Below are 58,038 nucleotides of genomic sequence, written 5' to 3'. Positions count from 1 at the left end.
ATTGTTGTGTGTTATTTACCTTTTAATTACTGTTATCTTTCATTCTGCACTGTTTTTAGTCAACTAAAATCATTAGTAGTCTGACTAATTTTCAATAAACCACAATTCATCCCCTCTTGTACTCTCACTTTCTAAGTGTAGAAGAAGAGTTGTCATGGTAGCTATTACTGCAGCAAAATAACAATATGAAGAAATGAGTGTACTGAAAACCAACTCAATGAAGACAATTTGAATCATAGGAAAAGACACTTTTGAATAGTTTCTTTCTTTAAAAGAAAAAAAAACAAAATTGAGAAAAACGAAAAATATGAATTCTGGTCTTAAGGAGTGCCACATCACCTTTAAAATATAGATCATACTAATATTATTGATTCATCCTCTCATTAATACTGAAGCAGAAAGAAAACATCTTATATAAGTATATACACATACATGATGTGTACGTACATACTTTATTATGGTATAATTTCACATATATATTTAAGGGTACATGTCTTTAGGCAATCGTGGTTTTGCCTTAGCAAAAAATGGCATGGTACAAAGGAAAGCAGATTCCGGGTAATTATCAGTCAAGTCATTACGGTGGTAAACTCCAAGTAAACCCTTGAAGAAGCCTAGCAAGTAACATAGTGGTAATTGTTGAGCCAAGTTTTACACCTGGACAACCTCGTCGTCCAATACTAAATGATAAAAAATGTAACTTTGAATCAGTAAAAACTACATCACCACCTTCCTCATTCATATGGCGCTCTGGCTTGAACTTCATGGGATCATCCCAAACTCTAGGGTTTCGGCCAAGTCCAAGACGACATAATAACACTACACTCCCTTTTGGGATGAAGTATTCACCAACAACAGAATCCGATACAGACACATGAGGAGCGTTAAAAGCCGACAAGGGATGTAGTCGAAAGGACTCTTTAATACAAGCTTTGACATAGTTTAACTGTGGCATGTCGGATTCTTGAACCAATCTATTGTTCCCAATGACATTGTCAATCTCTTCTATGGCCCTTTGCATTATCTTTGGTTGGTTCAACATTTCTTTGATTGTCCATTCAACTGTATATGAGGGATTATCTATCGTAGCAAGCATGAATTCCTGTCATTATAATTGGTAACCAAGAAGGTCAAACAAAATAATAGTATTTGATTTTCTAAAAGCAAACTTTATGTTTTTCTAAAATCAAATCGAAATATTTTCCAAAAAGAAAAAATGCAAGTCTCGTTTCCACATAAACTAATAAACTGATGTGATCCAAACCGACAATCGATCTTCAGGCTTATGTTTCAAAAATACTTTCCAAGTTCTTTTAAAAATTACTCCCTCGTTTCAATTTATGTGAATATTTTTACTTTTCGAGATTCAAACTATGTACACTTCGTCCAATATTTTGAAATACATTTTTTAACATATTGACATGAGAAGAATTGAAACTTATAATACTTTTCACATAACTTTTGAATATCTAAATTTTAACTTTATATATCGAGTTAATCTTGTTCAATTTAGTTTCAAATTGACTCTCGAAAAAAGAAAAGGTTCACATAAACTGAAATGGAGGAAGTAAATTAAGAAAAGCCATTGAGTAATGTTGAATGTTAATGCCTTAATATTGTAAAAAAAGATTTAAATTAGTTCTGAGCAAGATTCAAGGAAGATTTAGTACTTTCTAACAAAATGTTACTCATCTGTTTCGATTTATATGGCAATGTTTGATTGGTGTCCCACATCGACTATAGGAGATGAGGTGTTTGGTTTGTTTATATAGTCTTAGGCAATCCTCACCACATGAGCTAGCTTTTGGGGTTGAGTTAGGCTCAAAGTCCATTTCTTTTTTATCATGGTATCAGAGCCAGACCCACCAAATTCTTATTTCATAAATGTTGGGACCAAATATTGTTTACGCTCTAGATGTCGAGTCCTGGGTTTGTAGGGAGAGAGGGGTGCTGGTGTCTCACATCGGCTATGCGTGGGGTATTTGGTTTGTTTATATAGTCTTGGGTAATTCTCACCCTATAAGGGGGCAAATGCACATATAACCATTCTCGGGAATACTATTTAGAGATTAATCAATACTCATTTTATCCCGAGTTTTTAATCTAAAAATTTGAACTTCACGACAATTCAGAATTTTTTTGTTCTAACTGTAAAACTAAAATCTGGAGGATTGGATTGACGTAGCTTCGAGATGATTTTGGCCGCCTGATTCGCCTTCGCTTTGATGGTGTCCACAACGATCAGCGCCAGCGTCATGACGTCGCCGCTGGCGCTGCGTTTGTCGGAGAGTAGAGTTTTTAGGCAGAGGTTGTAGTTTGGTGTGTTCTTGCATGTGGTTTCTACTAGGTTATTTCTGCTGCTGCTTGTTTTCAGTGTTAAGGTTAATAGCAATATGACTAGATATATTAGAGTCTTCATTTTGGAAAAGAAGAAAAAAACCACCTAAGTTATTGTTTTCAGTGGAGAAACTCAGGGCAGGTAGTTTGCTGGTGTGAACTCTGAAGAGGTTGGGAAGTACATATATTGGATGGAGGTGTTTGCTCTTTAAAAAGAAATTAAAAATCATTCTGTTCAACTCGCTCCGTTTAAAAAAGATATGTACTATTTCCTTATTAGTCTATTTCAATAATGAGAAATTTTTATTAAACAAATAATATGCTTATTTAAGATCAAAAGTTTCAAAAATTTTATTTTTTTTATTAAATTTTATATCAAGTTAAACTAAAAAAAAAGTTAAACAGAGGAAGTATTTGATGTGACTCTTTTAATTTTTAGTTTGTCTAAAACAATAATGGCATATTTTAATATTTAATTTTTTTTTTACTTTTAATAACATAATTTTAGAGATATTACAGTATGTTTAAGATTAGCCAAAATTACTTTTAGTTTATAAGAATTCCTTTTTTTCCTTATCTTAAATTACGTATTTAGCTCAACACCATCATAATGATATAAAAATGAAATTGATAAGGAAGTAAAAGATAGATTACGTACAACGTTGGGCGGGTAGGCGTTATCTTTCTGTTTTCGGCAAAACTTGGACATATTCAGTGGGGTCACTGGTGTGGGAGTGCAGTGGGGATAGACTTAATTTTGAGACGGTTAGATATCGGGCAAATATCACTTTTAGCCCGCGCCAGAAATTATTTACATGTATAGAATTTTTATAATTTTTGTATATAACCTATAGTATGTATATATATACAAAAAATATATATTTTTTCGGCTATTATTTTGAGAGCGGCTATACAATGTCATTTCCTCTTAGTTATCACCATTTCTTTATGGGTTTTTTTTCTAGTCTTTTTCCGGTGAAGCAAATAGATTTTTGTTTTAGGAGTAGAAAAGAAAATTGATAATGTTTCCCTACATTATTGATGTAATTTATGCCTCACCATTTTTTGACATTATTAATCTTAATATATATATATATATATATATATATATATATATATATATATATATATATATTGGTAATTAAAATTTTATATATACCAGGAAAAAAATATTTACAAATCAAAACAGAACCCTTAGAGCTTTGTCATGTTCAAAGCTTTACTGTACTTCCCTTCCCTCCTCTATGCATTCTTTCTACAACCCTTTTAATAGTCACTAACTATTACATCGGATAGTAGTCCAATCTGTTCAATATTTTCTATGTTTTCTTGTTGCTTCGACAATGCACTTCTTGCATAATTAATTTACTAAGTGTCTCACAATCTCTCGACTTGGCTTGAAAGAGTCTTGCATTCCTCTCCTACCACACAAAATACACGCAGCCTGCTAGCACAACTTTGAATAATTCTGCTTTTGCACTTCTGTTTTCAGTCCAGTTCTCTGCCCAAAGTAATTCCTCAGACCAGCCATAGGTGTTCCTGTGGATACCTTGCCAGTTGAGCAGTCTTTTCCATACTGCAGCAGCATATTGACATTCAAAGAATAGATGTTGAATGGATTCGTTTGCATGTGAACATAAAGGACATAGTTGATTATTATGAATGCCCCACTTTAGCAACCTATCCTTTGTGTATAGCCTACCATGAGCCACCAATGTTAGCGTGAATACCCACCTAGGACATCCTGCATTGTTGCATACTAACTTCCTTCAGCTCACTTTGTTGAAGTCTCCTCGCAGTTTATGATATATGTATTTGATGGAGCAAGTTTGCATCTGCATTAGATCTTCATATGGGTAGCCTGCCTTCTCAAAGTTCTCTTTGGCTTTCAGAATCTTCCTCATAATCCATGAAGCTTGGCTAGGTTGCACCTCCCATACGTGCTTGCTTTTTATATATAGTAACAATGCACCCATTGGATCCCTAGTTTATTCTTCTCCTTGCATAGGTTCCATAACTGCTTGCTAATATCTGCTTTGTTCCATAAGGACATGTCCATTACATTGAAACCACCCGCTGACTTAGGCTGAAAGACTTTCTCCCAAGCTAGGAGAGCTTTCTTTGATATAGTGCCACCCCATGTCCATAAAAAACTCCTGCAAATTGCCTTTACCATTTTTGTAATCTTCTTTGGTAGCATGAAGATTTTAGCCCAGAAAGTTTAAATGGAAAATATGACACTTTTGATGAGTCGCAGTCTCCCTGCATATGATAATAATTTGGTTGTCCAGGATGTGATTTTCCCACTAGTTTGTCAATTAGAGGTTGGCATTGAGTTATTGACACTCTTTTAGAGCTTAAAGGTACTCCAAGATATCTCACTGGCAACTTCCCTCTTGGAATGCCAAGGAACTCCAGTATTTCTTTTTGAATATCCTGTGAAACACCACCAAAGAAGATAGAGCCTTTCTTCTTATTAATTTCCAGTCCTCATCCTCTTGACAAATCCAGAAAACACTTGTATAGCAGCTAAACTGAAACTGTATCTCCTCTGCAAAACAATAAAGGTCATCTACAAATCCAAGTTGCATGATCTGCATCTTGGCACATTTGGGATGAAAGTTGAAGTCCAGGATACAGTGCAATGCCTTCAATCTTCTATTGAGGTACTTCATTGCTAGTACAAATAGGAAAGGGGATAGGGGGTCCCCTTGTCTAAGTCCTTTCCTAGCATCAAATGGTTGAGTTGTTGAGCCATTTAAGATGATGGTGTAAGTAACAGTTTGTACACAAGTCAATATTCATTTCACAAATTTCTCTGAAAATGCTAAGGCACATAATACTTGTTCAAGAAAAGGCCATTCAAATGAGTCATATGCCTTCTGCATGTCCAGCTTCATCATGCATCTTGGTGACACCCCTTTCCTCTCATACCTTTTTATTAGCTCATGAATCAGTATGATATTATCAATAATAACTCTTCCAAGAACAAAAGCAGACTAAGTCTTATCTATTTAATCGTCCATGACTCCTGGTAGTCAACTAGTCAGAACCTTTGAAATGATTTTGTAGACTGTAGTGCAACAGGAAATAGGTCTATACTCCTTTATGGTAGCAGGATTCTTGACTTTGGGTATAAGAGTTATTGAAGTACAGTTAACTGGCTTGAACATCTGTGATGATTGAAAGAAATCCAATACAGCTTGTGTTACCTTCTCCCCTATGATATTCCATGATTTATTGAAGAAACCTGTATTGAATCCATCATATCCCGGGGCCTTCAAGTCATCTATATCTTACAGAGCTTTCCATACCTCTTGCCTTGTAACAGGTAGTATCAATTTGTGTTGTTGCTCTCTATTGAGAATTGCCTCTCTTTTCATTACATTTGGATCTATTGCTTGGATTACAAGAGCATTTGACCATATCAACTGTTTATAGTAGCCAAGTACTTCAACCTCTATTTCATCCTCCATGTGTACCTGAAACCCTAGATCAGTAGTGAGACTATGAATTCCATTTAAAGTGAACCTGTTCTTTATATATGCAAAGAATTATGCAGAATTAGAATCCCCGAGCTTCAGCCATTGCACCCTTGAACTTTGCCTATAGATGCTTTTTTCAATCAGTATCCACTTCTCTCGGTTACTTTTCAGTTCCTTCTCTTTCTCAACTAGTTCTTGATTCATTTTTTTACAGTCCATTTTCTCCTGCACCTCCTGTAGTTCCATTCTGATTTCTTTGATTCTGCCATCAACACCTTTGTATTGCTGTGTGTTAAGGCCTTTAATGACTTATTTAACTCTCTTGAGCTTGTTCCACACTCCTTATAGGTTTCCAATATCTCCAGTTGTACTCCATGCTTGCTTCACTTCTGGTAGGAATTGGGGGTGATCAGCCAGGCAGTTAAAAAAACTGAACAAACTAGCTTTCTTCCTCTGCATTTGTGTGATCATCAGCTTAAAGGGTTAATGATCAGAGAATGATGGTTCTAGGATCTGTATATACAGATTGGGCATTGTCAGCAACCAGTTTGTGTTAACTATTCCACTATCGATCCTACTGTTGGTATGATTATTTTTCCTTGTATAGTCTCTACCAACAATAGGTAATATTCATTCATGCTAGTGTCAGTCATGAATTCCCTGAAATCCTTTGTTTCCATATCTTGTATTACAGTACCATGTTGTCTGTCTTGACTATTAAGTACTGAATTGAAATCTTCCATTGCTATCCATGGTCCATGTTGTATACTGTTTATTTGCCTAAGTTTTTGCCACATACTCAACCTATCTTTAATAGTATGCAAGACATATATTGTAGTAAATCCAAATGATACCAATCTTGAGTGAGTTCTGACTTGTCCATGTATGTACTGACAATCCATTCAATTAGTTCAAAATCAAAAATTCTTGGATCCCAAAAAATCCATATTATGCTCTTATTGTTGTTGCTGAAGCTTGATATCCCTTGCCATCCTGGGGCAATTTTGCTGATAGTACTGCTAGTCTTCTGCTCCTTTATTCTATGTTATACTAGTGCAATCACTTCCTTTTTATTCTACTTTTATGAAGTCCTTTGTCTCCTTTTGGTTGTATGCATTATTTAAACCTCTAACATTCCATGTAATTACACTCATACTGGTATGAATTGTGTATCATGATATTGCTCCTGCCCCCTATAAGACCCCATCTGCACATTGCTTAGTCCTAGAGCATTGGTTGTGTGCTCTTGTCCCCTTACTAAGGATTGGAATCCATTATAGCCTCCAAGAACCTTGCCTTCAACTTGCTTTGTTTTTGCCATCCTTGCTGCCGATTTTCTACTTACTGTTGTCCACCCTTCTTCTGCAGGTTGCTCAGTAGATGCACTAAGCTGTATTGTATTGTCCTCTAGGGGCTTTGGTGTTTCCACCCTCTTTGTTTGATCCCTCCCCTGATCATTCTCCTTACGTCCAGACTTCTCAGTCTTTTGCCAGATTTGCTTGACTTTATTCCCTCTCCTTTTGTATGCTTGCCTTTGTGGTTGCTGCATTATGTTCTCATTGCAATGTCCTATATGTAGACATGTGGTGCAGTATGTAGGTTTCCAGTCATAGTTTACCTCTTGCTCAATTGTTTTTCTCTTTTGGTCCTGCAGCTTCACCCCTTCTAGGTAGAGGTTTAGTAATATCCATCTCAATCAGTATTCTAGCATAATATATTCTAACTGTAGTAGTTGTATTACCCAGGGCACTACCAATTTTACTTAATGCCTTCATGCTCCAATAGTTCAGGGGAAGATTTGGAAACTTCACCCACAGCGGAATGGTTCTAAGAACTTCTTCATGCAAATTGAGCTCTAGTGTCCATGCTTTCATTACAATAGGATGATTGTTAATGGTATGAGGCCCAGTATACAAGACTTGGTTTCTTTCCTCCAAATTTGCAAATCGAATTACAAAATAGTCTTCATTATGATGGTAGATCTGGGGTTTTATTGAATACTTACCTACTGAAGCAAGGAATCTGTCACGACTTGAAATTTTCACCTTCGAGACCATGATGGCGCCTAACATTTCACTTGCTAGGCAAGCCAACGTTAGAAAAATCTTAACCATTTTTAAACAAGTCAATTTAAGCAGAAGTCAATTACTGAAATAAAGTGCGGAAGATCACAACAACCGAATCATCAAAATACATCCTCGAATCTGGTGTCACAAGTGCACAAGTTACTAGGATAATACAAATAAAGGTCTGAATAAAATTTAAGCTATTTGAAAGATAATACACAACTAAGATAATATAGAAGGTGACTTCAGAACTGCAGTCGCTGTGCAGTTATACCTCAAGTCTCCTCTGGGTAGCTGAATCCGATCAAGTCTATGGTACGCCACTGGGACCAACTCCAAAATCTGCACAAGAAGTGCACAGTGTAGTATGAGTACAACCGACCCCATGTACTCCGTAAGTATCGAGCCTAACATCAACGAAGTAGTGATGAGGCTATGACAAGACACGCACGTAAATAACCTGTACAAGTATATACAAATAGGAAGCAACAACAAAACAATAAATAATAATTTATAAATTTGGAAGGGAACATGCGAAGGGGAATGATATAGAAATTTCAGCAGGAGGAGTGCCACGTAGGAACCAATTAATTGATCAATAATAAAATGAGCAACTGATAATATGAAAATGGCACGACACCACCCTTCGTGCTTTTACTCTCATTCCTCCCATAATTTGATAAATAAATAATAATAATTGGTACGGCATCACCTTTCGTGCTTTAACTCTCTCTTGGCACGGCATCACCCTTCGTGCTTTTACACTCTCTGAAAATGGCACGACATCACCTTTTGTGCTTTTACACTCAAAAATGACACATCAACACCTTTCGTGCTTTTACGCTTTTTCTCACCATGACAATGATAGTATAAATAATAAAAATGGCACGGCATCACCATTCGTGCTTTTACGCTCTTTCTCACCATATTCAACAATAATTAAATCAATAAGAATTCCATGAATAACGATCAAATAATCAATAATAAATTTAAACAAGAATATCTTAATTAAATAAACAATTATTCAAAATGAATTGAATATCCCAGCATACTTTGACTCAACCATAACGCATAAGTACTCGTCACCTCACATATACATTGTACCCGCATATTAAATCACGTAGCAAATAAATAAATAAAATCTTACTCCCTCAAGTCAAGGTTAACCACGACACTTACCTCGCTTTGCAACCAACTCAAGATTCCAATAAACCATTGCCTCGCGAATTCATGTCTGAAATCCTCAAATATAGTCATAAATAATTCAATATACTCAATACAAATCATAGGAATTAATTTCATACGAATTTACTAATTTTTCGGATTAAAATCCAAAATTCATCTTAAAAATCAACAGTGGGTACCATGTCTCGAATCTCATAGAAACTTACAAAATTCGAACACCCATTCCGAGACGAGTCCAACCACACAAAAATTATCAAATTCCGATGTCAAATGGACCTTCAAATCTTAAATTTTCGTCTTTGGAATGTTTTACAAAAATTCCAATTTCTTCCATCTAAATCCGAAATAAATGATGAATATAGACATGGATTTATGAAATATAATCACTTTTGGTTATAGAACACTTACCCAATTCAAAGTCGTGAAAAATCTCTTTGGAATTGCCTAAATCCGAGTCTCAAAACTCAAAAATGAGTAAAAATAGTTAACTTCTGATTTTATGGGTTCTGTCCAGTCTTTTTCGCATCTGCGGACACTTAACCGCATCTTCGGTTCCACTTTTGCGAAGATTGGGGTCGCTTCTGCGGGCTGGATCGCTTCTGCGAAGAAGCGTCCCCACTTCTGCGAAAAGGCTGCCCTTCCCCCTTTCCCGCTTCTGCGATGCGTGTGCCGCTTCTGTGGTGCCCCGTCCGCTTCTGCGAGGCCTAACTCGCTTCTGTGAGCTCACATCTATGGTCTAAAATCCGCAGGTGCGATTACACCAGAAGGCCAAAATTTTAGATTTTCCTTAAGTTCAAATTTTGATTCGTTAACCATCCGGAATCCACCCGAGGCCCCCTGGTCCTCAAACAAATACACCAAAAAGTCCTAAAATATCATACGAACTTAATCGAAACCTCAAATCACATCAAACAACACTAAAATCATGAATCATACCCCAATTCAAGCTTATGGAACTTAAGAATTTTCAACTTCTACATTCGATGACGAAACCTATCAAATCAATTCCGATTGTCCTCAAATTTTGCACACAAGTCATAAATGACATAACAGACCTATTCAAATTTTCAGAATCGAATTCCGACCCCGATATCAAAAAGTCAAATCCGTGGTCAAACTTTAAAAATCTTTAGCCTTTAAATTCCTAGTTTCCGTTAAATGGCCATAACTTGAGCTAGGGACCTCCAAATTAAATTCCTGGCATACGCCAAAGTCCCAAATCACTATACAGACCTACCGGAACTGGCAAAACACTGATCCAGGTCCGTTTGCTCAAAATGCTGACCAAAGTGAACTTAATTGAGTTTTAATACTCTATTTCACATTTTAATCAATTTTTCATATAAAAACTTTCTGAAAAATTATACGGACTGTGCACGCAAGTCGAGGAATGATGAATAGTGCTTTTTGAGGTCTTAGAACACAGTAATGAATGTTTAAATTAAAGATGATATTTTGGGTAATCACATTCTCCACCTCTAAAATAAACGTTCGTCCTTGAATGGAATTAGAAAAATAACTGAGCTGGTGAAAAGATGTGGATATCTACTCCGCATGACCGACTCGGACTCCCGGATAGATGCTTCTACCGAATAACCTCTCCATTGCACCCGAACTGAAGGATAACTCTTACACCTCAACTGTCAGACCTGCCGGACTAGAATAGCTACTGGCTCCTCTTCATAAGTCAAATCATTGTCCAATTGGACTGAGCTGAAATCTAATTACATGGGATGGATCACCATGATATTTCCGGAGCATAGACACATGGAACACCAGATGAACTGCTGATAAACTTGGTGGTAGTGCAAGCTTGTAGGCTACTTTACCCACCCTTTCAAGAATTTCAAAGGGTACAATATACCTAGGGCTCAACTTGCCCTTCTTTCAGAATCTCATTACACCTCTCATAGGTGAAACCCGGAGCAATACTCTTTCTCCAACCATGAATGCAATATCTCAAACTTTACGGTTGGCATAACTCTTTTGCCTAGACTGAGCTGTGCGATGTCGATCCTGAATAATCTTAACCTTATCCAAGGCATCCTGTACCAAATCGGTACCCAACAATCGATCCTCTCCCGGTTCAAACCAGTTAACCGGTGAACGACATTGCCTCCCATATAATGCTTCATATGGAGCCATCTGAATGCTCAACTAGTAGCTTTTATTATAGGCAAACTCTGCAAGTGGCAAGAACTGATCCCAAGAGCCTCCAAAGTCTATAATACAAGCGTGAAGCATATCTTCCAATATTTGAATGGTGCGCTCTGACTGTTCGTTTGTCTGTGGATGAAATGATGTACTCAACTCAACCTGTGTGCCTAACTCACATTGTATAGCTCTCCAGAAGTACGAGGTGAACTGTGTATCTCAATCAGAAATGATAGATACGGGCACACCATGAAGGCGGACAATCTCACGAATGTAAATTTCACCTAACCGCTCTGAAGAATACGTAACTGTTACTAGAATGAAATGTGCTGACTTAGTCAACCTGTCCACAATGACCCATACTGCGTCGAACTTTCTCTGAGTCCGTGGGTGCCCAACCACAAAATTCATAGTGATACGCTCCCACATCCACTCAGGAATTTCTAACTTCTGAAGCAAACCACCAGGTCTCTGATGCTCGTACTTGACTTGCTGACAATTTAGACACCAAGCTACATACACAACTATATCCTTCTTCATTCTCCTGCACCAATAATGTTGCCACAAATCTTTATACATTTTGGCGGCACCTGGATGGATAGAATACTTTGAACGATGGGCCTCTTCCAGAATTAATCCACGAAGCTCATCCACATTAGGCACACAAATATGACCCTACATCCGTAAAACTCCACCTTCCCCCACAACAACCTGTTTGGAAACCATAAGCAAATGAGGATCATCATATTGTCGCTCCCTAATACGCTCATATAAAGAAGATTGAGCGATAGTGCAAGCTAGAACCCGACTAGGTTCTGAAATATCTAACCTCACGAACTGATTAGCCAAAGTCTAAACATCTGTAGCTAACTGTCTCTCACCAACCGAAATATATAGAAGACTGCCCATACTCACAACCTTTCTACTCAAAGCATCGGTCACCACATTGGCCTTTTCTGGGTGATACAAAATAGTGATATCATAGGCTTTTAACAACTCCAACCATCTTCTATGCCTCAAATTGAGATCTTTTTGACTTAACAGATACTGTAGGCTACGATGATCAGTGAATACCTCACACGAGATACCGTAAAGGTAATGCCTCCAAATCTTCAGAGCATGGACAATAGCTGCCAATTCTAAATCATGAATAGGATAATTCTTCTCGTGAACTTTCAACTGCCGCGACACATATGCAATCACCCTGCCATCTTGCATCAATACTGCACCAAGCCCAACGCGAGATGCATCACAATATACCGTATAAGATCCTGAACCTGTGGGTAATACCAACACTGGCGGCATAGTAAAAGCAGTCTTGAGCTTCTGAAAGTTCAACTCACACTCTTCTGACCATCCAAATGGAACACCTTTCTGGGTCATTTTGGTCAATGGGCTTGCTATAGATGAAAACCCTTCCATAAACCAGCGATAATAACCCGCCAAACCCAGAAAACTCCGTATCTCCGTAACTGAAGTAGGCCTAGTTTTGAACTGCCTCAATCTTCTTAGGATCCATATTTATGCCTTATGTTGATACAACATGCCCCAAAAAGGCAACTGAGTTTAACCAAAACTCGTATTTTGAAAATTTGGCATATAACTGATTATTCTTCAAAGTCTGAAGCACAATCCGAATATGTTGCTCATGCTCCTCTTGACTGTTGGAGTAAATAAAGATGTCATTAATGAATACAACCACAAATGAATCCAGATAGGGCTTGAACACCTGATTCATCAAATCTATAAATGCTGTTGGGGCATTTGTCAGCCCAAATAACATCACTAGGAATTTGTAATGCCCATAGCGAGTCCAAAAAGTTGTCTTAGGGACATCAGATGCCTAATCTTCAGCTGATGGTAACCAGACCTCAAGTCGATCTTTGAAAACACCTTGGCAACCTAAAGCTAATCGAATAAGTCATCAATTCTTGGAAGTGGATACTTGTTCTTGATAGTAGCCTTGTTCAACTGCCGATAATCTATACACATCCGCATTGAACTATCTTTCTTCTTCAAAAACAACACTGGTGCACCCTAGGGCGAGACACTAGGTCTAATGAATCCCTGATCAAGCAAGTCTTGTAACTGCTCCTTCAACTCTTTCAACTTCGGCGGGGCCATACGGTATGTTGGAATAGAAATTGGCTGAGTGCCCGGAGCCAAATCAATACAGAAGTCAATATCTCTGTTGGGTGGCATCCCCAGCAAATCTGCAGGAAATACTTTTGGAAATTCACGAACAACTAGTACTGAGTCCGTAGAAGAAACATCCGCACTAGGATCGCGAATATAAGCCAAATAGGCTAGACACCCCTTCTCGACTATATGCCGAGCTTTCATATAAGAAATAACCTTGCTGGTAGAATAACCAGGAATTCCTTTCCACTCTAATTGAGGTAACACAGACATGGCTAGGGTCACCGTATTGTCATGACGATCCAACATATTATGATAAGATGGCAGCCAATCCATACCCAAGATGATATCAAAATCTACCATATCAAGAAGTAGAAGATCCACGCTAGTCTCAAGACTCCCAATAGTAACCACACACGAACGATAGACATGATCTACCATAACAGAATCTCCCACTGACGTGGATACACACACAGAAGCACTCAGAGAATCACGAGGCACAACCAGATATGAAGCAAAATAGGAGGACACAAAGGAATTAGTAGATCCTGGATCAAATAGAACTGAAGCATCTCTATGGAAAACTGGAACATACGTGTGATCACAGCATCGGATGACTCGACGAAAAGCATAAAATCGGGACTGGGCCCCACCACTCTCAACTGCGTCCCTGGGACGGCCTCTAACCGGCTGGCCTCCACCCCTTATGGCCTGATCTCCACCTCTAACTGTCTGACCCCTGCCCGTAGCTGGCTGGGCGGGTGGCAGAACAACTGGTGATGGAATCATAGCACGAGAACCCTGCTGTTGTGAACTGCTCGATGCCCGAGGGCAAAATCTAGAAATGTGCCTCGGATCACCACAAGTATAACAGGTCCTCGGGTGTTGTGACTGCTGACTCTGGAACTGGCCATGTCGACCTGGATAACCGCTCTGATGACTCTGAATCGGAGGTGCATTAATAGGAGCTGGTGGTGCACTGTAAGCTAGCTGGTCAGAATGAGACACGTTAGAGCCGTGACCACTTGAAGCACTGTGGGATGCCTGGAGCACTGAATGAAACGTCCTGGGAGGATGGTCTCTACCAAAATTACCCCTACATCTAGATGAGGCACCACTAAACCCACCGAACTGACGAGGCCTCTTATCAGACCACTGCTTTCTCTCATGTGCAAGAACTATCTCGATCCTCCTCGCAACATTAGCAATCGCCTGAAAGGAAATCTCACTTCCGGTCTCCTTAGCCATCTGAAGCCTGATAGGGTGAGTGAGTCCCTCATTAAACCTCCTCACTCTCTCTCCCTCAGTAGGTAATAAAAGGAGAGCATGACAGTCTAAATCCACAAAACGGGTCTCGTACAAACTAACAGTCATACTGCCCTACTATAGACACTAAAATTGCCTGCGGTAATCCTCTCTCAATATGATAGGGAGGAACTTCTCTAGAAATAGCCGTGAGAACTACTCTCACATCAGTGTAGGAAATCCAACTGGTCTAGTAAACATAAAATCTCTCCACCATCTCTTGGCGGAACCCGTCATCTGAAATACAGCAAAATTGACCCTATTGGTCTCAACTATTCCCATGTTCCGCAACACCTCATGGAAGCGGTCAAGATAATCATGTGGGTCCTCAGAAGGTGTACCACTGAAGTGAAATGGAAAGAGCTTAGTAAAATTATCCAGTCTTAATAAGGCCTCAGAAGACATGGCAGGCCTATCACCGGCCTGTGCCGCAACAACTGGCTGAACTACCCCAACTGGCGGGGCGACTAGAGCTTGATACTGGGGAGCCATCTGCTCCGAAACGGGAGTAGTGGGAGTTTGTGCTCCTCCCCCAGCATGTGAGATGGCTGGTGCCACTGGAAATATACCATTCTGGGTCACGCCTTCCATAAGACTCACCAAACGGACTAGAGCGTCCTGAAGCACTGGAGCACCAATGAATACTTTCGAGACCTGAACTGGTCTAACCGGTACAGTCTGAAATGGAACCCCCTCCTGAAGATCCACCTGAGGTTCTACAACAGGTGCTGCTGCTTGAGTTCTAGACTGAGCTCTACCTCTGCCTCTGCCTCTAGCACAAACTCGGCCTCGACCTCTACCCCTGGTCATAGTTTCCACCGGGGGCTCTGGTCCCTGTCTATCGGTAGATGTATTACGTGTTCTCACCATATGCGAGAGAATAAGAATAGAATGGTTCAATCATCGATGATTGAATAAGATCGCATGACAGAATAAGAAAAAAGTAATATTGTTCCTAAACTCCATAGCCTCTAAAAGATAAGTACATACGTCTCCGTACCGATCCTTCAGACTCTACTAAGCCTGCTCATGACTCGTGAGACCTATGTAACCTAGTGCTCTGATACCATCTTGTCACGACCAGAAATTCTCACCTTCGGGACCGTGATAGCGTCTAACATTTTACTTGCTAGGCAAGCCAACATTAGAAAAATCTTAACCATTTTTAAACAAATCAATTTAAGCGGAAGTCAATTACTGAAATAAAGTGCGGAAGACCACAACAACCGAATCATCAAAATACATCCCCGAATCTGGTATCACAAGGGCATGAGTTTCTAGGATAATACAAATAAAGGTCTGAATAAAATTCAAGCTGTTTGAATGATAATACACAACAAAGATAAGATAGAAGGGGACTTCAGAACTGCAGACGCTGTGCAGTTATACCTCAAGTCTCCTCTGGGTAGCTGAATCCGATCAAGTCTATGGTACGCCGCTAGAACCAACTTCAAAATCTGCACAAGAAGTGCAGAGTGTAGTATGAGTACAAACGACCCAATGTACTCCGTAAGTGTCGAGCCTAACCTCGACGAAGTAGTGACGAGGCTATGACAAGACACGTACGTAAATAACCTGTACAAGTATATACAAATACGAAGAAACAATAACACAATAAATAATAATTTATAAATTTGGGAGGGAACATGCGAAGGGGAATGATATAGAAATTTCAGTAGGAGAAGTGCTACGTAGCAGCCAATTAATTCATCAATAATAAAATGAGTAACTGATAATATGAAAATGGCACGGCACCACCCTTCGTGCTTTTACTCTCATTCCTCCCATAATTTGATAAATAAATAATAATAATTTGCACGGCATCACCCTTCGTGCTTTAACTCTCTCTTGGCACGGCATCACCCTTCGTGCTTTTACACTCTCTGAAAATGGCACGACATCACCCTTCGTGCTTTTACACTCAAAAATGATACGGCAACACCCTTCGTGCTTTTACACTCTTTCTCACCATGACAGTGATAGTATAAATAATAAAAATGGCACGACATTACCCTTCGTGCTTTTACGCTCTTTCTCACCATATTCAACAATAATTATATCAATAAAAATTTCATGAATAACTATCAAATAATCAATAATAAACTTAAACAGGAATATCTTAATTAAATAAATAATTATTCAAAATGAATTAAATATCCCAGCATGCTTTGACTCAACCACAACGCATAAGTACTCGTCACCTCACATATACGTTGTACCCGCACATTAAATCACGTAGCAAATAAACAAATAAAATCCTACTCCCTCAAGTCAATGTTAACCACGACACTTACCTCGCTTTGCAACTAACTCGAGATTCCAATAAACCTTTGCCTCGCGAATTCATGTCCGAAATCATCAAATCTAGTCATAAACAATTCAATATACTCAATACAAATCGTAGGAATTAATTCCATACGAATTTAGTAATTTTTCGGATTAAAATCCAAAATTCATCTCAAAAATCAACAGTGGGTCCCATGTCTCGAATCTCAAGAAAACATACGAAATCCGAACACCCGTTCCGAGACGAGTCCAACCATACTAAAATTTTTAAATTCCGATGTCAAATGGACCTTTAAATCTTAAATTTTCGTCTTTGGAAAGTTTTACAAAAACTCCAATTTCTTCCATCTAAATCCGAAATAAATGATGAATAAAGACATGGATTTATGAAATATAATCACTTTTGATTATAGAATACTTACACAATTCAAAGTCGTGAAAAATCCCTTTGTAATCGCCTAAATCTGAGACTCAAAACTCAAAAATGAGTAAAAATGATTAACTTCCGATTTTATGGGTTCTGTCAAAGTTTTTTCACATCTGCGGACACTTAACCGCATTTGCAGAGATTGGGGTCGCTTCTGCGGGCTGGATCGCTTCTGCGGACAAGAGTCCGCTTCTGCGGACTTTCTTCTACGAAGAAGCGTCCGTTTCTGCGACAAGGCTGCCCTTCCCCTTTTCCCGCTTCTGCGATGCGTGTGCCGCCTTTGCGGTCGCGCTTCTGCGGCGCCCCTCCGCTTTTGCGAGGCCTGGATTGCTTTTGCGGTCTAAAGTCCATAGGTGCGATTACACCAGAAGGCCAAAATTTTAGATTTTCCTTAAGTCCAAATTTTGATCCGTTAACCATTCGGAATCCACCCTAGGCCCCCGGGACCTCAATCAAATACACCAACAAATCCTAAAATATCATACAAACTTAGTCGAAACCTCAAATAACATCAAACAATGCTAAAATCGCGAATCATACCCCAATTCAAGTTTAAGTAACTTAAGAATTTTTAACTTCTACATTCGATACCGAAACCTATCAAATCAAGTCCAATTGACCTCAAATTTTGTACACAAGTCATAAATGACATAACAGACATATTAAAATTTCCAGAATTGGATTCCGACTCCGATATCAAATAGTCAAATCCGTGATCAAACTTTGGCAATCTTTAGCCTTTAAATTTTTAGTTTCCGTTAAATGGCCATAAGTTGAGCTAGGGACCTCCAAATTCAATTCCGGACATACGCCCAAGTCCCAAATTACGATACGGACCCACCGGAACTATCAACATACTGATTCGGGTCCGTTTGCTCAAAATATTGACTAAAGTCAACTTAATTGAGTTTTAAAATTCTATTTCACATTTTAATCCATCTTTCATATAAAAACTTTCTGAAATATTATACGGACTGCGCATGCAATTTGGGGAGTAATGAATAGTGCTTTTTGAGGTCTTAAAATACAGTAATAAATATTTAAATTAAAGATGATATTTTGGGTCATCACAGAATCGTTCCATTGCTCCTATGGATGGTGAATTCCCAATGACATACAGAACAATAGTTGTGCTCCATTTTTTATTTTCCTGCTCAACATCCTCTAGGTCTAATTGCACAATTTTCTCCCCATATTGTATCATTGGTGCAATATATTGAAGATTCATACCTCTCGATGCCAGCTTATTCCCTACTATAACATTTGCCCATGATTGAATTCCATTTGGTTAGTGTCTTTGGGATTTTCTGCCTTGTCAGATTTGCATGGCACTGTTGCATTGATATTTGTTGTTTTTGAGTTCATCTCTGCCATTCCGCTCCCATATCTATGACCTATTCCACTACCACTTTCAGGTGTTGCTATCATTGCTTTCTGCTTGCCATTGTTGATTGCTTGATCTGAGACTATATTGCTCTGCTCACTCGTCATATTCCTCGGAGTGGTGTTTTTAGTTGGCTCCTCAATTCTCATTCCTTTGGGTGAGACAAAAAGTTCCATTACTGCATTCCTTGCATCAGTGGATCTTGGATCAGTGGACGAAATTTTTGCAGAGTTCCGTTTAGGTCGTCCTCTTCCTCCCATGGTTTTCAGCTGCGTACGTTAGCAAAGGTACGTTAACGTGCGCCGAGAGAAAAGAGAGAAAAATCCTACTGCGAGGTGATGTGCGCGTGTGTGTGTGTATATATATATATATATTGTTAATTCTTGCTTAACTTGTCTTTGAATCAAGCAACCTGCAAGCGCTAGTCACGTTTGCTGATTTTGTCATGTTCCAGTCAATAAGTTCATAGGTAAAAAAAACGCTATACTCATTTTCTTCTAACATGACATCTTGCCATTTTCCATATTAGTAGTATTATTTATATTATTGTCATTCTCATATTTAGATAGCTTTCAATTTTTATTACTATATGTTGTTTTCTTTGTGTCGATTTTATTATTGCGTTTTGTTATTTTGTTATTGTTACTGTTTTTGTCTTTGTTATTTTCAACATAGCTTCTTGATCACTACCGACTTTATTTTTCAATCCTGCTGAGAATTGTTTTTCTTGAGTCTAGGGTCTATCAAAAATAACCTTTCTACCTCCATAAGGCAGGGGTAAGGTTGGCGTATACATTACCATTCACAGACCCTACATGTGAAAATATACCAGATATGTTGTTGATTGTTTTTGTTGTTGATGACATCTTCCCATTTCAAATTTGAAAACTTATCTTTAATATCATCTGACATAAGATGAAATCTAATGAAGCAACGTGAACATACACATGATTCCTCGTAAAATTCAGAAAATAATAAGCACAAATGTCCAATAAGCTCATCTCTTAAAAAAAACACATTTTTATTCATGTATAATTTCTCTTTTAGTGCGAAGCTTTCGCTCACTTTTATTACACATGTAGGAATCAAACATTTCTTTAATTTCCTAAAGTTTAATTCCCTCCAAGTCCAAGATAGGATTTTGCTATTTGGCCGTCTGCTCCTTTTGGGTAAAATCCACCTGGTTTATTCTCATTTCCACTTACGTACACTATTCGCAGTATTTCCTCTGGCATTCTGTCATAGGAAAGCGAGTATTTATCTCCTGCTAATATACTTCCTCGTATTTTCCCTTCAGCACCTACTGCTGGATTCACTTTGAGTCCTTCATCTTTCAATCCACGGCGTCCCAATTTGTTTCTCAGCTCTGATATCCGGTTTGTGAACTCTGCTACTGCTATCCCGTAGGGTTCCACGTTCTCTCTTCCTCGCTCGTAAAGCAATGTTCTCAGAACTACGTCTTGACCTGATTCTACTCCCAGTAGCCCTGCTAGTAGCTGCAAATTTTGGTTTTGTATTAGAAGTATTACAGTTCATCAATTTGAATGTAATGAAAATACTTCATCCATTTTGTTTTATATGATGAAATTTGATTGGACATAAAGTTTAAGATAGTTTCTATTAAAACGATATTGTCCATGTTAATTTGGTGCATTTCGATTATTCTATCATATACTTGTTGCTTTTCACCAGCATAGGTACCGAATGATTTTGTCTACAAAACTTATAAAGATGGAAATTTTAACATATGAAATTAACTAGTGAATATATTTATGATAATGAGACGACTCTTATAATAAGAGTTTAACTTCTATCCATGACGATGTAAAGAATTTTTATATTTAAAATTGAGTCGTCTAAATGATAATTACAACAATTGTCCATAAAACAAAACATATCAGTAACCAAGAAAATAAGGTAGATTATCTGTTACAATAATTATAAATAATTGATAGTATAAATATTCTTTACATGGTATTGTCAGCGTATATAAGTTAAGTTATTAAACTAATGATTGAATAATTAGATTTTAAAAAGACAAGGACATTGCAAGTAGCTTAAATTTAAATTCTTGAAACTTGTATATAGTTAAAATGATGGTTAAATGTTTTGCAACTTTCAAAAATTGAAATAATGCATGCCATGTAAATTGGAAGAAAGATAGTAGTATTATTATCTTGAAAGATGTAGTTTAGAGAGTAATTTAAATTGATAACTGTTGCGACCAAACACACACACGTAAGTATACGTGGTCGTCAAGTAATAGAGTAGTGAGTAGAGTATCGTTCCCACGAAGACTTATGATTAACTTTTGACTAATTCAAACTCAAATAACTTATCGATTCAAGCGATTTCTCACAAAATAGATAATTTTCTAATTTACTACCTAAAAACTATCAAGTAATGAAATACTAGAAATCAACCACAATATTTAAACAATTTCGAATAACAATCAATAGGAGATAATATTCCAGGGTCACGAGTTAGCTATCAATCATGTTGCGTTCTTAGTTTAAAATGACTAATTGATTTATCTGGATTGTTGATTGACAGGGTTGATATTACTCATAAGAATCTGTTGAGTCCTTACTCGCCTATTCAAGCTAACTCAATGCCTATATGTCTATGGAATTAATATTAACAAGAATGCATTTACAATTCCTGTATTCCAACCGAGCAAGGCAATTAGGTATATGTCTATCCTAATTGCGAATCGGTTCCCCAATGCCCGGGTTCAAGATCTTGCTCTATTTAATTATATATGCAATCTAGGATTTTCACTTTCGAGTTCAACTCTAGATTCGTAGATAGTATTTCATTGTTAGCTACTCCGCAAAATAATTAAGAAAGAAATTAAATAAACAACCCAATATGATAAAATCAACTTCGTTAAATTAAATTTCAAACATCAACATTCATGTATCACCCATAACCCTAGAACAATAGGGTTCTTAGCCACTCATGTTCATACAATCATCAAAAATAAAGTTTTCAAACATAAAATCAATGAGTACTAGGAAAGGGATGGAAAAATTGATCAAATCCGTGCTCCCGAGTGTTTGGCACCTCCCTTCCTCTCTCAAAGTCACGTCCCTCCCTGTAAAAATAGGTTTAGGTTGGCTTTTATATGAGTTGGGGGCGTTTAGGGGTCGAAATGACCGAGTCCTAGTCGAAAAAGGCTACCTTCCCGTCTTGAGTGTCCAGGGCAGCGTGGGGCGCTGGCCCTGGCGCTCAAATATTTTAGCTGCTTTAAATTGCGCCACCGCCAGCGCCCCACGCTGGCTGTGGCCCTCAAATTTTACTTTATGCCTTTTTGTCCCGATTTCGCTCCAATTCGCGCCCTTTCGTCCCAAATTGCATCCGAATGATCCCTACACATAGAAATACCAAAATTTTGCACAAATAATCATATTAAACATCTCAAATCAAGACATGAGCAAAATGTGAGGCGATATATATCAAAATATGCATACATTAAGACGATTATCAACACCCCACACTTAGACTCTTGCTCGTCCTTGAGCAATGGAACTATATTAATACCCCCAAAACTTACTTAGCACTATGAAAGAGGACTTCACAATTAACTCAATCAAACACCCTACCTTTTGACTATGATCGATGTCGGCAATTAAGCATGAACACACAAATTTCATATTCTTCCCGTTTTTAAATAGCCCAAGTATACCTAATGTTATTCAACCAACTCAATCAACTCAAGTAACCTCTCCATAACTACCTTACCTCAAGAGACGACTCGTTACCACTAATCATCCTCAACTCACGCACTCACCCAACACAAGAAAGTGTACAACATCACCAATCTGTCATGACATCAAGTGCCCTCACCACAAGCAAAAGTGTGAATATCAAAGTAGTCCACAAATTCAAATATGTCATTGAACATAAATTAAGGACATCACACAATTTAACAACATTCACTCACTCTCACAAAGAATTTATGTGCATCTCGTGGTCGTACCATAAGCTTGTCCGTAGTGTACATCTCTACTAATCTAAGCTAGCTAAATCTAGGATCAATTAGGACTTTAAGGTTGTAATGTAGGCTAAGGGACGGGTAGGATACATTTAGGAATAGTGACTAACCCTCCTAAGCACTTTAATACACTACACTCACAATTCAAGCGCAATTTCTTCTCAGTTCATTCACTTGTCATACACCATAATTAACATAGCTCTCTTTTCCATCAAGCACCTCTATGGTTTCACTAGCACGAGTGAGAAGGATTAGGAGGTGTGTCTTTCTACATTATTTGAACTTTTGTTTGCTTTTTCTTGCAAAACTTTTCTTTCTCCCCTTTTTTTTTTCTTTTTCTTTCACACACTCCATGCATTGAAGTTCATAAGCTAGTGACCTTTATTCACAATTTTAGTGCACCTTAAGGGCCCTTTCATGGTTCCACTGAACAACCACTTCACAATCTTTCACCTTACTTCTTTTAGCAACTAAGTGCCTTAGGAGGTAAAGGTTCAACAATCTCAAATTAAGAACAACTAGGAGTATGGCTTGTAATGTGGTTGCACCAATTTCGTGTACCATAAGCCACCCACAATAACATCAAAGTATGATTAAGAGACTTAGGGGATTTGAGGATTGGGGGAGAAAGAAGACTACAAATACTCTAAGAACTTCCAAAATATAAGAAAAGAGATAACAAGAAGAACATACCTTTGACTCTTGAGATTAAATTGAGCAAGAAATTTTTTGAGTTTGAGAGCAAGGCAGAAACGAGGCAGAAGAAGAAGAGAAGTTCGGTCAATTTACGTGAGAGTGAAAGGGGAGGGGTTTTGGGTTTTAGTTATTTTAATTTAGGTGGGGGATGGGTTTGAGTAATTGGGTATGGGTTAGATTGTGTGTGTGTATATGGGTAATTGGGTAGGGTTATGTGGGTTTGGTATTTTAAATTAAGAAAGAAAACAAAAAAACAAACAAAATAAAATATTAATAATAATAATACACTTACCCGACCCCGCAGCCCAGCGCCCCACGCTGGGGCTGGCATTGTGGGTTCTTCAGCATACTGTAAAGTGCGCCCCAGCCAGTATGGGGCGCTGGGCTGGATGCTCATTTCGCTTTTTTTTGGTGATAAACAATCCCGACTACCCGAGCACTCAATACCTACATTACACACATTCCACACCATTTCCACCTAAGATTCTTTTTTTTTTTTGCAACTACAAAGAACATTGGGTTGCCTACTCTAACTAAAGGAAAACAAAAAACTATGCTTCGAAAGCAGTAAAAATTGGGTTGCCTCCTAACGAGCGCCTGATTTAACGTCGTGACACGACTCAACACGTGTTTAAGCATCGGCCAAGTCTACCGAGGTATTGTGACGTGCAATGTCACCACCCCAATAATGTTTTATTCTCTGGCCATTTATAAAGAAGGTACCACTTGAGCTCGTATCACGCAGTTCCACCGCTCAATGAGGCCTCACACTTACCACAACAAAAGGACCTGCCCAACGAGACTTAAGCTTTCCAGGGAATAGCTTCAACCTGGAATTGAACAAGAGAACTTCTTGACCCTGCTCAAACTCTCGATGTCAGATGTGCTTGTCATGCCACCTCTTCATTTTTTCTTTACATAATTTGACGTTTTCATATATGTGCAATCGAAACTCATCAAGCTCGTTGAGTTGCAGCAACCTCTTCTCACCAGCTAAGTCCATATCTATATTCAGCTTTTTAATTGCCCAATAGGCTTTGTGTTCAAGCTTGACGGGCAAGTTTTACGCCTTCCCATAAACTAACTTATATGGAGAAGTACCTATGGGAGTCTTGTATGCAGTTCGATATGCCCATAATGTGTCGTCTAGCTTCCCGGCCCAGTCTTTTCTATATCCACTTACTGTTTTCTCCAGAATCTGCTTTACCTCTCTGTTTGAAACTTCTACTTGACCACTCGTTTGGGGATGATGGGCAGTGGAAACCTTGTGCTTAACTCCATACTTTGCAAGAACATTATTCAGCAATTTGTTACAAAAGTGAGTTCCTCCGTCGCTTATCAACACTCTTGGAGTCCCAAAGTGTGTGAAGATGTGCTTCTTTACAAAGCTTACCACTACCTTTGCGTCATTAGTAGGAAGAGCAATGGCCTCCACTCACTTAGAAACATAGTCGACTGCCAACAAGATGTACCTCTGACCATTAGAATATGGGAACGGTCCCATAAAATAAATCCCCTAAACATCAAAAAGCTCTACTGCCAGAATATTTTTCAAAGGCATATCGTGCTTCCTCGTGATAGTTCTGGTTCTTTGGCATATGTCACAATTTTTATCAAAGGCATGTGCATCCTTAAACAATTTTGGCCAATAGAAACCTGTTGTAGCACTTTTTGGGCGGCTCTATCCCCACCGTGATGACCTCCATATGGCGAAGCATGACGGCCATGCAATATTTCATTCATCTCTTCCTTAGGAACACACCTTCGCACCAACTGATCTGCACACTGCCTATACAGGAATGGCTCATCCCACATGTAGATCCTCACATCATGTAGGAATCTTCTTCTATTGTCAGGTGTCAATTCTGGTGGCGTCACCCCACTTGCAATAAAATTCACATAATCTGCATACCATGGGGTTTCACCTGAGGTGACTGTTGATAACTGCTCATCAGGAAATGTTTCTTTGATTGACCCTCCTTCAGTTACATGGCTCCGATTTTCTAATATGGACAAGTGATCAACCATTTGATTCTCTGTCCCTTTTCGATCTCGGATTTCTAAGTCAAATTCTTGCAAGAGAAGGACCCAACGAATCAGCCTCGGCTTGGAATATTTCTTTTCAAACAAGTATCTGATAGCTGAATGATCTGTGTAGACGATGACTTTGGTTCCCACTAGATAGTATCTGAACTTGTCAAACGCCCACACCACTGCAAGCAACTCTTTTTCAGTAACTGTATAATTCATCTGAGCTGGATTCATAGTTTTTCTCGCATAATAAATGGAGTGAAAGATTTTATCCCTCCTTTGCCCCAAAATAGCTCTGATTGCTATGTCACTTGCATCGCACATCAACTCAAATGGCTGGGCCCAATCTGGGGCGATGATAATTGGTGCAGTCACTAACCTTCCCTTCAGCTCCTCAAATGCTTTCAGACAGTCATCATCAAACTTGAAAGTGACATCCTTTTCAAGAAGCCTGCACAAAGGTCAAGAAATCTTCGAAAAATATTTAATGAAACGACGATAAAAACCTGCATAGCCCAAGAAACTGCGAATGCCTTTGACGGATGTCAGTGGAGGTAATTTTTCAATCGCTTCCACCTTTGCTTTATCCACCTGCAAACCATTTTTGGACACCTTGTGTCCCAAGACTATACCTTCACGTACCATGAAATGGCACTTTTCCCAGTTTAGTACCAAGTTTGTTTCTTCACACCTAGCAAGCACTTTATTAAGGTTCATTAAACAATTATCAAAAGAACACCCAAAAAAAGAAAAATCATCCATGAACACTTCTACAAATCTTTCAACCATGTCAGTAAAAATAGCCATCATACACCTTTGAAAAGACGTAGGTGCATTACAGAGACCAAAGGGCATTCTCTTAAACGCATACGTGCCATAAGGACACGTAAATGTGGTTTTCTCTTGGTCCTCTGGGGCTATAGCAATCTGATTATATCCCGAATAACCATCTAGGAAATAGTAGTATTCCTGGCCAGCTATCCTATCAAGCATTTTGTTCAATAAAAGGGAGAGGAAAGTGGTCCTTTCGGGTGGCATTGTTCAATTTTCTATAATCTATGCAAATTCTCCACCCAGTGACAGTTCTTGTAGGAATTAAGTCATTATTTTCATTAACCACTACAGTCATCCCCCCTTTCTTAGGCACACATTGAACGGGGCTTACCCATTTGCTATCAGAGATTTGACATACAATACCTGCATCAAGTCACTTAGTCACTTCTTTTCTTGCCACCTCTTTCATGATTGGATTTAGGCACCGTTGTTGCTCTACACTTTTCTTGTGTCCGTCCTCCATGAGGATTTTATGCATGCAGAAAGCTAGACTAATGCCTTTAATGTCAAACATCGTCCACCCAATTGCTCGCTTGTGCTCACGTGGCACTCTCAACATCTTTTCTTCCTGCAATTTAGACAAGTCAGAAGAAACAATAACACGTAAAGTGTAAGAACTACCCAAATAAGCTTATTGAAGGTAAGGGGGTAGGGGTTTAAGCTCCAATTTTGGAGCTTCTTCAATTGACGGCTTTGGAGGAGACCCACTTGGCCTATTCAGAGGCTCAAACGGGTGTATTCCCTGCATGTAAGCACATGATGCATCTAGGATATGCATCATCTCCTCAACCTCATCATCAATCTCCAAGCTATCGAACAACATGAGTTCTTTTTCTAGAGAATCGCCTAGATATACACTCGTGTCAAGAAGTTGCTCATCAACCTCCACAACAGATATCATAGAGAGCTCCTCATAGTGGCGGGGAAGTTGGATCGCTTTGTAGACATTAAAAATTGCTTTCTCGTTGTCCACCCTCATAATTATTTTTCCCTCTCTCACTTTAATTATTGTATCACCAGTAGTCAAGAGAGGTCATCCCAATATGATTGGAACTTGTTCATCAACCTCAAAATCTAGAATAATGAAGTCAGCTGGGAAGATAAATTTCCCAATTTGCAGCAACACATCTTCAATCACTCCTTCAGGGTAGGCTATGGACCTATCAGCTAATTGCAATATCACAGTGGTTGGTCTTGGAGCTCCCAGACCCAATTGCTTAAACAAGGACAAGGGCATTGGATTTATGCTCGCCCCCAAATCACAAAGATCACGACCCACATCAATATTACCAATTCGCACAGGGATGGTGAAGCTGCCAGGATCCTTAAGCTTTTGAGGAAGCTTGTTTTGGACCCTTGAAGTGCACTCCTCAGTAAGTGCAACTGTCTCGAACTCAGTCAATTTTCTCTTATGAGCCACTATATATTTTATGTACTTAGCATACTTTGGAATTTCACGAAGTACATCTACCAATAGAATATTTAATTGAACCTGGCTCAACATAGAGAGAAATTTGTTGAACATGCGATCATCATTCTTTTTCTGCAATCTCTGGGGGAAAGGTGGTGGTGACCTTGCAGCCTCCACTGGCTCTGAACCTACATCATTTTTCTTTGACTCGTGTATTGCCTTATGGATCAGCTCCCCCTCAGGTATAGGCTTTTCCTTTCTCTTCTTTGGCACTTCCTCTAGTTCCCTCCCATTTCTGAGTGTAACTACATTAACTTATCACTGGGAAGAGCGCCTGCAGGTCTAGTATTTTGATTTGCTGCTAACTATCCCATTTGCCTCTCAAGATTTTCTAAAATCGGTCCTGAGCTGTTGATTGTCAAGCAACAACTTCTTCAGCAAGTCATTCGTACTCTCTTTTGTTTGTTGGGGTGGCTTCTATAGTGATTCTGATTCGGCTGATTTACGCCCCATGAGAAGTTGGGATGATTCTTCCAATTTGGATTGTAAGTGTTTCCATATTGTGCATGCTGATTCATTGGACCTCTGCTCTGTTGCCCCACATAGTATATAGATTCAGGATTCGTGGGGCACATGTCACTCATATGAATGTCACCACATAGTTCGCAGCAAATAGACATCTGTTGTACATGTTGCATCTGTTGTGTTTGTTGCATTGTCATTCTATTCATCTGATTTGCCAATTTTGCTATATCGGCTCTCATGGATGAGAAGTCATCAAGCTCAATCAATCCGGCTGCCTTTTGTTTAATTGCTCTTCGTGAGTCCCCGTCTCCTTTCCAATTATAGTCATTAGCAGTGAAGTTATTTAGCAAGAGTTGTATTTCACTATAAGGCTTTGTAATGCAACTACCCCCACAAGCTGAATCAAGATTCATCTTTGATGCCTCGTCTAGCCCATCAACAAAAGTTTGCCTGAGTCATATTAGCAATATTGGGCCTTGCAGTTTCTATCACCGCACGCTCTTCATTACCTGCCATCTCAGTTGGCTGTGGTTGAACTACGATGTCCAACTCTCCTTCTATTTTAGTTCTAGCTTCGACTTCCCTCCTCACTCTGTGAAGTGTTCGTTCAATTTCAGGATCAAGAGGAAGGAGATTGTTTGCGCTTCTACTCCTCCGCATTCAAGAGAAGAGCCTGCGTTAACACAAATAAGGTAAACTGAAAATTAGAGCTTGAACAAATAACTAATAAAAGCTTAACTCAGTCAAGTTGTTAATTTTTAAGTCCCCGGCAACGGCGCCAAAAACTTGTTGCGACCAAACACACACACGCAAGTATACGTGGTCGTCAAGTAATAGAGTAGTGAGTAGAGTATCGTTCCCACGAAGACTTATGATTAACTTTTGCCTAATTCAAACTCAAATAACTTATCGATTCAAGCGATTTCTCACAAAATAGATAATTTTCTAATTTACTACCTAAAAACTATCAAGTAATGAAATACTAGAAATCAACCACAATATTTAAACAATTTCGAATAACAATCAATAGGAGATAATATTCCAGGGTCACGGGTTAGCTATCAATCATATTACGTTCTTAGTTTAAAATGACTAATTGATTTATCTGGATTGTTGATTGACAGGGTTGAGATTACTCATACTAATATGTCGAGTCCTTACTCGCCTATTCAAGCTAACTCAATGCCTATATGTCTATGGAATTAATATTAACAAGAATGCATTTACAATTCCTGTATTCCAACCGAGCAAGGCAATTAGGTATATGTCTATCCTAATTGCGAATCTGTTCCCCAATGCTCGGGTTCAAGAACTTGCTCTATTTAATTCTGTATGCAATCTAGAATTTCCACTTTCGAGTTCAACTCTAGATTCGTAGATAGTATTTCATTGTTAGCTACTCAGCAAAATAATTAAGAATAGAATTATATAAACAACCCAACATGATAAAATCAACTTCGTCAAATTAAATTTCAAACATTAACATTCATGTATCACCCATGAGCCTAGAACAATAGGGTTCTTAGCCACGCATGTTCATACAATCATCAAAAATAAAGTTTTCAAACATAAAATCAATGAGTACTAGGAAAGGGATGGAAGAATTGATCAAATCCGTGCTCCCGAGTGTTTGGCACCTCCCTTCCTCTCTCAAAGTCACGTCCCTCCCTGTAAAGATAGGTTTAGGTTGTCTTTTATATGAGTTGGGGGCGTCTAGGGGTCGAAATGACACGAGTCCTAGTCGAAAAAGGCTACTTTCCCGTCTTGAGCGTCCAAGGCAGCATGGGGCGCTGGCCCTGGCACTCAAATATTTTAGCTGCTGTAAATTGCACCACAGCCAGCGCCCCACGTTGGCTGTGGCCCTCAAATTTTACTTTTTGCCTTTTTGTCCCGATTTTACTCCAATTCACGCCATTTCGTCCCAAATTGCATCCGAATGATCCCTACACATAGAAATACCAAAATCTAGCATAAATAATCATATTAAACATCTCAAATCGTCAAGACATGAGCAAAATGTGAGGCGATATATATCAAAATATGTATACATCAAACTGATTATCAATTACCGTTTTGGCTGTAGGGCTGTGGAGTTTAGGATTGGCTCCAACATATCCAGTGAGTCCAATATAAGGAATAACATACGAAACAAGAAGATAATTAATGTCATTAGCGTAAGGATTGAAAGGTGGTTCTAGTGGATGTCCAAATGCATCGTTCATAACTGTTGCAAATGCTTCACTGCTTAGATTTCGCAGTGGTCTTGGAAATCCTGCTATTGTATTCTTGATTGCCCTGCAATATATATATGAAATTAAATCAATTCCTGAAGAAGATATGTAAGCGTCAGGACACCTATGTTGCTCGTACTTTCCAAAAATGTCGTCAGGTGCGTGTCGAATCTTTCAAAAGTGGTGTATTTTTTAACGATTCGACATGCGCACGACAATATTTTTAAAGAGTCCATGCAACATAGCTTGGCGCTATTTGGTTGAATTGGATAAAGAATATTTGAAACTGAAACTGGAAAAAAGTATTCTCAGATTGAAATTGTGTTTGAGTATGAATTTTACTTGCAAAAAAGGTTGAATCTTTATGAACGATTCAAATAAATTTCTCAATATTTTATTAATCTAATACGTCTTATTTTATGTGATACACTTTCACTACTAAAAATCCGCTAAAAACCGACCAAATATTTCCGACCAACGTTGGTCGGTCAAAAAAAGCGACCAAAAACCGTCCGACTTGGACGGAAACTGGAAAAAAAAAAATATATTTTTTTAAACTAAATACCGACCAACGTTGGTCGGTAAATTGGTCAACGAATTGACCCAGCTGGTCAGACAAGAAAATTTTGGATTATCGACCAACGTTGGTCGGTAATCTGGACCCAATTTTTTAAATTTTAATAATTATTTTATTATTTAAAATGTTTTATAATATTTAAGAATTTATATTTAAATTTACCGACCAACGTTGGTCGGTTAATGCAGGGGAAGCATTTACCGACCAACTTTGGTCGGTAATTGTTATTTTCTGCAAAATAACCGACCAAAGTTGGTCGGTTATTACGTCAACATTGGTCAAACTTTTGTATTACTTTTATATTTACTATCTAAATAATATAAATGTATTTTGTTAACACTTTTGTAATACAAATAATGAATACACTAACATATGCTATATATAACATGCTATATATGTAGTTAAAGTAGTACAACGAAGCGTGTTATATATATATATATATATATATATATATATATATATATATATATATATATATATATATATATATAGACACACACACACACACAAACATATACTATAACAAGCTATATATATATATAGTTAAAGTATTACAATGAAGTGTGTGTGTGTGTGTGTGTGTGTGTGTGTGTGTGTGTGTATATATATATAGAGGTATAGCCGTATATATATAAGAACACTGTCACGACCCCAAATTCCCTCCGTAGGATGTCGTGATGGCACCTAGTCTCTAAGACTAGGTAAGCCTATCAATGCGGAATAATAATAAATATCTGAAATAAATAAACTATAATTCAAACAATTTCAACTCCCAAAACCCGGTAGAAATAAGTCACAAGCTTCTAAGAATTTATTCTCAATGTCTCTATATGTCAAGGTCTAGATAAAATATAAGGAAACAACATAAAATGATAGAAGGGGACTCCGGAGTCTGCGGACGCTGGCAGATATACCTCGAAGTCTCCGTGCGCAGGTAACTCAATGACGTCTAGGCTAGTAAAATGTACCTGGATCTGCACAAAAAGATGTGCAGAAACGTAGTATGAGTACACCACAACGGTACCCAGTAAGTGCCAAGCCTAACCTCGGTAGAGTAGTGACGAGGTTAGGTGAGGCCCTACTGGAATATAATAATGGCATGGTAAAATATTTATCAATGTAGTAAAATAAAATGACATTGAAAATGAATCAAATAGTATGTCACATTTAATGACACCAAATAATTGCAAATAATAACTCGTGGAAATCAAAACAGAATTTCCTTCAACTTTATGAAAATCACAATAATAATCAAAGGCAACTACAGCCATAAATCAATATCAACAAGGGCACTCCCGAGGTACCGCCTCGTAGTCCCAAATCATAAATAAATTCACAATATCTCATTTCCTTATATCACCGCGGGAGCCTTCACAATTTATTTAAAGAAAATATTTTTCCCGAAATAGCATCCCGCGTTTTAGCCACCCTTATCACACCGCATGACTTCTAGTAGTTTCCCTACTAGCCACGCGTATCAAGCCACCCTTATCTCACCGCATGCGTTTCAACACCCAGACCTTATACCACCGCATGCGTATCAATATCACAATATATCACAATTTGCACCTCAAGTGCTCAAATAATTTAACTTGCCAAAATAATTCAACAACAATATTTTTCCACAATAAAGAGCTCACGGCTCATGCCAAAATAAATCATCAATAATAGTTTGCCACAATAAAGAGCTCACGGCTCATGCCAAAATAAATCATCAATAATAGTTTTCCACAATAAAGAGCTCACAACTCATGTCAAAATAATTCATCAATAATATTCTTCCACAGTAAAGAGCTCACGGCTCCCTCACAATGAGTATAAAAATATTCAGGAGTAAATAATTTAGGAAAATAATATTTTAAAATCTTTACTACGTTGCTTCAATATCAAGTTTAAAAATGTCAAATACTTCATATTAATAATATTTAATTTAAAGAAAATCAACCTTCAAATAATGCACAGAATAAAAGAAACCAAGTTTCAACTAAACAGGTAAAACAATTAGTAAGAAAAGATCAAACAAATTTGAAGTATATATCTCACATCAATGATGAAGAATATAACAAGATAAAATAATTTAATAAATGCGCAACAGTGATCTACACAATTTAAAAATATAATCTTTCGCAAATTAACCCGTGTACACACTCGTCACCTCGTGCACACGACTTTCAACACATTTCAATAATCACATCAATACCAATTCTAGGGAAAATTTCCCCCACACAAGGTTAGACAAGTCACTTACCTCGACTTGCTCCAATTTAACCAAGTATTATGCTTTTTCCTCGAATTTCCGACTCCGATCGACTCGTATCTAGTCATAATTAATTCGATACAGTCAACAAAAATTATAGTAATCAATTTCATAAGAAAATATTACATTTTCGGTAAAATCCGAAATTAGCTCAAAATTTGCCCGTGGGGCCCACATTTCGGAATCCGGCGAAACTTATAAAATTCGACAACTTACTCAATTACGAGTCCACCCATACCAATTTTACCAAAATTCGATAACAACTCGACCTCCAAATCTTAACTTTTCGTTTTTGGAAGATTTTGCAAAAATCTTGATTTTTCTTCCATAAATTCACGGATTCATGATGTAAATGAGTATGGAATCATGAAATATAATCAATATAGGATAAGGAACACTTATCCCAATGTTTTCCCGTGAAAATCGCCCAAAAACCGTGCTCCAAAAATCCAAAACGAAATGAATGAAATGAGCATTTTTGGTCCTTAAGTTTCTGCCAATCCGTCACTAAAAGTCCATTTTTCGTCACTAAAAGTCTACCAGAAATAGCTCTACCAGTCTTACTTCAATTGATCATAACTTTATGTACAAATGTCCAAATGATAAATGGTTTAATTTTCTTGAAACTAGAATCCACCGACTACAACTTTCATGTTTTGTAATTATTCCGATTCCTTATGCATTGCGAGATATAAGCTCCCAAAGTTGGCTGCATGCATCAGAATTTCTGGCGAAATTTCTGGCGAAACTGCTCTACCAGCCTTCTTTCAATCCATCATAACTTTCTGTACAAATGTCCGAATAATGCATAGTTTAACTTTCTGGAACCTATAATCTAACGACTACAACTTTCATGTTTTGTACATTTTCTGATTCCTTATGAATTGCGAGATATAAGCTTCCAAACTTGGCTCAACGCACGGAATTTCTGCAACAGAAATTTCCAGCACTTTGTCCGAAATCCATTCCGTTTACCTTCCGAAATCCACCCGAGACCCTCGGGACCTTAACCAATTATTCCAACATGTCCCAAAATACCATATGAACTTATTCGAGGCTTCAAACTACATCAAACAATATCAAAACGACGAATCACACCTCAAATCAAAATCAATGAACTTTGAACTTTCAAATTCTATATCTTGTGTCGAAACACATCAAATCAATTCGGAATGACTTCAAATTTTGCACACAAGTCATAAATGACATAACTGAGCTATGAAAATTTTCAGAATCAGATTTCGACCCCGATATCAAAAAGTCAACCTCTCGGTCAAACTTCCCAAAAATTCAACTTTCGGCATTTCAAGCCTAATTCTACTACGGACTTCCAAATAAAATTCCGATCACGCTCCTAAGTCCAAAATCACCATACGGAGCTGTTGGAATCATCAAAATTCTATTCCATGGTCGTTTGCACATAATTTGACATCCGGTCACTATTTGAACTTAAACTTTTAATTTTTCATTAAAATTTCATATCTCGGGCTAGGGACCTCGGAATTTGATTCCGGGCATACGCCTAAGTCCCAAATCACGATACGAACCTACCAAAATTATCAAAACACTGATCCGAGTCTGGTTGCTCAAAATGTTGACCAAAGTCAACTCAGTTGAGTTTTAAAGCTCTAATTCACATTTTAATTCATTTTTCACCTTAAATTTTTCGAAAAAGTTTTACGGACTGCACACGCAAGTCGAGTAATGATAAATAGTACTTTTTGAGGTCTTAGAACATAGAATTAATTATTAAATTTAAAGATGACATTTTGGGTCATCACAAACACGAAGCGCTAGGACCACGGGGTCGGGTTCTTTTAGGGATAGACTTGTGAAGATCCTAATTAGTATATATAATTTATCATCAAATATATCTATTTGTAAATTGATTCATTGACTTATAACTTACTTAGATGCATCTATGAAGATTAAAAATAAAACGTTTGACCTATATTGACTAATAGTAAAAACAAAACGTCTCGACCTATATCGATTAATCTATGTCATGCATTATTAGTGATGAATGAATGAAAAATAGAAGAATTAATATTAAACATCTTTGATATATATATATATATATATATATATGGATCACAAATTAAATAAAAGAAAGAAGTTATTAGTATTAAGTAAACGAGTTAAATTAATAGGTCAAACATGGTCAAACTTTAACAAGCTATATATATACACACTAACATATACTATAACAATCTATATATATAGTTAAAGTATTACAGTGAAGTGTGTTTGTGTGTGAATGTATATAGGTATAGCCGTATATATATAAGAACACGAAGCGCTAGGACCACAGGGTCGGGTTCTTTTAGGGATAGACTTGGGAAGATACTAATTAGTATATATACTTTATCATCAAATATATCTATTTGTAAATTGATTCATCGACTTATAACTTACTTAGATGTATCGATGAATATTAATCGATGATTCATCAAAACGTCTCGACCTATATATCGATTAATCTATGTCATGCATTATTAGTGATGAACGAATGAAAAAAGAAGTTATTAGCATCAATTACAATATAGTGTATGTGTGTGTGTGTGAGAAATTACTCACATACTTAATTATAACTTAGAAAATTTACTTAGATAGATGCTATTATAATTTATTAAAAGTAAATAGTTAATATAATTATTTATAAAGATTATGCTTATAGTTTATAATTATTTATAATAATTATATAGTTAAATAAAATAAATGCTTATAGTTTATAATATTTTAAGAAAACAAACACAAAAAAAAAGAATTTAAATATTTTTTTTTAAAAAAACTGACCAAAGTTGGTCGGTTTTTGGTCAAACGGTCAACACTTAATGTACCGGCCAAAATTACCGACCAACTTTGGTCGGTAATTCTGAAATCAGAATTGAAAAATGGGGGAACCCCCATTTGTGTCTTATCTTCCCCTCCCCTTCTCCATTTCCCTCACTCAATACCTTCCCTTCTCCATTTCCCTCACTCAATACCTTCCCTTCTCCTTCTCTATTTCCATCACATAAATCCCATTCTCCACCCCGCGTCGCCACCGCCCAGCCCCCGCCGTCGCCGCGTCGTCACCGTCGTCACCGCTGCCACTGCCGACCCTCTCCTTCTCCATCTCCTAAAAATTCTAGGTTTGAATTACAACCCATTTATTTATTATTTCTATATTTTTTAATTAGTTATGAATTAGTTTCAATTGATTAGTGTTTCAATTATTTAAATATTTCATTTTATTGAGGATTAGGATTTAGGTCTTGTTTTAATTAGTTTTATTAACTAATTAGTTTTGTTAATTAGTCAATTAGTTATGAATTAGTTTAAATTGATGAGTGTTTCAATTTTGAGTTTGTATTGTCTTGAATAGTTTAGTTAGAATTGAATTATTAACTTTGTATTGTCTTGAATAGTTTAGTTAGAATCTAGGATTTACGATTTGTTCTTGTGAATCGAACTTTTAGGGTATGGGTTGAATTTCTTTAGTTTAGGTAGTTTATGTTTAAACTCGTAGGATATGAATTGAAATTTTAGTTTTTAGGATTTGTTCTTGCGAATTAAACTTTTAGGATATGAATTGAACTTTTAGGATATGAATTGGACCTTTTGGATATGAAATGAACTTTTAAGATATAAATTGGTGTAATTAGGAAAAAATAATTATCTTGAATTAACTTAAAAGATATAATTAATTTATAATTATAGAATAAATTAATTTGTTCTTGTGAATCAAACTTTTAGGGTATGGGTTGAATTTCTTTAGTTTAGTTAGTTTATGTTTAAACTCGAAGGATATGAATTGAAATTTTAGTTTTTAGGATTTGTTCTTGTGAATTGAACTTTTAGGATATGAATTGGACCTTTTGGATATGAATTGAACTTTTAGGATATAAATTGGTGTAATTAGGAAAAAATAATTATCTTGAATTAACTGAAAAAGATATAATTAATTTATAATTATAGAATAAATTAATTTGTTCTTGTGAATCGAACTTTTAGGGTATGAGTTGAATTTCTTTAGTTTAGTTAGTTTATATTTAAACTCGTAGGATATGAATTGAAATTTTAGTTTTTAGGATTTGTTCTTGTGAATTGAACTTTTAGGATATGAATTGGACCTTTTGGATATGAATTGAACTTTTAGGATATAAATTAGTGTAATTAGGAAAAAATAATTATCTTGAATTAACTAAAAAGATATAATTAATTTATAATATTAGAATAAATTAATTTGATTTTGTGAATCGAACTTTTAGGGTATGGGTTGAATTTCTTTAGTTTAGTTAGTTTATGTTTAAACTCGTAGGATATGAATTGAAATTTTAGTTTTTTGGATTTGTTCTTGTGAATTGACATTTTAGGATATGAATTGAACTTTTAGGATATGAATTGGACCTTTTGGATATGAATTGAACTTTTAGGATATAAATTGGTGTAATTAGAAAAAAAATAATTATCTTGAATTAACTAAAAAAGATATAATTAATTTATAATAGTAGAATAAATTAATTTATTTTTGTGAATCGAACTTTTAGGATATAGGTTGAATTTCTTTAGTTTAGTTAGTTTATGTTTAAACTCGTAGGATATGAATTGAAATTTTAGTTTTTTGGATTTGTTCTTGTGAATTGAACTTTTAGGATATGAATTGGACCTTTTGGATATGAATTGAACTTTTAGGATATAAATTAGTGTAATTAGGAAAAAATAATTATCTTGAATTAACTAAAAAAAATATAATTAATTTATAATTGTAGAATAAATTAATTTGTTCATGTGAATCGAACTTTTAGGGTATGGGTTGAATTTTTTTAGTTTAGTTAGTTTATGTTTAAACTCGTAGGATATGAATTGAAATTTTAGTTTTTAGGATTTGTTCTTGTGAATTGAACTTTTAGGATATGAATTGGACCTTTTAGATATGAATTGAACTTTTAGGATATAAATTAGTGTAATTAGGAAAAAATAATTATCTTGAATTAACTAAAAAGATATAATTAATTTATAATATTAGAATAAATTAATTTGATTTTGTGAATCGAACTTTTAGGGTATGGGTTGAATTTCTTTAGTTTAGTTAGTTTATGTTTAAACTCGTAGGATATGAATTGAAATTTTAGTTTTTTGGATTTGTTCTTGTGAATTGAACTTTTAGGATATGAATTGGACCTTTTGGATATGAATTGAACTTTTAGGATATAAATTAGTGTAATTAGGAAAAAATAATTATCTTGAATTAACTAAAAAAGATATAATTAATTTATAATTATAGAATAAATTAATTTGTTCTTGTGAATCGAACTTTTAGGGTGTGGGTTGAAGTTCTTTAGTTTATTTAGTTTATGTTTAAACTCATAGGATATGAATTGAAATTTTAGTTTTTAGGATTTGTTCTTGTGAATTAAACTTTTAGGATATGAATTGAACTTTTAGGATATGAATTGGACCTTTTGGATATGAATTGAACTTTTAGGATATAAATTGGTATAATTAGGAAAAAATAATTATTTTGAATTAACTAAAAAAGATATAATTAATTTATAATTGTAGAATAAATTAATTTGTTCTTGTTTTATTTGTATAGATGGAACATCGTACTTGGATGTACAATAGAAATTATCCTAATCGGCGGGGATTGCGGGAGGATTTTGTAGAAGGGGTTGATGACTTTATTAGACATGCAATGTCACTTCCACCATACCAAAGTGAAGGAGTAATTAGGTGCCCTTGTGTCAGGTGCGATTGTATGAAGTTTAAAAAATCGGAGGAAGTTAAGCTTCATCTTTATAGGAAGGGGTTTATAGAGAATTACTTTGTGTGGACTAATCATGGAGAGATCGATGGTAGCCGTGGGATATTTCATAACATGGTTGTTGGTGAAAGTAGTAGGTCGGTGGAGAATACAAATCTTGATTCTAGAATTCAGGATATGGTTGCGTATGCTTTTGGGATGCACTTCGGGGGTGAGCCCAATGAAAATGTTTAACAAACTCCTAATGATGACGCAAAACATTTTTATGAACAGTTAGAGGAAGCTAGTCGTCCACTACGTGAAGGAAGTCCGTACTCTGAGCTGTCTGTTGCAGTTAGATTACTAAGTATCAAATCTGATTGAAATATTTCTCAAACAGCCATGGACTCTTTCATTGATCTTGTGAGTGAACTAGTTGACCCTAATATCAACTTACCTGGTGATTTCTATAAGGCAAAGAGATTGGTTTCTAAGTTAGGACTTTCGTCAATGAGAATTGATTGTTGTGAAGATGGTTGCATGTTATATTATAAAGATGATGCAGCTTTAGATAGTTGTAAATTTTGTGAAAAGCCTCGTTTCAAGAGGCTTTCCAGCGGGAATATGGTCGTTGTCAAGGCGATCCATTATTTACCTCTTATACCTAGGTTAAAGAGGTTATATGCGTCGATGAGTTCTGCTCCTCATATGAGATGGCACTTTGAAAATAGAAGACCACCTGGTGTTATATGTCATCCTTCAGATGGAGAAGCTTAAAAGCACTTTGATAAGACATATCCAGATTTTGCTAGTGAACCAAGGAACATTCGGTTAGGTCTATGTGCGGATGGCTTCATGCCTTTTTCTATATCTGCGACACCATATTCATGTTGGCCTGTCTTTCTTACACCTTATAATCTACCACCTGAGTTGTGTATGACTAGTCCATATATATTCTAAATTGTATTATCCCCGGTCCACGTAATCCGAAAAGTTTGATTGATGTATATTTACAACCTTTGATTGATGAGCTAAAACAATTGTGGTATGATGGTGTTGAAACATATGACATATCAACCAAGCAGAATTTCAATTTGCGTGCTAATTTAATGTGGACTATTAACGATTTTTCTGCTTATGGAATGTTGTCTGGGTGGATGACTGCTGGGAAGCTAGCTTGTCCTTACTGCATGAAAAATCGTAAAGCGTTCACTTTGAAACATGGCCGAAAGCAATCATGGTTTGATTGTCACCGTCAATTCTTGCCTGATGATCATAAGTTTAGAAGGATGAAAAATACATTAAAAAAGAATAAAGTGGAATATGATTCTTCACCTCCGATACTTTCAGGTGAGGAAATTTGGGAGAGGGTCTATAATTTCAGTAAAGTTACCGAGGTCCACCTTATAGATTCCCCGGATATAATGTTAATCATAACTGGACGAAACAGAGTATATTTTGGGAGTTGCCTTATTGGAAGGATAATCTTCTCCGACACAACCTTGATGTCATGCATATTGAGAAGAATTATTTTGACAATTTGTTCAACACAGTGATGAATGTTAAAGGTAAGACAAAAGAAAACCCGAAGGCTAGAATGGACTTACAAGAATATTGCAGGCGGCTTGAATTATACTTGCAGACAGCAAACAATGGTAAGGTGTTCAAGCCCAAAGCAAGTTACACATTCACTTTGGAAGAAAGACGACAAATTTGTGATTGGGTTACGAAATTGAAGATGCCTGAGGGTTATGCGTCGAATCTTGGGAAAAAAGTAGATATGGAGGTAGGGAAGTTGAGCCATTTGAAAAGTCACGACTGCCATGTTTTCATGGAGACTTTAGTGCCTATTGCATTTTGTGGTTTGCCTGAAAGAATCTGGAAACCCATCACAGAGATTAGTTTGTTTTTCAAATACTTGTGTTCTACCACATTAAGGGAAGAAAACCTACTTCGGATGGATCAGAACATTCGTGTAATTTCTAGTAAGATGGAAAAAATATTCCCATGTGGTTTCTTTGATGTGATGGAACACCTTTCAATACACCTTGTACACGAGGCACGACTTGGAGGGCATGTTCAATGTAGATGGATGTATCCCTTTGAGAGGTAATATTATAAGTTTGATGTAATATTCTATTTTATTTGAATGTTCTTGGCTAACATGAGATTATGTAGGACAATTGGCAAATGCAAACAATTTGTTAAGCAGAGGAATAAGATTGAAGGATCTATATGCGAAGCCTATCTTGCAAAGGAAACTGCACATTTTTGTTCTTATTATTTTGAGAGTAACGTGCCATGTTCTAGGAATAGGCCCAATAGGCACACGGTCGAATGTGTGAATGATCCATTATATCCACCAATGTCCATATTCAATCAACCAGGCCGATGTTCTAAGGATGTTAGAAAGAGAAGTTTGAGTGATATGGAGTACAAGTCAGCTACACTTCATGTGTTGCTAAATTGTCCCGAAGTTGTACCATTTCTCAAGTAAGTATTGATTTATTAGTTATCAAAATGTAAAATTTACTGTGACTACATATTGATGCAACTACTAAAAATATTTGATGTGTCACAGTAGCTTCGTGGGTCAATTTGGCAATGATGTTGTATATACGAGATTTGATACGTGGTTCAAACAGTTTGTAAGTGTGTGTGTGTGTGTGTGTATATATATATATATATATATACACACACACACACGTAGTGAATGTAAAAAAATTGATTCATAAGTTGTGCTAACTTATGAATTTGTTTAACACTATGTAGGTAAATAATCCAAATAATGGTGTAAATCAATTTTTGAAAGATATATCTTGGGGACCTGGGCTTCAGGTCACAATAATGTCTAAGAACGTAATGAATGGTTATAAGTTTCATACAGAGGATTGCTCTAAAAATAAAAATAGCAACAACATCGGGGTGTTGGTTCAAGGTGGTGATGGCAACCAAGTTGGAGATATTGATTATTATGGTGTGGTCAAAGAAATATTACAACTAGAATATATAGGTTGGCCATATAAGAAATTGATACTCTTTAGATGCAAGTGGTTTGATCCAAATCCAACAAGAGGTACAAGAGTACACCACCAATACAACATAATTGAGGTTAATCATACGAGAGAGTATGATCGCTATGATCCTTTCATAATTGCACATAACGTTAGGCAAGTGTATTATGCTCCTTATCCATTGTGACGGAATAAGTCCGATTGGTGGGTTGTAATAAAAACTAAGCTTGTAGGTAGGGTGGAAGTCGAGAATGTGTTAGATGTTGCATATCAAAACGATATCTCCAATGTTCACCAAATAGTGGACGATCAGTTAGAAAATGATTTGGAACATCCTGAACGCATATTGGAAGAAGTTGATATAAATGAAGTAACAATTATAGAAAATGAGGACGAAGAATCAACTGATGAAGCTCAAACAAGTGAGGACGAAGAATTCTCGGACGAGCAACAATACATCGATGAGGATTAAAAAGTTATTTTTTTAAAAGCACTCTCATTTTATAGCTAGTTTCTTATATGTTTCAATCTAAATGTGTATTATATTATGCAGATAAAAATGGATCGCATCCATCCATGTCACAGCCATTCGGGTCACAGCCATCAGTATCACATCCACTTGGGTCGCATCCAGCTATGTCGCAGTCATAGGGATCGCAACCATCTTCATCATCGACTCCATCTATTGCAGGCTTTCGCCTGCGAGGCAGTAGCTCTGACCCGCCTACACCGTCTTCACATGCCTCTGATACACATGTTTCGGATGGTGATGATGAGGTAGTGCATTATGATCGATATGGCAGGATCATCATAGTCCCTGAGGATGATGGGTAAGTGTTATTCATTATTTTTGCGTATATTGATTTGTAACATTTTTACTAAGATATTAATGTATTTTTATTGTTAAATTGCAGGGTCAGGCCGGGTAATAAGACTACGAAGATAATCAGCAATGCCATTAGAAAGCTTTATGATGGCCCTTATGCGACTTGGACTGATTGCCCATTCTCGCTGAAGGAGCAAATTTTCAATCAATTTAAGGTATAAATATTTTTTTAAACAGTTTAATAATTTATATTTATGATGTTCCCATCTAATAATTAACTTTTGAAATACAAAGCAAGTGTGTATGGGAAGACCGCTATAGCGCGGAAGTGGCTGCAAATTTTTATCATAAAGCTCGCAAGAGATTGGCGAATGCTTTCTCGGATGCTAGAAAGAAGAACAAGAGGCCTGGCTGGTTACTTGAGAATTTATGAAATGATTTGCAAAGGCAATGGCTTACCGCAGAGTTCTTAGAGAGGAGCGAAAAAGGAAAGAAAGCTCGCGCATCCGAGAAGGGAGGCTCCTTGCACACTGGAGGTGCGATCAGCCTAGGGACAATAAAAAGAAGATTGGTACGTAATTGCTTAAATTATTTTACTTTTCTAATTATATCTATTCTGTTTATCAACTAAATTAATTTGTTTGCAGGAAAAGAAGTATAGGTGTCCAATGAGTCATGATGAGCTATTCAAGGAGACGCATATTGTGAAGAAGAAGAAAGAGGGGGATCATGATATGTGGGTCAAGGACCGGGCCTCGACTGCATATGTAAGCTTTCAATTTTCTTTAAGTATTATAATTTACTTTTATAAAAATTTTGAAATACTGATTTAATTTAAAATAATATAGGGTCTCTACCAAAGTAACGTGGAGGAATTCATCTGTAGTCATCCAGCTGGTGAATCGGGTGAGCCAACCCAACCTTCGGACGAGGATGCTGAAAGAATATGGTTGGAGTCTGTTGGCGGTCCAAAATGGGGGAAGGTATACGGGCTTCCTACTAAAAACTTTCATCGCTATAAATGTGGAATGCGAGGAATAGGAACTTCCTCGCAAGGCGAGCAACTTAATAGGGAGAGCCTCTTCGCTATGCGGGAGACAGTGACAAAGCTCACATCCGAGCTAGAAGCGGCCAAGGAAAGAGAAAGGCGCTTAGAGATGCTCAATTCCTTGGCATGCAAGCTCAGATCATAACTCTCCTATCTAGTGGAGCTTTTCTGTTGCCCCGATCTCGTGAGTCATCTCCATAGGGTCGACCTCCACGTGATCGTTCCTCCCGTCCTCCCCGTGATCGTTCTTCCCGTCCTCCACAAGACCGTTCTCTATACCGTCTTGTAAATGGAAGTTCATCAGACGGTGATGATGATGTTGTAGAAAATACCCCTTGACTTTTATATACTTTGAACTAGACAAATAGAACCAGTTTTGAACTAGTTGTAATTAGTTTTAACTTGGTTTTGGATTTTTATGTTCAATTGAACTTTAATTTGTTAGTTTTAAAGTATTTATTAAATGTTTTGGTTGTTGTTGTGTTGTTGTTGTTGTTAAGTTGTTGTTATTGTTGTTGTGTTGTTGTTGTTATTAGGTGTATTGGTATGCTGGCAGGTGGTATAGCTGCCAAAACAGGCATTTTATGCCAAAATTAAACCCAGAAAAATCGACCAAAGTTGGTCGGCTTTTAATAAAAAAAATATATTCCAAAATACCGACCAAAGTTGGTCGGTTAATGAACATTGAATTCCCAGAATTCAACATTACCGACCAACTTTGGTCGATATTTTGCCTGCACTGTTGAGGTTACCAACCATAGTTGGTCGGTAATGTTTAATTTTAATTATTTTAAAAAAATATATATTTTCAATTACCAACCAAAGTTGGTCGGTTTTTTTAAATTTTAATAAATAATAAAAAAATATAATTTAGTTAAACCGACCAACTTTGGTCGATAAAATTAAATTAATAAAATATGTTTCCGACCAAAGTTGGTCGGTATGTACTTAAACTTGTCAGATGGTCGTTTTAAGCTACCGACCAAAGTTGGTCGGTAATTTCCGACCAACTTTGGTCGGTAGGCCATTCCGACCATCAAAACACCGTCCACACCCTAATGATCACGTTTTGGTCAGTAATTGGCCATAACCGACCAACTTTGGTCGGTTTTTTTAGTCGGTTTTTTAGTAGTGTTTTTTTTAAAATATGTTCCGAAAAGATAAATATATACCTAATATGACCAACTTCTTGGAATCCGAATTGAGCAATTACATCTCTAATTATAGAGCTGAGTTTTGCAATTCTAGCCCCAACAGGTGAGGGTCCACCATCTGCAAGTTCAGGTGCAAAGCTATCCAATCCACGGCCAAAAGAACCCCACAAGAAAAATTCAGCTTCCGTATACTCTAAATTCAAAGGAAATTCTAATAAATCCACATCGGATTTTGGCACGTTAGAATCAATAGAAGCACAACTTGAACTTAGTAGTTGCAAAAGGAGGAAAATCAGTAGTGAGAAATAAGAAAATATCACGGTTACAGCTGAAAGAAAGAACGATCTAGAAGTGGAATGAAGCTTAAGCAAAGGAAGAAAAAAGAAACTAAAGCAGGAACAAATTAAAGCTGAGGTTTGGGTTTAATATCTTATTGTCTATATCTTAAGAATTGGTATTCTGGTTAGTTAGGCGTTGGCAATGATGCATTTATATTCAGAGGCGGATCCAAAATTTTAATTTGATGGGTTCCATCTTTATAGTTTTACCACTGACCCATTAGATTGTTAATATTATAGTTTAAAACGTAAAATTATTGAAGTTTTAGTTATTTTTACACACACACATAATATATATTCATAGGCGGACCAAGGATTTAAAAGTGGCAGGGACATCACTATCGAATAAAAATTTGAGCAAACGTTGAAGTGCGAATCGATTCCAGGCAGCGCATTAAAAGTCAAGTTGTGCCCGCCAAAATCGACCAATCAACTGCCTAAACTTTGAGTTTTAGGGTGCCAGTCAAAATATATACCTGTCATTTAAGATATATGCGCGCGCACACACAACACACATTTATATAAAAATATTTTCCGAAATTACCGGGAGCCAGTGACCCCAACCTAAGTGTGTGTGTATATATATATATATATATATGCGCTATATCCACCACTGCATATAGTCTGCGTGCAAAATGATGACAAAGACACAGATGGAGAAAGAAGAGAGAGTTAAAGCTTCTAAATTTTAGGTGGGAAAGAGGTAGTTGAGAAGATTTTTGATCAACTTATTCGGAATTTCATAGCTATCGTTATGGTGATGTTTTCTCTTTTCCATTTTTGTTTGGTTTGGAAACAAATGTAATCGCTCATGACAATTGGAAATATCAAATTTTAGTATATTGGCCATTTGGGATCCAGGTTAAGTAGGATGCTAAGGCCTATGTCCAAAAGAAAGCCCAAGAATTAGCAGAAACAAACCAAGCTCTGATGATCGAAGCACAATAATAGCCTACCACCGCGACTCTATTATGGCAAGCTCTTTAGGCAATCGCGGTTTTGCCCTTAGCAAAAAATGGCATGGTCAAGTCATTGCCTGGAGAGTTCGGTGGTAAACTCCAAGTAAACCCTTGAAGAAGCCTAGCAAGTAACATAGTGGTAATTGTTGAGCCAAGTTTTACACCTAGACAACCTCGTCGTCCAATACTAAATGATAACAAACGTAACTTTGAATCAGTGAAAACTACATCACCACCTTCCTTTTGGTGGGATTATCCCAAACTCTAGGGTTTCGGCCAAGTCCAAGACGTCTTAATAACACTACACTCCCTTTTGGGATGAAGTATTCACCAACAACAGAATCCGATACAGACACATGAGGAGCGTTAAAAGCCGACAAGGGATGTAGTCGAAAGGACTCTTTAATACAAGCTTTGACATAGTTTAACTGTGGCATGTCGGATTCTTGAACCAATCTATTGTTCCCAATGACATTGTCAATCTCTTCTATGGCCCTTCGCATTATCTTTGGTTGGTTTAACATTTCTTTGGTTGTCCACTCAACTGCATATGAGGGATTATCTAACGTTGCAAGCATGAATTCCTGTCAATATAATTGGTAACCAAGAAGATCAAACAAAATAATCGTATTTGATTTTCTAAAAACAAACTTTATGTTTTTCTAAAATCAAATCGAAATATTTTCCAAAAACAAAAAAATGCAAGTCTCGTTTCCACATAAACTAATAAAATGATGTAATCCAAACGGACAATCGATCTTCTGACTTATGTTTCAAAAATACTTTCTAAATTCTTCTTAAACTACTCCCTCATTTCAATTTATGTGAACATTTTTGCTTTTCAAGATTCAAACTACGTACATTTTGACCAACATTTTGAAAGGCATTTTTTCATCATATCGACATGGGAAGAATTAAAAATTATAGTATTTTTTGTATAGTTTTGGAATATCTAAATTTTAATTTTAAATATCAAGTTAATCTAATTCAATTTATCTTCAAAGATAAGTTAAATTGACTCTCGAAAAATAAAAAAGTTTACATAAACTGGAACAGAGGGAGTAAATCAAGAATATCCATCGAGTAAAGTTGAATTTTGATTACTTATATGGTCAAAACATATTGAAATTGGGTTTAACCAAGATTCAAGACAGATTTTCAGTTTCTAATTTAATCTCACTCCACTGTTTCGATTTATATGATGCCGTTTGATTGGATACTGAACTTGAGAAAGAGACTTTTGAAACTTGTGACTAGAAATATGTCATGACATTTATAGCCGTAAAAGCATTTCACTAAAGATAAAAATGAAAATCTTAAAGTTTATCATGTTGTTCACATGGTTTAAGAGATTGGAAGTATACTCACAAGGACTTGCGCTTTAATCTCTTTAGCATTCAACATAGGATTCCCATTAGTATCTCTTAGCATGATAAGAACATCAAGGATGTCTTCTTCCACAGTTTTGTTGCCATCCTTCCAAATATGAATCCTCTGGTCAATTTCAAGATCAATGTGTTTTGTTGCTATGGGAAAGGCTTTCTTAATAATTGCCTTGTGACCATCTAAATCAAATCCACTTAACCATGGTAAGTATTCTGAGATACCAAAAGAATGAAAATATTCAACAAGTGTAAAAATTGCATCAACTTGCTTCTCCTGATCTTTTTGTAATTCTACTAATGGTCCTCCATTTTCCATTATTCTTTTTCCAAGTAATCTCTTGCTGAAAATCATATTGTTAATAACATTTGCACAGTAGTATCTTGTCACTTTCCTCAAGTTAATAACAAGACGTTTGTTAATGCACTGATCATAAACGAATCGAAGAATATGGTCAGCTTCTTCATCTCTCTTACGACGAAGCCATTGAAAAGATGTAGCTGAGAGGACATGGGAAGAAAGGATTCTTCTCATTTTTATCGATTGATCACCCATAGGGAGAAAACCTGAAGTCAAGTAGCCATTGCTAACGAGGTTCGCGGACATGCAAATAGGCCTCGATGAGAGAATCGAGTCTTGATTCTTTAAAAATAGGCAAGCAAACTCAGGAGAAGTGACAGGAATGACATGAACATTACCAAGACAAATGCAAGCAATTTCAGTCTCCATTTCCTCCATTAGTTTGTGTATCCACTCAAATGCTGGCTTCTTGTTTAGTACCATTTGAGGAATGCAACCAACTATTGGCCATGGTTTTGGACCTGGAGGAAATAATGGCTTGTTTCTTGTACTACTCAATAATTTGCTTGTTATCCTAAGGATTATGGAAAATAAAATTTGCCATAGAGTAGTAATATAGCTAAAGAAAGTGGAAACCATTTGAAAAAAATAAAAAATGTGTGGCAATTTAATATTTCTGATCATGATTTTCCTTGTTATTACTGAAGGCTATGTTTCAAAGGTTGCATGCTATCTACGCTATTTATAACTAATTTGCATGAGCTTGCACATTAGTATTTTTCAGCAGTAAGACTATGTTTGGATCATTGTTACCCATCGTATAATGTATTGTACTGTATTGTATCGTTTTTATGGCCAACGTTTGGATAGAATGTATCATTGTTGTTGTTAAATAACATTTTTGTTGTTTGGTTTGACTATATCGTAATGGACTGTAACTGATAAGTTTACTAAAATACCCTCAATTGTTTTAAATAAAATGTATCAAGAATTGCGTATAAAAATAACTTAAAAAAACTTCTTTCTGCTATAATTTATCATAAATTATGTAGCTTGAAAACAAGAGCAAAAACTTGAAGAAAAAGGCTAACTATCGCCAGTTTAAAAAAACAAAATCTAAAACGATGGAAAAAGATAAAGAATACAACGGAGATTTGGATGAAAAGAACGGCACGAACCAACTCTAGAAAAGATGACGTAGACATAGTAGGTCAATAGGTTGGAGATTTGAAATTAAAATAAAAAAAAAAGGTGAAGAATACAATTATGGAGTAATAGGTAAAGGCATAACTGAAAAAGAAAATATGAAACAACCCAACCTACCAAATTGATAGTTTCATAAAATGGGGCTTTTGGTTATTCCGGAACAATGCATTTAACAATACGATACAATTAATTTTAAATAAACAATCAAAATAAATATTATTTTAGGATAACAATACAATACAATAGGTAATAATCATCCAAACAAGTTGTAAGATAAGGAAGATTAGTACGTTCTAATTTGAATATTAGTACTAATATGAAGATAAGGAGGATTAATTAGCGGAGTAGTAATCTTACAAAAGCAGTAAGATAAGGAAGATTGTGTAAAATTTGTGATCATGATTTTCGTTTTCATGAGCCAATTAGTTTTTACCTTGAATGTCAAACTCCCCCCCCCCTCCCCCCCCCCAATTTTAATGTAAATTAAATGCAGAATTTTAGTTATACAACTTAGTAGAAGTTAATATTAAGCCAAATACATGGGTAAAGATCCAGTCGAGTGTTATTCCCTCAACGAATGTTCAATTTCCTTTTTAGATGGGCTTTTACATTTATATCCGGTTTTGGGGTCACAATTGAAATTATACCCATTTTGCAAAAATATCACTTTGCGATCAATCTTCCTACCCAGTAGTTTTATTCAGTCTTAGAAGTGATTTAGGCGTTTCTTTGTTGAGCCAGTTATATGCTTTTACCCACCTAATTGTTATGTATGTTAGTTAACCCTATTGAGCATTTAATCCTATTTCTTTGGCAACCACAGTAAGAACCTTACCTATTTATTTGAATTGACCATCTATTTGAACCTTGTACCTCTCGTGAGCACTTAAATTTGTTATGAACTTTGTAAAAGTGAAGTGTGAGTGGGTTGGTTTGGATTTTGAGTGTAACTATTGGAATAAAGAGAAATGTGAAATGTTTTAAAAAGTAAGAGCCACTTGAATTGAAAAAGAAAAGAAAAGAAAAAAAGTGTGTGATTGTGAAAAAAATAATATTCCTTGATAGTGGTAACTCTTGATCTAATCGTGCTTAAAGAAGTAGGGAGTTAATGTATATTGATATGAAGGTGGAGTTTTGGTTTGACATAAATGTGGAATTTTGAATGGTTAATTGTATGTATTAAAGTGCTTAGAGAGGTGTAGTCACTCTTATATCTAAATATCCTATCCATCCCGCAGCCTACATTACAACCAAATTAAGTTCTACTTGATCCTTGACCGAATGAGCTTAATTAGTAGAGTAGTACACTACGGGCAAGCCTATGGTACGTCTTTTGTGTCATATGAATACTGTTTGTGAGAGTGAGTGAATTCTTTCTATATGGAGTTCCCATTTTTTCTTAAATTTCATTATATGTGGAACTACTCTCTATTGTTGTATGAGGGAACTTGATTCATGAAGAAAAGGTAGTATCGTTGACCACTGTGTTAGAGTAAGTGAGCGGGTTATAAAAATACATGGTGCTTTTGAGTCAAATCTTGAGGCTAGGATGTTACGGTATTGTGCTTAATCTGTTTTAAACATTCTTGGTGTGATGAGTTATGAGAGTTGTTTAAAAAGGTCGTGTCTATGTGAAGTGTAGTTTAATTGCTCGAGGTCAAGCAATGGTTTAAGTGTGGGGTCTTGATGGTAGGCTATAATTATATATGTTAGTCTCTTCTTGCACTCTAATTCACTGTACTTTATTTGTGCTTGAGCTTTAATTGATAGTGTTTTGCACTTATTGTGTATTTTATGCTTTGCATGAAGTAATTCCGAGCTATGAAGATAATTCAGAGCTAATTGGAATAAGTTGGAGCTTTGAAATCTGAGTAGAAGCCCAAGAAATTAAGTCGGGATCACGTTCGGGGGTCGAGGACCAAGTCTGAATGTCAAAAAATGAGAAAACAAAATTACTCTGAGAAAATTGCACTAGTGCCCCATGCCATGCGTAGTGGGGCGCTACTTAAAAACTCCTGCAAAGAAAAAAAAAATCAGCTCTATGAAGTTCCCCACTATCGCGTGGAATGGCACGTCGGCACGCCTGTACAAATTTTACATAGTGAATGTCCTATTTCGGCCAGAAAAAGGTAATTTCATCTGGGCCCGACCCTACTTGGTATAAATATATCGAAAAATATTATTTTATAGACTTTTGACACATATTCAACCTAAGGAGGCTAAGGAGGTGTTGGAAGAACACAAACACAAGGATTCCATCATTTTTTCCTCACTCAAGACACGCGTTTGGATTGAATTTATATTTTCCTATACTTTAATTTTGTTTGTGATGAATTGCTCCATATCTATGGAGTATTCCATTTAGGATTTGATGGATTTGGTATATTGATGATTGTTTGTGGATTATAACTTTAGTTTTATGTATTGAATCTTTTTGGATGATTTAATTGTTGCATCTATATTCACTAGTTCATGTAATCGAGAGAGGCATAACTTGTGATATCCTTGCATTATATTATTGGTTGAGTTCTTTAATTCTTCTTAGCAATCGAGAGAGGCTAGTTGAATCATTGATTAAACATAGTTAGTAGGGTAATCGAGAAAGGTTCTCCTAAAGACCAATCCACTACGCATTCTTGCATATCTTCACGTGCTTAAATTGGTTCATCTTGTGAGGTTAAGACTTAATCGAGAGAGGAGTTTTTGCTGAACATTTGAACAAATAATTGAGTGAATTGGAGAGAGACTCACTTAAACATTAGAAGTGAATTATCTAGAGTTAGATCCTAAATAATTATGTTGTACCTATCCCATCAAAACCCTATCTTCTCCCATTGATAACCTTCTTTGCTTGTTCCTTGTTGCGATTGTCATTAGTCAGTAGATTTAGATTCTTAGTTAGAAACTATATAAATCTCAATTGTTGATCATCTTGGATAGCAACCAAGCTAGAAACTACGAGAATATTGTTTAAATCTAATCCCTGTGGATAGGATATTATACTATACTATATTTGGTTAGAGAGCATAATTTAGTTGTGTGTTTCGAACTCGTCAAATTTTGGTGCAAGTCTACCCACTTTACGATCAATTTCAGACTTTAAAAAGTTGGTACAAATTAAAAAAATAAATTAACAAGTGAATATAAGTTAAATGGGGGCGACCAAATAGAGCGCCAAACCAATATTTCCGTTAGATACGTATCGTGTGGTCCATAGATAGTTAGGTTGGGATCCATTTCAAATCTTATACTTATCACATGGATTAAAAATGAAAAATTACACTAATGGCAGCCTTTAAATTTCTTTTTTATATAATTATCTTGGGTCTATTGGCACATGACATCATTTCATCCATCCCGTTAATTTGCTATAATATTTGCCTGTTAATTACTCTCCCTACATTGTTTTTGGATTTGTGGTCATATCCATTGGAATATGTAAAACGTTTCATTTGTCCCTTTAATTTGCTACAATATCTGTCGGTTGCTTGTCCTATAATTTTTGGATTTGTCGTCATGTCGATTGGCGCATGTAAAATGTTTCATTCACTCCTTTAATTTGCTGCAATATCTGCATGTTAATTGCTTACCGTATATGTTTTAGATTTGTGGTCATGTCCATTGGCACATCGACCCCATTGGTCTCAACTATTCCCATGTTTCGCAATACCTCATGGCAGCGGTCAAGATAATCCTGTGGGTCCTCAAAAGGTGTACCACTGAAGTGAACAAGAAAGAGCTTAGTAAAATTATCCAGTCTCAATAAGGCCTCAGAAGACATGGCGGGCCTATCATCGGCCTGTGCCGCAACAACTGGCTGAACTACCCCAATTGGCGGGGCTGCTAGAGCCTGATACTGGGGAGCCATCTGCTCCGGAGCGGGAGTAGTGGGAGTTTGTGCTCCTCTACCAGCATGTGAGATGGTTGGTGCCACTGAAAATGTACCATTCTGGGCCACGCCTTCCATAAGACTCACCAAACTGACTAGAGCATCCTGAAGCACTGGAGTAGCAATGAATCCTTCCAGGACCTGAACTTGTCTAACTGGTACAGTCTGAACTGGAACCCCCTCCTGAAGATCCACCCGAGGTTCTACAACAGGTGTTGTTGCTTGAGCTCTAAACTGAGTTCTACCTCTGCCTCTACCTCGGCCTCTAGCGCGACCTCGGCCTCGACCTCTACCCCTGGCCATAGTTGCCGGCGGGGGCTCTGGTCCATGTCCATCGGTAGATGTATTACGTGTTCTCACCATCTGCGAGAGAATAAGAATAGAATGGTTCAATCATCGATGATAGAATAAAATCGCACGACATAATAAGAAAGAAGTGATATTGTTCCTAAACTTCATAGCCTCTGTAAGATATGTACAGACGTCTCTGTACTGATCTTTCAGACTCTACTAAGCTTGCTCACGACTCGTGAGACTTATGTAACCTAGTGCTCTGATACCAACTTGTCACGACCCGAAATTCCCACCTTCGGGACCGTGATGGCGCCTAATATTTCACTTGCTAAGCAAGCCATCATTAGAAAAATCATAACCATTTTTAAACAAATCAATTAAATAATAATTTATAAATTTGGGAGGGAACATGTGAAGGGGAATGATATAGAAATTTCAGCAGGAGAAGTGCTACGTAGCAGCCAATTAATTCATCAACAATAAAATGAGAAACTGATAATATGAAAATGGCATGGCACCACCCTTCGTGCTTTTACTCTCATTCCTCCCATAATTTGATAAATAAATAATAATAATTGGCACAGCATCACCCTTCGGACTTTAACTCTCTCTTGGTACGGCATCACCCTTCGTGCTTTTACACTCTCTGAAAATGGCACAGCATCACCCTTCGTACTTTTACACTCAAAGTTGACACGGCAACACCCTTCATGATTTTACACTCTTTCTCATCATGACAGTGATAGTATAAGTAATAAAAATGGCACGACATCACCTTCGTGCTTTTAAGCTCTTTCTCACCATATTCAACAATAATGAAATCAATAAAAATTCCATGAATAACGATCAAATAATCACTAATAAACTTAAACAGAAATATCTTAATTAAATAAATAATTATTCAAAATGAATTAAATATCCCAGCATGCTTTGACTCAACCATAACGCATAAGTACTCGTCACCTCACATATACGTTGTACTCGCACATTAAATCACGTAGCAAATAAACAAATAAAATCCTACTCCCTCAAGTTAAGGTTAACCACGACACTTACCTCGCTTTGCAACTAACTCAAGATTCCAATAAACCTTTGCCTTGCGAATTCATGTCCGAAATCCTCAAATCTAGTCATAAACAATTCAATATACTCAATACAAATCGTAGAAATTAATTCCATACGAATTTACTAATTTTCCGGATTAAAATCTAAAATTCATCTCAAAAATCAATAGTGGATCCCACGTCTCGATCAGAAAAACATACGAAATCCGAACACCCGCTCCGAGACGAGTCCAACCAGATTATGACTTGTGTACAAAATTTGAAGTCATTCCAGATTGATTTGATGTGTTTCGGCACAAGATATAGAATTTGAAATTTCAAAGTTCATTAGGCTTGAATTGGGGTATGATTCATGGCTTTGATGTTGTTTGATGTGATTTGAGGTCTCGAGCAGGTTCGTGTTATGTATTGGGACTGGTTCGTACGATTGGACGGGGTCCCGGGGGCCTCGGGTTTGATTCGGGGTTGTTCCGGACCAAGTTTGTGTGTTTTGATGCTGCTGGTTGCTGATTCTGGGGTTGTTCTTCGCATTCGCGAGGAGCCTCTCACGTTCGCGAAGAAGGATTTTGCTGTTAGAACTTTGTTCTTCGCGTTCGCGAAGAGGTTCTCGCGTTCGCGAAGAAGGAAATTTTGTTGTTCGTCGTCTGACTTTAGAGGCTCATATCTCGCAATCTATAAGGAATTTGGAGATGATCCAAACACAAAAGTTGTAGCTCTTTGTGTCTAGTTTTCAGAAAGTAAACCATTTGTCATTTAGAGTTGTGTACAAAAGGATACACTATAGGCTGTCCGGAAAGAGTTTGGAAATCTCGGTTGCATAGGGCTGACTTTGGAAGCTTATATCTTGTAATCTATAAGGAAGTGGGAGATGAGCAACAAATGAAAGTTATAGCCCTTGGAATCTAGTTTGCAAAAAGTCAAACCATTTATCATTAGGAGTTTTGTGCAAAAAGTTATGACCATTATACTAAAGGTTGTCTAAGAAGAGTTTGAAAATGACTTTTGAAGAATTTGTTCATCGCGAACGCAAAGAACAAACCCCTGGGCAGCAGAATAAAGTCCAAATTCGTGTCATTCTTCCATTTTTGGACAAAGGAAGCTCGGGTGAGGCAATATTTTGAGAGTTTTTCAAGGAAAACATTGGGGTAAGAATTCCTAACTTGATTTTGGTTAAATTACATGAATCTATTATTGTTTTTATCACTAAATTAGTGAATTGGGTTGAAAAATTTAGAAAACCCTCTTGGTTTAAATTTAAGATTTGGAGGTCGATTTTTTATTGGAATTCGATAAAATTGATATGGTTGAACTCGTATCGGAATGGGTGTTATGATTTCATAAAAATTATGTTGGGTTCCGAGAAGCGGGTCCCGCGTTGACTTTTGTTGACTTTTTGGAATAAATTTTTAAGTCGGCGTATTATTATCCGAAATTATTTCCGATAAAGTTTAATGAAGTTATACAATTAATTTGGATAGATTTGGACGGTCTGGAGGTCATTTCAAAAAAGAATGCGATTTTAGAATATCGGCATAATTTCAAAAAGGTAAGTGTCTTGCTTAACCTCGAGTGGAGAAATTACCCCTTAGGCATCGAGTCTTATGTGCCATTTGTAAAATGTGAAAAGCCGAGGACGGGAGGTGACGAGTACGTACTCGAGCTTATATGTGCAAATTTTCTTGGTTTAAAGTTTTAGGCATTCTTATGTATTAAATTAGATAATTGTTAGCATTAGTAAATCCTTGAATTATCACACCTCGTTCCTTGTTTGTCAAATTTGTATTTTATATAATAAATTTAGTGTTATTGTCACTTGGATTTTACGTGAACTCCGTGTGTTTATTGATTTGATATTGTTTTGGAATTAAATCCATGATGGAACCCTCATCTGCAAATATTTATTAATTAGTTTAAATTGAGGAGTTAATATAATTATCAAGAATTTGGATTAATGAAGGTATTGCCCTATGCTGAGTATTTTTCACCTCTGTTGATTGTTTCGAGATTTATTATACGTTGTGTGGAGTCTTGGGCTATTTGTTGACAAATTTATTAATTCTGCTATATATTTGGAATTTGGTTGTGGTTAGTGAAAATTGTGATATGAATTGTTGTATTGTGTTGTGGTTTAAACACTCTCTGTGATGACCCAAAATATCATCTTTAAATTTAATAATTAATTATGTGTTCTAAGACCTCAAAAAGTACTATTTATCATTCTTCGACTTGCATGCGCAATCCGTAAAATTTCATGGAAAGTTTTTATGTGAAAAAAATGGATTAAAATGTGGATTAGAGCTTTAAAACTCAATTGAGTTGACTTTGGTCAACATTTTGAGCAAACGGACTTGGATCAGTGTCTTGACAGTTCCAGTAGGTCCGTATCATGATTTGGGACTTGGGCGTATGCCCGGAACCAAATTCCGAGGTCCTTAGCCCGAGATATGGAATTTTGAAGAAAAATTAAAATGTTTAAGTTCGAATAGTGACCGGATGTCTAATTATGTGAAAATGACCCCGGAATAGAATTTTGATGATTCCAACAGCTCCGTATGGTGATTTTGGACTTAGGAGCGTGTTCGGAATTTTATTTGGAAGTCCGTAGCTAAATTAGGCTTGAAATGGCTAAAACAAGAATTTAAGTTTGGAAGTTTGACCGATGAGTAGACTTTTTGATACCGGAGTTGGAATCCAGTTCCAAAAATTTTCATAGCTCTGTTATGTCATTTATGACTTGTGTGTAAAATTTGAGGTCAATCGGAGTTGATTTGATAGGTTCCGACATCGAATGTAGAAGTTGAAAACTCTTAGTTTCATTAAGCTTGAATTGGGGTATGATTCATGGTTTTAGCGTTGTTTGATGTGATTTAGAGGTTTGACTAAGTTCGTATGATGTTTTAGGACTTGTTGGTATATTTGGTTGAGGTCCCGATGGCCTCGGGTGAGTTTCGGATGGTTAACGGATCAAAAATTTGACTTAAAAGCTGCTGAAATTTTCCCTTCTGCTGTATATTCTGGGCTGTGATCGAGCCCCAGATCGAACCCAGATATCGAGCCCCAGATCGAACCCAGGTATCGAGCCCATGATAGAGGCCTGAGTCGAAGCCAGGGATGGGGCTCAGTATCGAAGCCACGATCGAAGGTCCAGCTCGGGGACATGATCGAAGGTAAGGCTCGAGGGCTAGGATCGAGACCCATGCTCGATGCCCTGATCGAAGGCCCATGCTCGATGCCCTGATCGAAGGATCAACCTCGATGTCCTGATCGAAGGCCCAACCTCGATGCCCTGATAGAGGCCATGACCGAGGTCCAGGCTCGAGCCTGTGATTGAAGCCGCGATCGAGGCCCAGTTCGAGGACCAGTTCCGAAGGCTGCTGGGCAGTTTTATAAAAAGAGGGCATTCGTCCCATTTGCCATTTTTGACGCACTTGAGCTTGAGCAGAGACGACTTTTGACATATTTTCAAGGGTAAAACATTGGGATAAGTGATTCTAACTTGGATTTGGTC

The 58,038-nt window shown here is 36.8% G+C and overlaps 2 protein-coding genes across 2 annotated transcripts; both read right to left on the bottom strand.

The window, feature by feature from the left end:
* Nucleotides 1-577: 577 nt before the first annotated feature.
* Nucleotides 578-48,753, bottom strand: LOC104095765 (isoleucine N-monooxygenase 1-like). The gene is made up of 2 exons (XM_070175584.1): nt 47,763-48,753; nt 578-1,102 (listed from the first exon to the last, which is right to left on the bottom strand). The coding sequence occupies exons 1-2, from the start codon at nt 48,714-48,716 to the stop codon at nt 578-580; spliced, it is 1,479 nt and encodes a 492-aa protein (XP_070031685.1). The 5' UTR covers nt 48,717-48,753.
* On the bottom strand, nt 19,684-46,972 carry LOC108945007 (desiccation-related protein PCC13-62-like). The gene is made up of 4 exons (XM_018770540.3): nt 46,631-46,972; nt 45,116-45,459; nt 30,332-30,557; nt 19,684-20,264 (listed from the first exon to the last, which is right to left on the bottom strand). Exons 1-4 carry the CDS (start codon nt 46,970-46,972, stop codon nt 19,881-19,883), a joined length of 1,296 nt encoding a protein of 431 aa, XP_018626056.2. The 3' UTR covers nt 19,684-19,880.
* Nucleotides 48,754-58,038: the final 9,285 nt, after the last annotated feature.

The sequence above is a fragment of the Nicotiana tomentosiformis genome, chromosome 5 (assembly GCF_000390325.3).
Source record: "Nicotiana tomentosiformis chromosome 5, ASM39032v3, whole genome shotgun sequence".
NCBI classification, from domain to species: Eukaryota; Viridiplantae; Streptophyta; class Magnoliopsida; order Solanales; family Solanaceae; genus Nicotiana; species Nicotiana tomentosiformis.
Note: the sequence above shows the minus strand (reverse complement) of the source record. Positions and strands in the feature narration are given on the sequence as shown.

Bases quoted from the DNA above. Each gene is read 5' to 3' on its own strand.
- LOC108945007 (XM_018770540.3), bottom strand. From the start codon at position 46,972: ATGCTTGCAACGTTAGATAATCCCTCATATGCAGTTGAGTGGACAACC. The intron at 30,558-45,115 runs GTATATATTTAT...TATATATTGCAG, and splicing joins CAAGAAGTTGGTCATATTAG to GGCAATCAAGAATACAATAG. The intron at 20,265-30,331 runs GTAATTGATAAT...CAAAATTTGCAG, and splicing joins ACAGCCCTACAGCCAAAACG to CTACTAGCAGGGCTACTGGG.
- LOC104095765 (XM_070175584.1), bottom strand. From the start codon at position 48,716: ATGGTTTCCACTTTCTTTAGCTATATTACTACTCTATGGCAAATTTTA. The intron at 1,103-47,762 runs GTGAGTATACTT...TTATAATGACAG, and splicing joins AGATTAAAGCGCAAGTCCTT to GAATTCATGCTTGCTACGAT.